Source organism: Protopterus annectens, chromosome 13.part0 (assembly GCF_019279795.1).
Source record: "Protopterus annectens isolate FY-2018-M chromosome 13.part0, PAN1.0, whole genome shotgun sequence".
NCBI classification, from domain to species: Eukaryota; Metazoa; Chordata; order Ceratodontiformes; family Protopteridae; genus Protopterus; species Protopterus annectens.
In genome coordinates, this window is record NC_056747.1 from 218721585 (window position 1) to 218793673 (window position 72089).

The following is a 72089-nucleotide window of genomic DNA, read 5'->3' on the forward strand; positions in this document are numbered from 1 at the left end:
AACTTAGTATTTTTTTTTCAAGGGTACGGCTTCAGAAAACTAAGCTGGTACAGTTAATCACTACAATGTATTGTTGGCCATTGGTTGTCTTCATTAATATACTTAAAGATCCACATCTCTCCTTTTGAATAGGACTTCAATAACAGCTATTGATGTCAGTGCAGAACCCAGAATATGGAGATATATATTTTTTTAAATTCTGGGCAAGCTACAAAGGAGGTTTCCATATCTTTCATTACATCAAGCCACTGAACTCCAGGTAACATTCTAGCATGGTTTCTGACCCTCTAAGTATTTCCGCAAAATAAGGCTATGTTCCAGTTTCATCACAGGTGTTCTAAATGGTTTTGGCACTATCACTGTGTTTTGTCTGTTTACCCTGTAAGCAAGGCAATCCTTAAGTGAAAATTTTAGTATGCAATAAGACCAATCTAGTGATTTGTTTCTCCATGGGTTCTAGCTATGCTTTCTCAGAGTCTGCTTAAAGCATCATCTTCCCCCAGGGATTTTGTAAAGTGTGCATTGCTTATTTGCAAATTTGCTATGACTAGAACGTTGTTGTCTTTTGGCTTTTCCCGGTTAGGGGTCGCCACAGTGGAACTCTGGACCGCTAATGATTGGCAGTAGATTTTCATGAACGCAGAGGTGCCAGCTCAATGTTCAACCTTCAGCGAAGGCACGCCCATTTACGTATGTCTTTCAAACGCCCACCCAACAGCGGGGAGGACATGCAGACTCTACACAGAAGGTACTCCCTGCACTCCAGCCGAGAATCGAACGGGTGAACCTCTTGTGAGGAAACAACGCTACCGCTGTACTTTCATTTCACATTAGTGTATTTAGAAAATTGCCTCATCTCGTGAATACATGTATAGGTGTTCTATTACTTTGTTTTAACAGTTCCTTTACCATTGGCTTAGTAAATTTTCTTAAATGTCTGCTGCTGATAGTCCAATTTCTGACTAGCCCATACTTCTAACCTTGCAGAGTGTAACATAGTAGGCTATTGGGTTCCCATTCTTCTGTTGGTGGGTTTATCACTATAGGTCTTTCAATTTATCTCCATACAGAGATCTTCATTCACTTTAATGACTGCAGTCTTCTACCATACAGTATGGTTTCTTCACTTTCAGTTTCTGTATTAATTATGAAAATTTGATAATCTGTTTTTTGATAATATGCAGGTTCTTCTATCCCCTTTAGCCAAAGCCAGATTCTAGGTGCCTTTGAAGTTTGTCCTTCGTCTGTTTATCAAGACTGTTTTGAATAGTGTCAAGCTGCTGTCCTCCCCACCCAGTTTTCATTATGGATGTATTCAGGATATTCTGTACTTTTAAGTGTCGGTCTGCTGCCCACCCCATTCATTTTTACCAGCGTATGTTACAGCTACAGGTTACCTAACTCTGCTCCCTCCTCCCATAACTTTGATAGTGCCACAAAATGAGGAAAGTCTTGACGTGTTAAATTAGGTACTGAAACTAAAGAATGTAGTACTTTGCTCAAAAGAGTTTGAATTTCTGTGTTTTAGAATGGTCCTTCCTGACTTGGGCATATATTAGTTCTGCTTTCCTCTTGTCATTTGCTTTATGTATACAGATGTAAGGTTCTTTAAGCAAGACCCTAATTCTAATTCTAGTACATGTGCTGATTCAGCTACTCTAGCAATTACTGTTACATTCCATCAGTACATTTTTATCGCATGTTGGTTAGAAATCACTTTTTATAGGCACTGCAGTTGCATTTTTATTACCACTGTTTAAAATTTTGTTGGATATTCCTATTACTAATTAGACATTTTTTAGTAATATACCCCCTTTTTTTGGATTTAAAACATACTTTTTATTTGATTTGTGTGTTCATAAATGTCTACACACTTGGGTGGATGATTTAGAAATGGGCTAGCCATGATCATTAGGGTTGCAGCAAAAAGCATCCTTTAACGTGATTATGGAAACCAGAGATTCAGAGGCACATTCACTGCAATGAGGAAAGACCTTATCAGCTAATTAGCATGTCTCTGAATCACTCTGATTATTTCAAACCCATGCATCGTGTTGACATAAAAACCCTCCCCATTCACTCCACCCGCACACACATCCCATATCTTTCAACTGTCCCTGCAGTCACAGAACATCCACGATGTAGCCTCTTATCTGGGCCCCTGACATGGATGAATGCATTCAGTCAAAAATGTCAGATATTAGTTTCCTATTCAGTTTTCATTTGCAGCTTCTTGCTGTAGAATCTGTTGTATTAAGTGATTTAAGTAATATTTAAAAAGTGTCCCTGGTGTCCAGTGTTCTCACCTCATATTGCAATCAGTACTCCTTAATCTTGGATGAGTTTCAAGGTAAGGAATCCCACACCACACCCACCCCTACCTCCCCTATAACTACCTAACCCAACGCCCCTGACCACCAAGCAGGCACTCCTCTCATACCAGCTATACCTCTGCATACCCTCACACATACAAACACACAGCCCACCAACACGACTTGTCCACTAAACTCCCCAGCACTTACCTCTAACATGATCTCACCCACTAACAGTAATTGGTGAATGCAAACATTTGGCCATCTCAACATGGCTGTGTTGGTGGTTTTATACAGTCAAGCAATTCTGTGAATTCCTCTACAGTGTAAATCACTTCACCACAGGCATTTCTGGGGGGAGCACATAACTCGTCATATGCCTCTCCTTCAGAATGCCTTGTTTACATTTATAGTAGGCCAGAGAGACAGCCCAACATGGAGTTGTACCTCAGCGAGTTAAAGCACTGCAGTAAGTTTCTCTCTGAATTGAAAATGATAATCACACATGGTGAGTGAAGGGGCTTACTGCTGACGGTAACATTCCTGAATCCCAAGGTTGGTTATTGAGGTTGCTTTAGTTTTACAGTGCTTCATTAGATAGCAACTTTTCAATCGGTGCAACCGATTTATCACTACTCTTTAGGGTAACTCTTAAAAGGCAAATTTTAAGTAAAATATTTGGGACTGTCCTCCTGAACGTATCAAATGCTACAGTATCTATCATTTTACTGTTCACTTTTGTTTCTAACCATAAGTATAAAATGTTTTAAATTAAACATTTGAGGTCTTACAATGTTACTTTGTGTCCATTTATGAGATTTCATGGCCTTTGTTACTGAAGGGCACACCAGCTCTAGCTAGCGATTTCTTTAGTTTTAGTCCATATAGTCAGTACCTTCCTTGTCCTTATAACCAGTAGCATTGCTACTGTAGGACAAGAGGAGCAAAGTGTTGGGAGCATAATCATCCAGTCCTGATCTCTCTTGGCAATACCAGCTTTTAAAAGCTAGTATTGCATTTGCGGTCAAACCTGAGTGCTGTAGTGCTTCGTGTGTTCTAACCTGCAGCAACTGCTTGCTGCATTGTAGCAAGCAGTTTGCTCCAGTTTAATAGTTTATTTACTTTTAAGTGCTGTAGAGCTCCGTGCAGACAGGGTATAAACAGTAACAACCTATTTGCTGCATTTTCAAAGAATAATTTTTTAATGAAATATGTTGAGGGGGGATGTGGCAGAGCACAGAAATGGGACCTGAATGGATGTGGTAGGGGTGCATGCCATGCATCTGGCCACCTGTTGTTTTTTTGTTTTTTGTTTTTTTTTTGCTTTTCAGTAGAAGAATGAGGAAGGGGGTAGAATAGATCCAACTGTAATAAGTCGATTGCTTATTACAGTGAAGTGCTGTACTGTGGGACACTGGTTCATTGCATTGGTCCAGGGAGCTGGTTGAACTTGCTATGCTTCTGCTTATAGGTCTTGATAAATTCCCCTGTGAGCTGTGAAAAAAATAAAATTGAACTCAGTGAGGTGAAGCCCAACTCACTGTGGTGGCATGTCTATCAAAAGCAACAAAGTATGATTAGGTATTATTTTTACCGAGTTTCTTTAGTGGTGGAGTGGTCTTTGAGTTGTTCAAGTCTGTCGCTGACATTTTCATTTGCTCATGGAGTAGCCTCGCTCCTCTCTTTAAGAACCATAATATTCTGTTTGTTAGTCTGCTGTAGAGTTTCTATATTTCTCCATGTTGACAGTGTAACAGTTAATTTGCAAACAAAACTGCCCTACCACCTTCTGTCACTGTCTATTCTTCCCCTTTCTACTTTACTTATTCACTGTCCCACTACTACTCAAAAACCTTCACCTTTTCTGTATCCCTTTTTCTAGTTCCTAACAAATACTCCCTGGGTTCAGTAATGCCTACACTAAGTGTACACTTTTCTGAGTGAATAGAACACAGATATAACTCTCACTTACCCTCCTAATTTTAGTTTTCCTGCTGATATTTTTGCAGCTTTAAATATTGACAGGGATTCATAAAGGTTACCACAAAGTGTAGACTACATGTACACTTAGTGTAGTCTTTCTGAGTGACTAGAAAACACTAAAATGTGATACGAATGTTCTTGAATTCATGTAGTGTACACTTGGTGTAGGCTTTATTGAATCTGGTCCACTATCTTTTACCTCGTATATTTTTCTTAAATACTGTAACTAATCTATTTCTCCTCTTTATTATCCTTTCACCCAAGTATATGTAGCTATAGGCCAGTTTGCAGTTTAATCTGTCTTTTCTCAATGTACAGTCCAGTCACTCTTGTTTTAATCAATTATATTGATAAAATTAAATTTTACCCAAACTCTTGTTTTATATTTTTGCAAACTTGTTTATGTGAAGTTCACTGTATACGTACATATTGATCAAACTGCCAGCTAAAACTACCAGCATAGAAAGTGACACTCACTGGAGGCAGTCTCTAGTTTAAGTGCAGGTTATTTCCAGTGATAAATCTAAGTTCACATTCAATAAAAAATAAAAACTAACTTTTTCATTGCATTTCAATTTTGAGATTCATGCCAGTTTAAAAGGCTCCTAATGAGAAGCCAATATTTCTAACCGTTCCAGGTACTGAAGATATGATCCAGTTGCCACACGCATCCAGAATTAGGTTTAGGTTCCCGGTACTCCACAGGTACTTAATGCCAAAAAACTTATTATAAAATGAAAACGTAAGAAACAGCAAAGCTTTTTGGTGTAATAACCCTTCACTGCATCCTCCACAGGTACTTCCATAGTGAAGATCTTAGGATTCCACTTCAGGGTAGGCTTCTCCCAAAAGTCTTAAATCTTGATCTTGAAAAGTCCCTATTTGAGAGACAAATGTCTCTACCTTTTTGGCCATAGCTGTGATTTAACAGCAGTTGTTTCTGATTACATGCTGCTGCTATATGCTTTATTACCACAATGTGTTAGTATGAGCCACCATGGTTTATGCACAGTTTCTCTAACACCTAAACTAGCCATTACTACATGCCTCTAGCTTCTTGGTAGTTTATCAAATGCACAGCTTAACAGCTCTTAGGACTGTCACCAGCTGTCTAATTCACTCGTTGATGAATACAGGAGTGATCAAGTCATTTAAGAGCAATTAATGTTTAGTAAATTCCCTTTTTTTGCTGATGTGCATTTATGGAGGTAGTGTATTTGTTAGGAGTGTGGGGGTGAAGCCGCAATAGCATAAGGTTCCATGCTTTCCTTTTGTGATCAGAGTAATTTCACTTACATTTTTGTTGGATTATGTGTCAAGTCCTTCTATATGTGTGCATGTGTGTGTTTTAGATGTGATGTATTTATGTATACACACGTGTGTGTGTATAAATACATGTGTATATAAAAGGATTCTTTTTGGACACTGCTAATGAGAAAGTTTAACTTATTTTTATGGTGTTTTTTTCAGTACTACTGGCAGTTTGAGTAGTGAAGCCTTTCCATGTATGGATCTCTCTCAGGTTTCTTAATGTGTATGTGTAGATATATTTTTTATATATATAAATTGATATAGATTCATATATTAGTTCAAGCGCACTACGTTCGAACATATGAATTGTTGGTTAAACAGCTCAAAAATCATCTTTTTGAAAGTTACCAGTATTTTGATGTGAGACTGGGAATTTACCCTTTCCAAACTGTAGTGATCTCAAGAGTTAGTGTATATATAATTAGCAGAGGGTATGGCTGGTGGAGGGAGGCTTGCTCCCCTAAACATATGTTTTGCTTTTTCTGGTTTTTTTTAATATTTTGTGATTTAAACTCTTTTAATTCATTGTAATTCAATCATTTTTGGTATGTCTTGAAACCAAAAATAAAATAAATGCCACCACAATGTGTTAACGCGACACTGGATTTATTAACTAAAACAATAAAAACTGGGAAGACAATGAATGAACCAACACCAAGTGCTTTCACCCTTCCTGACCAAAGGGCTTCATCAGAGTAAAGCCACATTGAATAGAGAGCACATTTAAATCCATTAAAATCATGTGATCATTACACAGTCTCTAACATATTAAAGTCGCCACTTTTAAAATCCCCCATGTACATCTACACTAAACAATAAAACAATGGTGAAACAAAGTAATGAAACAATAACAGTCTCATTAAATTTCCCATCTAATAAAACATAGTTCCTTAATTGAAATGCCATTTTTATGAAAGTTAATAGTTACTAATAACCAATACTAAGCAGCTACTCCCCATGTAACATACTATAACTTAGATGCCCTTAGTTTTAAAACACTACTCAAACAATTTTCGTTAATTCCTGTAGATGATGTGGCATCTAATCTCAATTGCTATTCAGTCTTCAGTTTCTCTAATTTTGTTTTGGTATCGCCTCCCCTATCAGTGGGGATAATTCTGTCAATGACAGAAAATGAATATCTTAAAATTAATAGAGGATTGTAAAACCTCAGAGTTTCTGATTTGCTATATTTAATCAAAAAACACTTTCTCTTCACATGCAGATAAAAACTTTAGTCAGTTGTACCACTTTTTCCAGCTGTTGGTAAAACAACTCTTAGATGTATTGTGCGCAGCCCACACAGACACACACAGAGACACACACACACAGAGACACACACACACACACAGAGACACACACACACACAGAGACACACACACACACACAGAGACACACACACACACAGAGACACACACACACACAGAGACACACACACACACAGAGACACACACACACACAGAGACACACACACACACAGAGACACACACACACACAGAGACACACACACAGAGACAGAGACCTTAGTGTTAGTGGCAGCTTATTCCATGGGGAATCATGTTGATGCATCAATTCCACTGAAAAAAACATGTTTGAAAGTTTTTTTGCAGGAATGTAAGCCCCCTGTATCCTCCATGCAGGGGGACAATCCCCCACCCCTGAACTTTAAGTATACCTACTCTGAGGTCACACAGCAGTGGAGAAAAGGGGATTCTTTACTATTGCTGAAATCACTTACTGCAAAACATTTTTGCTTTATTAGTGTTAAGCAGAACTGTTGATTAACCCAATGGCTGCATTGCATACTGCTGGCTGGCAGCTGCAGAGTAGTGTACATATCCTGTTTGTGTTTTGTATGTAATACGTTTCTAATTGAATTTATACATGTATGTGTAGATGGATAAATATGATATATATATATATATATATATATATATATATATATATATATATATATATATATATATATATATATATAGATGTAGTTAAAATCTAAACAGCGTAATATCAACAGTAAAAATATCTGAACACAAAATGTTAACAAAATCAAAATTATACTAGTGAGGATATATGCCCTTTCCCCACTGTTGGAGTTGGTATATGTAATTAGTAGGGGGTATGGCAGTTGCAGAGGGTCTACAATTTGAATATAGTATACATGGTACTTTGCTCATCTGCAAAACTACTGGTTTTGGATGTGGTTAAATTCTGTCAATATTTTATTTTTAGGCATTGAGTTTGGATATTTTTACTGTTGATATGCTGTTTACATTATTTAAGTACAGCCACCTTATATCTATATAAATATGTGTTTATAATGAATAATTACTGATGACTTTGTTTAATACACAAAACACTTAAATTCACTGGCAATTACCATTGATCACAACTAAAACCATCATAAAAAAGTAATTGCAAATGTAAACCATTACATTTGCGAATATGAAAAGTAAAAAAAAAAAAAAAAAACTTTATGCAGGGGGCTTTGCCCACCACACCCCTGGAAATTAAGTAAACTAACCCCAAGGTCACACAAACCTGAAAAAAGGGGCAAAAACTCTTGAATTATGTAATGGCTGATGAACTCCAGCCATTAAATTCGACCAACTGTTCGGTGACTGAAAAATACCAGCATTTCACCACAAGATAAAATGCAAGCAGCAATAACTCTTATAGTACTTGTGTGTGTGTCTATAAATTATAGGTTTACCTTCATAAACCCGAATCACAGTGGTGCAATTGCTCGTATGACTGAATTGTAACTGTGAAAGGCAGAACAGCGACAATTCCATATGTTCGAAAATCAGCAAATCGAAAAGCAGATTCGCTGATTTTCGAACATAAATATCGAAAGGAAAAAAATGGTGCAACTACAAACACACCCCTACTTTAATATTCTAACTCCGAGATCGTACTACAGTGGGGAAGGGACCATTTTCCAGTCCCCACTATAGTGCAACCCGCTCCACAATGTTGAATGTGCAATGAGCGAATGTCACTGTGCATTTGCTCATTGCACATTCAAACCTTTTTCCGTTCTGCATTTGCAAACTTTGCAAATGGCCTTTCAGGCGATTGCTGTTCACCTGTGTGCAATGCACACACATGAAGGAAAACCATATATAGCTTCATTTTAGTGGCAGCTTATTCCACAGTACTAACTTTTGCAGAGTTATGTATCCATCCTATTTACATTTTTTAGAACTAGCTTTCATATTTAGTGTGTGCTTAACCTGATATTTGTTCCTAGCACAAGTTTTCAGAAAAAATGAATCCGTTATGAATGTATACCTTATGTAGAGATCATCTGAGTTCATATGGAGAATAACTTGTAGAGTCTTCCTAAGTAGAGGTGATATTTTCTACTGTCAGCATTTTTCTAGTTAGTAATCTTTTAACATTTTTAGTTCTGTGTATCAGATTTTAAGCCTCCAGTTATGCAATAAAACAATGGAAAATTCAAGAGAACAGTAACTTCACTACACTGACTAGATATGCCCTTTAATATCAGGTGTGCCACTAAGTTAGCCTTTCTGATTTATTTGCTACACATTGGGCAAAGTTTAACTTATTGTTTACCTTTAAGTTAATTATCTTACTTTAGTACTTGTTCTCTAAGGTTGTAATCAAACTGTATAGCAGGGATTAAGATAGTCTATGATCATAAAAGGAAATTATGAACTTGTCAAAACACTGGATCCTTTTCATTCTAGTCTGTCCAATATGACTACTGGGTACCAAATCACCTATCATATCTGATTAATTTTTGCCGAAGCTCCAAGTGTGAAACTCCTTCAAGCTCTTTCTCTCCCATAATTCCTTTATGCTTTACTCTCTGAGTTTGTTGATTTGGCATTGCAAGACTATGATTGCAAAGGAAGGGAGAAACTGTTGAGAGTCTTTGGATTTTCTGTCATGTCCTCACTGTAGTGATCATTTTGGAAGGGGAATGGAGGGAGTTGTCTGGCTATACTAGGATGAAAAGGATCTAATCTTATGGTAAATATTTAACTTTTTATTGCTCTGTCCATCTAATCCAACTGATGGGTCAGAATCCCAAACTACCAGAACACTTGGGTAGCATTGTGACAGGCTTCCTTTCAAAACTGTTGCTTAAAAATGATGACCTCGACATACACAATGAATCTAACTTGTAATGTTTGATAGAAGTGTGTAAGGCAGACCAAGCTTTTGCAGTGCAAATTTCATTGAGAGGAATTTCTGAAGAAGGCTGTGGATGTAGGAGTGATCTGGTGGTGTGCCTTATGTTTGGTAGTGGTTTATTCTGTGTAGAATAGACAAATTAGTCAACCATCTGAAAAGAGATATTTTAGTACCCTTTTGCCCCAAATAGCTGAGTAACTTTTCTAAATGGCATGGTACTGTGAGGATAGAATCTGAGATGGTCATTATTAGGATCACTGCCACAGTAGCCTTAGCTATATTAGTAATATCCTGTTAAGGGCATAAGAGCCAGGCATCTTACAAAGCATCATACCCTCCACATATACAAACCAGTACTCAGCTCATGGGCATCAAGCCCTTCAGAGCTTTCCTGCAGCAGAAGAGCACTTCTCTTGTGGGCTTTTGAGGATTGACGGTCAGTTAATGCTTTCCATTGCTGGGCAGATAGTTTCCTTTTAAGGAAAAAAAAAAACTATCTACTTTTTATGACATTAATTTTTTTCTATGAAAACATTTAAATTTAAGATGGGAAAACATTTTAATATCCTATCATGTGACTTAGTAACTTTTAAATAGGAGACTAACTTTTCTGGAAAAAAGATAAAATTGCCATTTCTCTGGTAAACATTGTGTTTTACTTTTGGGAGCAGGAGTAAGCATTTCAAGTGCTCTTACTGTGTGTTTTTTTTGGGGGGGTGGGGGTGGGAGTTGCTACTTTACTACTTATCTGTTGTAACCAGTACTGCTGCCAAGCTTCCTTGGAAATTGGGTGTCTTTTTCTGCTTAACCGTGAAACAACCCACACCACCAATTCTTTAGTACTTCATTCTTAACAAAGAAAATTGCTAAATAGCTTTTGCCTTCACAGCAGGCTACTAAATTGCCTCAACCACAGGTAGGTAAATGCTGTGATAATTTCTGACTTCTCAGACCATTTACCTTTTTCCTTGACTCCCTCTGGTGTAGTCCCTACAGCCACAGTGGACCAGGGATTAGATGTAATCTATGGCTGTTGGAGTGCCCTTGGTGGGCAAGGGTGAGCCACTCTCCCTGACCTTTGGAAAAAGGGCAGGGAATACCATCTGCCTAGCCAGAGAATTGGGAAATAAGGTAAGAATTGAAAGACCGCCAAAAAAGAGGAAGTAGATGCCTTTTGGAGAAGTATCAATGAAGATCCTGTAGAGCATAACAAAGATGCTAAATGGATAGAAGAAGTATAAGAAAGAATAAGAAGTTTAAAGGTAAATGATATGAAATGGGATGAAATAACCAGAGAGACTGAAACAAAGTTGAGAAAAGCCTCTAACTGGAAAACCCCAGGCCCAGATGCAGTACCTAACTTTTGGCTTAAAGTATTAACTTATTTGCATGAGGATTTAGCCATGAGTAAGAACTATTTATATGCACACCCCGAACACACACCACACTGGTTAACAACAGGAAAAAAATGCTCCTTACTTGAGTGAACCTGCAAGCTACCCTAAAAATTATAGACAAATAATTTGTCTTCCAACGACGTATAAACTATACACTGGAATTTATGCCGTCAGAGTTTATAGTCATTTAGAAGAAAACTTAATTATAGCAGTAGTACGCAAGGGCAATGAGTCATATGGCACAAAGGATTTTTTGTTATAGTGGAGAACTGTAAGAAGGGAAAGAATCTAAGTATGGCATGGATTGACTACAAAAAAGCATTTGATAGTATCCCACATTCACAGATAAGAGTGCTTAAAAATGTATAAGATACACCCTACACCGATTACATTACAGTAACCATGAAATAGTGGCTGACCACTTTGCAATTAAGCCATGATAATGGACAGATTATTATCCCAGGGATAAAAATTCAAAGGGGGATATTCCAGGGTGACTCGTCACTGTTGCTTTTCTGACTTGCCATTAATCCATTAAGCTGTTTACTTAACAGATTAGGCTATGGCTACAATCTGGCTCCTAGAAAACAAAGTCTAATTTGTCAAAACTTTTTCAGATGATATTGGAATGTTATTTGGTCCTTGATAAATGTACAAAAGCAACCTTTAAAAAGGAAAACTGCAGCACCAGGAAAACATCCTTTTGGGACAATAATGTGATATAAAACCTTGAGCAGGAGGGAGTGTATAAATACTTGGGAATTGATGAAGGATCCGCAATAAAACATGAACAAATGCAAATAAAACTCAGTAGGGAGTACTTTAGAAGACGTAAATTAGTCCTAAAAACAGCATTGACATCTAGGAACAAGATCCAAGCTATAAATCAATTTGCTCTTCCTGTCCTAACTTATAGTTTGAGTGATTGGCCCCAAAAAGTGTTGGCCAGACTGGATATTAAAACAAGAAGGATGCTTCATGCTTGCCAAATGATTTATAAAAATCGGTGTATACCAAGATTGTATATTCCCCATTCTGAAGGAAGGATGGGCCTCCTTTAAATTGATTACATGTATAGATCTGCTATCGTGGGACTCCACACATCTAGTGACCTCACAAGATCAAAATGTAGTGAAAGTTTTGAAACATAAGGAGAATAAATCTAAGATGACATCTTTGCTTAATTTAGCAGAAGCATATCAGTGTCAAGCAGGAATGGAAATCAAACCAGAAGTAGATAAAAAACAGGCAGCAACTGAATGTGCTAAAAGACAAAGAATATAAGGTGAAGGACCAGATGGGAAGGTAAGAAATGTGGAAAAAAACATAAATATAGTTGCAGGTATAAACTTCTGGAAGAGCCTCATGTTGCTCAAGAATGAATGCAGGAATGGTTAAGGAGAGGTGAATTCACATCAAGAAATGAAAGGTTAATATTGGCAGCCCAAGATAGTGGGCTTACCTACATGTTGGTTTACAAAGTCCATTGAACATGTGGGAGAAACAGACATATGTAGGTTTTGTAAAACCGAATTGGAAACAGTCACACACCTTGTTGCTGGTTGCGACGCACTAATGGCAGAGGGACTGTATACGGATAGGCATAATAATGTAGCAAGACTGTTACACTGGAGATTGTGCAAATATTATGGTATTGAAGTGGCTGAAAAATACTGGAAACATGAGCCACAAAAAATCATAGAAAATGATGGTTTATATCACATGGGATCACCCAATACCAACAGTTCAAAAGATAGATGCTAGAAAAACAGATATAGTGGTCCAAGAAAAGAAGACAAGACAAAAGTAGCATTGATCATTGAAATTGCTACACCCAGTGACTACAGTGTCCTGCGTACAGAGAGACACAAAGTCATAAAATACCTTTATCTGCAGGCAGAAACACAAGCCATGTGCAAGAAAGATACCCAGACAGTTCCAGTAGTAGGAACAACTAGTCTTATAAAAAAAAAATAATTTACAAGCATATTTAGATAAGTTACCAATTCATGTAATGCCCTACAAATTGCAGAAGGAATCATTACTGGGCACATTGCGGGTGCTGCGAAGAGCACTTTTGGCTAAGAACAAAGAGTGAAACAGTACTAATTTCATGAACTTTAATCGTACTTTGACTTGGGAATGGGGTCCATTCCTGCCATGGTATTAGAAACCCAAAAGACTTGGAGAAATTAAAAACCACTACCTATCACTAGGGATTTTTTCTCTGGCAAGTGGCTGTGCTTTTTCAGAAGTTCCTGTCAAAAAAGCAAAAACTTAGACATATGTCATGCCCTGAGTCAGTCATTTTGGATAGGAGTGATTTATTGGGCTTAACTCAGTTTAGTTCAGGCTCTTGACCATTCCTGTGTAGCTGTTTCTGGTAAGAGAGATTCTTCACTATATGAAGAAGTTCAAGTTTATAAACCACAAAATGATTGTAAAGGGACATTCTGTTTTGTCCCCTCAGGTTTCTGATTCAAATTCTGAGAAGCATATGGCTTCTGCCACTTCCTTTGAAGAATTCTGTTTCTCAAACTTTTTTCACAATTAATCAGTTGTTTCAGTGGGAACTTAATGTCATTCTATACTGTCCTTGAAGTATTATGATTTATTTCAATTAGATTTTCCAGAAATGTTGGTTTGGTGGCCTAATGGTTAAGGTGTTTGCCTTACAAACACAAGGTGCAAGGTTTGAGTCTCACAAGGGATAATTGGCTAGGCTTAAATTGGCTCGCAAGGACAGTTAGCCTAGTACTAATCTATGAATCTATGAAACCTATTGCTATTCTTCCTGTTCTTTCAGCATTGGAGGATGTTTTGTCAAAACCTGAAACTTGCTTGCCATACAACTTACTGCCTCAGATCATACTCAACAGTGATTTCTTTAGTGGACCTGGTTGCTGCTAAACATTTGCTTAATACCAATCCCATTCATTCCAACATGGACCAAAAAGCTTTTGATAGACTTAGGAGAAAGTGTTTTCTTTTGCAAAACTTTTATTTTTAGGGAGAGAAGCTGATTTGAGGAATCTCTCAGATTTGTTTCTCTTCCTTCTCCAAGCTTGCCACAGGATTTAATGATACCCTTACAACCTTCTTTAAAAAGTAAAACTAAGGAAGCTTCTTGCAAGCAAACATTTAAAAAAGCAATGTCAGGGAGGTTTCAAAAAGAAAGGAGGAACCCCACAAACCAAAGGACAGTCTAATAAATCTGAATGACTATCTACAAAGACAGTCCACCCCTTTCCCACCCTGGCAAACCCTTAATCCTTCCAGAAAGTCTGAACCTCCCATTTCTCTCTTTGGCAACAGATAGTTTCAAACATGGGTTTTGAAAGTAATCCCCATCAAGGTTACAGATGACAGTGGAAGTCTCTCTTTTCTAGGGATTCCCCTCTCATCTACCAGACTGAACTCCTCTTTCCTCTATAGTGTCACACAGCATCTGCTAACTTAGAAGGGTGATAGTAGTTCATCCCTTTTCCACAGTTAGAAAAGTTTTTTTCAAGAATGCATCTTGTGCCGAAGGAAGATGTTTCTTGGAGACTAGCTCTAAATCTTTCCTTTCTGAACCTGTTCTGAGTTTACTGGTGATCTTAGATTTAAAAGCCAGGCATAATGGCATTACTATAGATTCAGATTTCAGTTTTCTTATGGTTTTCTGTGTCAGGATCACATTAATTCTCTGCATTACCCTTTGGTATATCCATTGTTTCAAGGGTATTGCCAAAGTGTCTAGCTGCTGTTAGAGCTTACTGCAGACTGCAAGGTATTCACTTTTTTTCCTTAATTTATTGTCTTGCTTATCTTTGCAGTCTTTTTTTTTTTTTTTTTTTTTAAATTTCAGGAGCGTCTCACCTGGGTAAAGGATCTCCTAGACAGACTGGGGTTCCAGGAAAATGTATAAAAGTCTTCAACTCCTTCTCGCATGGTTTTCCTGTGATTTCTCCTAGATAAATCCGTTCAGAGAGCTTTTTTTCTACACAGAAAAAAAAGTAGACCTGTATCTAGATCTATTCCAGTGTTGTAATAATCAGTCTTCTGTCTCAACCAGTGAATTTATCTGGATTCTGGGCTTCTATAATTCATGTGATCCCTGTTGGCAATACTCCACATGAGAAAAATCCTCTAGTACTTGAAATCTTATGGTCCCAATATCGACATTCCCTGACATTCTGGATTTTAGTTTTGGTGTTTGTGAAAAGGGAGATATTTTAGTGGTAGCATACTTTTCAAAAATCCAAAAAAATTCTCCCTACCAGCTCCACTACAGTCCATAACAGACATCTCAGACTTTGCTTGGGGAGCTATGCCTATGGGATAAAAGTGCAGAGACTGGAACAGAAAAGACAGACTAAAGCACACACACATCAAAGATGTTGGCAGTTGTAAATTTTATCTTCTCTCTCAATCACCCATGGTCCCGGGACCTTAACTCATTACATCCGAGTGACGCCCTCACATGCATCTACAGTTAATGCCTACAGACGCCTCTAGGCATCAAATATTGCTTGTTCATATTTGTATCAGTAATTCCAACACCATGCTATGTGCAAGGTTTTAAAAGATTTCTTAAAGCTTACACAATAGCAAATTCGACTACATTAATATTTGACCTCTGTCTAGTGCAGGTACAGACACACTAACTGTTTTTATATTAATTTATATAGATTGTATTTTCACAATTTTTTTAAATATCTCAACAACCAAGTAACAGACAGAACTCCTTATTCTCATATGGAGGCTCTCTGCTAGATGAATAAAATCCTGCTGACAGTATGGGTGTGTATCTTGAGTGGTTGCTGAGATGTAAGTTTACGAAATACAAATGCAATAGTTACTCTTACTGTGAGTTATAAAACTCACTTTAAGGCCTAGAACCAGATGAATACTACCATTATAAAAATATAGGTGCCAGAACCATAGGGGGAGGGGGCACCCCCCACTTTTACAGTTGCGGAGGGAGGAGGCCCCAACAGAGGACTCATGCATGCTTTGCACGCTAATGTGAAGAATTTGAAAACAAAAGTGCATGGAACTATGCTTTTAAACACAGCTGCCAGCATCAACCACGGCAAGACGTTTGTGGTCCGTTCAGCTCCATTTAGCTATTATGGTGCTCTATTCAGCTGCATTTAGCTATTATGATGCTCGTTCTGCATTTAGCTATTATGGTGTGTTTGAAGTTACTTATGGCTGGTGGTTAGAATTACCCAGGCTCAAACCTTGTACCTTTGGTACAAGGACCTGCATTCTCTATCCATATCACCACTTGTGATTTAGGGAGTTGAGTTAGCTCTCAACTGTCTATTTTCACAGAATATTTGGCTCAAAATTTGTGGTTGCCTAGCAAATCAGTGAGAATGGAATTCACTAAATAATGATAGCTCTTTAAGTTGGTCTTCCTATCTTTGTAGGAAATGCATTGTAACACAAAACACTATTTTAGCAACTTTCTAAGATTATACAAGCAATATTTAAAATGTGTCCCTGGTTTTGCCCCCCCGCCCAAATAAGTTTTGGCTTTTTCCAGATTTCTTCTGCTGCGAAATTGAGAAATTTAGTTGTCAAGTGGGTGGTGCAGTGGTAGTGTTGCCTCCCAGCAAGAAGTTCTCTGGTTCAATTCTCAGCTGGGGTGCCTTCTGTGTGGAGTCTGTATATCCTCCTTGTGTTTGTGTGGGTTTTCTGTGGCTGCTCTGGTTTCCTCCCCATGTTACAAAGACATGTGTCTGGTGCATTTCTCCCTAAGCCTCTGCTGAAAATTGGCTTCATTCCAAGTCGGACTTTCCTGTTAAATAAAATTTTACAAGGAGCTGAGAGCTTCAGGGGTGAGAAGTTTAGTGCTGCTTATTCCAAGTCTGTTTGTATTGTTGGTAGCACAACAGGTAGTAGTCTTACTTTTGATGCAGAAAGCTGTGGGTTTTACTCCCACAATATGCAGCTGGATCGCTGATACTATACTGTGTTGACTTTTTAAAGGGAGTGGATGGTGCGGTCCTGTGAATGCCCTCCTTTGGAGCAGTTACCTAGTAACTATGAACATGTTATCTCTATTGCAATATTACTAGCTTATCATTTTTAATGTAACATATTATTCTTCAGGGGTAACGGCCACTTTATTTGTAGATCAAACAGTGAAATATAAAGTTGTTTCCTAGCAGTAACCTCTTCATTAGTTAGAGATCCCTTTAATGTGGAATTATTCAGATGACTTGCCTCTGCAGAGATTTTGCATATTTACTGATATTGGTGGATTGTAATGACAGAAGTTTGAGTAACCTTTTATGGTTGAAAATTTCTGAAATGCATAGTTTTGTCATTATTGATTCATACATTTTGTTCCATTGCTTATTAGAATCTGTACAAAACTACAAATTTAAAATGCATTCTAACAACTGGTGCTGTATTATGCAAGGAATATAATTTAATGCAATCAGGAAGGTGAATCAAAGAATGCATACATGTATGCATGGCCCTAAAAATGTGTTTGAAAACAGCCCAGAGGAAAGTGTGAAAGGCTCAAAATTATGGGCAAATTTTAAGCTTTACTCTTGTTACCAAAGTAATGGATAAAGCTTTTGACACAATCCCCTACTCAGGTGTAGTACAAAAGATGAATAATGTAGGAGCAAACAATTGCATCAATAGCTGGATTGCCAACTTGCTCACAGGATGCAGGAGATCAAAATAGTGGAAGAAACCAGTCACCAATGGAGTCGCCGAGGGTACGGTGATGAGACTTTTTCTGTTGGCATATACATCTGAAAAGTAAAAGGAAATACCAAAGGGCTTTGGCTGACTAAGTTTGAGTTAACTGCAAGCGAAGAGCAGTTATTGAATCCCCAAATGACTTAACCATCATGCAGGAAGGTTTGTCCCAAATAATAACTGGTGTCAAAATCATGACAATGCCCTTTGAGAACTGACCCAATTGTTTGGCATTTGGGAACTTGTGTATACAGTGACCTAACTTTTGACCAACATGTGCCCAGAGTCATAGGAAAGTCTTTCTATATTGCACAGCTTATAAATAATTGTTGTGACTAGATCGAGAGATGATGTTGTCCCCCTTTACAAAGCTCTCATTGGGTCACTCATTTTGTATAATGCCCACTTTGGCATGCATCTGTCCAGCCCCGTGCAACAACTGGAATACCTTCAGAGATACCTTACTAAAAGGATACAAGTCCTAAACATTAGGTCTTGCATGGACCACCTCAGAGTTATTACTATACTCAGTATCCTACAGAGTGCTTAGAGGTGATGTGTCTGACAAGACATCCTCTGACCTAATACAGATGGACCTACTGAACATCAGCAAGTCAAATGGCATCAGAAATACTCAATCCGGGTATCTAAACTGAATGCTGTGGAGAGATGGATATATATCACAGAGGCTACCACTGTTCCAGAACAGACTATCCATAAAAATAAAACAAAGTTCATCTGCCCATATTCAAATGCAACTTGGATCTAAGGATGTGGTAATAGAAAATGTACTCCAGGATTGCCCCTCATGCAACTAATGGATAGAGGCAGTTCCTAAATGCTGCATTCCTTACATGGGTCCCCTCAAATTATCTATGGTATGACCACAGTTGTTCTCACTAGGGCTAATATACAATTATCAGCCATGGCATAGGCAAGACCAATCCGAAAATGTTAATTTGAACACCAAAAGGGAATTGGATAAGCTAAAAATTTCCTCAAAGTGAACCTATGTTGTGGTAGTAAATAGTTATTAAAAAATTGTCCTTTTTAGATCACTAAGTGCCCCTCTCACTCTCCGCGCCCCCCCCCCCCAAAGTCTTCAACAGCTTCTGGCACCTATGTAAAAATAGTTTGTGCTGAAGATTTTGCCATTTATGATTCTTTCACAATACCTATGGTTCCAGAGAGATTGACTTTTATTTTAAATGTGAGGACATAATCTGATTCTGTCAAAAGGCTTAGCCTCTGCCCATTGGAAGTTGCAGTGCAAACTTCTTCAGCTCCATTGGAGTGAATGCGTTTTGTTTGTAGACACCACCATAGTGATGTGGTACATAGAGAAAATTGGAGTAATAAGATTTTATCTATTGTGCAGACTAGCCATGGTAGCCAGGGATATAGCTTTCCAGCACAGTCTCATTCTACAGGCTTGCACACCATCAGAGCAAAAACTGTGTGGCAGATGAACTGAGCAGGACTAGGCTAGAATCTTTCAAATGGAAAATGAATCTGAGGGTCTTCCAGAAATTGATCCAGCTGTTTGGAGCACCTTAAATCTTTTTTTTTTGTTTCACTCACAATAATCATTTGGTGCCTAGAAAGGAAATGACACCTATTTAGTGCTAGTGTTTCTCATGTTATATATTTGTGAGTTACTACCTTGTCCTATCTTTAACATCAAGGTTCATAGGTTGGTACTAGGCTATCAGCCCTAGGGCCTATACAAGCCTAGCCATAACAATTCCCTGGCCACTTCTTCCCACAATATTTACTTCCCGAGACCCCTGTCTAGCAGGGTGACTGACATGATCCGCAGGCTGAATTTCCTATCGCCTATCCAATCATCAAGGTTTCTATTGAAGAGGGCCAAAGTGGTGCTCTGACATGCATGGGCAGTCTATTCCAGAGTCTGGGGAGTCTCTGGGTCAGGAACCTATCCCTCCAGCATGTTTGTGTTCATTGTGACGACAAGGTTTAGATCCCTGGAGCGTGTGGGTCTGAGGGATTGGGATTTCTAGCATGTCCAACTGCTCTGGGGTTGACATGGCCTTGTATGTTAAGCAGAGATCGCCTCTGAGTAGACTATATGTGACAGAGTATAGCTGGAGTTTTTTAGAAGGTCAGCATAGGGCATCTGCTTTAGGCCTGTGATTCTTTTAGTGAGGTATTTCTACTTGCAGATGTCTTGAGAGTTGCATACCAAACGGGGCATTGTATTCTGTAATGGGTCTAATGAGGGATGAGTACAGTGGGGCAATTATCTCCTTTTTTCTGGATGAAAAGCCCTTGGTGATGGTGTGCCACATAGAAGACCACTGTTCAACTGTGTCCCTAAGTCTCATCACACTTTCAGTGTTTAGTGTACTGCCACCTGTGTGTCAATTCATGGGTGCATGTTTTTTCCCCAAAGGGGACAACTATACATTTCTTGGCATTGAGCTCGAGTCCATGGCTCTGGCACCAAGCATCTGTTTCTGTAAGGCCTTTTTGTAGAATATTCACAACATTTGGGGATTCAATAATGGCTCCCAGTTTGCAGTCATCTGTGAACTTTGTTAGCTAGAGTCCCTTAGTGTTGGCCTGTACTTCAGAGAAGTAGATGCCAAACAAGAGTGGTCCCAGGGCTGAACCCTGAGGTACTCCACTTGTCACTTGTCTGGAGCTGGATTTGGAGTCTGCTACTTTTATACTGTGGGTTCTGTCAGTAAGCCATTTGGCAATCCATCAAATGACATAGGGATTAATGCCCAGCTTAGTAAGTTTATCTAATTCCAGAGTGGGGGATGGTGTTGAAGGCCTTGGCGAGGTCCAGATAGGCTGTGTGGACTGCCTTACCCTCGTCTACAGCTCTGGAGACTGATTTGAAGAAGTCAATCAGGTTCAGGAGACTAGATCGGCCCTTCATGAACCCAAACTGATGGGGCAATAGATCCCCGGATCCAAGGTGGATCCCCCCTTGAGAGGCATAACTGGAGATATGTGCCACTCAGTGGGCATGAAACCTGAGGTGAGGCTATGATTAAACATGACACTTAGGTGAGGTGCCAGTTCATTTTGTAGTTCATGTAGTACACAGCCCGGGATGTCGTCTAGTCCCATGGATGCTGTATTCTTAGCTTTGGAGAGTGTGGTTTTTACCTGTGTGGCCGTTATTACTGGAATTTGGCAATCTTTCAGTACTGAGATGGTCTCTAGGGGGTGAGAGGGGGGTGAAATTGGCACTGAATCGATCTGCCAGGATATTAGCAATATCCTTGGGATCAGTATATTTATGTTGGTGATTTCAATGCAATCTCATGTAAGAATGTTTTTGAAAGATATATTGCATACCAAGCATCCTACAAAACCAGTGTCTCCTCCATGTGATCTTAATTTTATATCAGAAAAACTAAATTTTGCTTCATATGAACCAGCTCTTCAGGCTGACTTGAGTTTAAGATGGAAAGCAGTGTTAATCATTGCTCTGATCATTGCATAAAAAGTATCTGAGAAGCAAGCTATTATGATACGTCACCACCATCTCATTTTCCACAAACACAAGATTTCCTTAAAAACTAATCCGTCATTCATGCGTAAACTGGTATTTCAGTTTGCTTTGAACAAAGCTATCCACCTCTATATTCTTCCCAGAACCTAAAAATGAAGGATACTCCATACCTTGGAAGTCCGTAGACAACTTTGGTACTGTCTTGAATAAAATCTTTCAGGATTTCCAATCAATTCATTTCTTATGAAGGTAAGCAAAAAGAACCTGTGTAAAAACGGACTACTACCTTTTGTTTATGTTCACTGCATCAAAACAATTCTAGGTAGGGTCAATGCTTATTCTACCAGGCCATGGCTTCATCTGTGGCTTTTTGAAAAGGGTTGATTTATACAAATATTCTAGAAACAACAACTTTTGTGTTCTCTGCACACTTTTACAAAGCACTACAAACTAGATCCTTTCTCCAGGTCTAGGATATGCTTTGCTAGGACCATTCTCTAGAGGCTCCTGGACCCTCCTCCATCCATCCTTTCTTTAGTTAGTTATGTTAACCTACCTATATAGCTAGGGCTGCTGCAATAATGATCCTAATGATGAACATAGTACAGTTATTTAAACTTACCATAACAGTAGATGTTCAAATGATCACTGCTGCAGTAGCCACTCCTTCCCTCCAGTCCCCTTGTTTTTGTATGTTTTTCTTGTCTGGGTGAAAACCTTTAATTTTATTTTCCTAGCATTGATCTTGTTGGGGCTTTTAGCCTCTCTCTGGCATGAGAGCCCTGAAGGGCTTGGTGCCCAGACCTGTGTTTTTAGTCAACTCTGCTCAAGCTGGCTAACAGTTTGCATGACAGGAAGGTGCCTTGAAGGTTTGGAAGCTGGCCATCAGTTATATTTCTAGCATGTTATTCAAACATCTTCTGTTGTGATAGTTTACTTGTACAAATGTACTTTGCTTATCGACATCTCCAGTATGAATGTACTCTGGGAAAGATTCCATGAAAACATCCACAACAACCAGAACAGGATGAATAGCTAAGAGTCTGTGCTGTGGTAAATTTAAAAATTCCGAGTCTCTTTTTGGACTGAGGATAATCCTGGCATTCCCAATGAAAATGCTCTCTCAAGGTATGTAGGATTTCACCAAAAGAAAAATCCTCTGGAGGAGAGGCAGAAGAAATGGATTCCTCTGCATCTGAATCCTCATAAACCGATAAGGGCATGTCTTCATAATCAGAAACCTCAGAGTCATCTGACTCTTGGTCAGATAAGGCTGCATGGGGGCAAGTCTTTTTTCCTTTTATCAGAGGTAGACTGGCTTCCTCTGATTGGCATGTTAAGGTCTTCTGCCATTTTAAGCATCTGAGATTGAGGCATGGAAGCAGGCGCTTGATGTTGGGTCATTGGTTTTTTAAAAAAAAAAAGAAGCCAGCACCCGACTCCTGAGGCATATTAAAAAAGTTTTTCATTAATTATTACATGACAAGACAGCAAAGACTAACTCAGTACACCAAAATGGTTGTACCGGTTTCGGCAACAGCCTTCCCCAGCAACCAAACATGATGCAAAAATGGATAAACCTAACCTGCTGTCTTCCTTTTCTTATTTAACTTTTACAGACCTGGAGCACCCTCTAGTGTATAAAAAGGAGATGCAAAACTAACAATCCACATATAACAAAAACAATTGTATACATACAACCCAAAAATAAATATAAATACATAATTTCAATGGGTATGCTTCAAAATTGATTATTCAAGCCAGGGGAAAAGAGCCCCCAATTTTAATGATCCACATTTTTTTCTTTGTTGGTAAGCATTTCATGCAAAGCTTGGGATTGTTTGTACTGAAACCTAACATGATCAATAACCATAAAACTAAAATTACCTGTAGGATGTTTGGAAATATGCTTATACAAAGAGCTAGAACCTTTTTATTTTTAATATCACTCAAGTGTTCCCCTATCCTTAACTTAAAAGGACGGGAGATTTGTCCAACATAAAATGCTCGTCAATTACACTGAGCCAAATAGATAACCCAAGAAGGGCTACAATTGGCAAAAAATAAAACATTATAAACTTGTGGACAGTTATGTGAAGAGAAAGTCTGGGATTTTAACACCCTAGGGCAATAAATACAATGACCACATGGAAAACAACCCAATATAGGTTGACCAAACAAACTGATTTGAGTAGCTGGCCTCAAACCCTTGTCATAAACTCTCTTATAATGACTAAATAAGGATCCCAAAGACCACCCTTTATGAAATGAATAATAACACCAATCACCTATATAACTATTCAGGACCTCATCTGATCTTAACAAATGCCAATGGTTACAATGATGTTCATAAACCCAACCGTATTTCTACCATATATAGTAACTAATGAGTCTTTGGGGTTGTTGAGAATCCCGCACACAATATGATAACAGCTCAGATCTATCTTGCTGGTTCACTAATCGGTTGGCCCTCATGATGTCACCTCCTTGATAACCCCTACTTTTGAACCTGGACACTAAATCTCTGCTATATTGGTTGTATGTGGAAGAACTAGAACAAATCCTTTTAACACGAAGAAATTGTGACTTAGGGGTATTCTTGATGACATGTTGGGGGTGGAAACTTGTCACATGTAATAGGGTATTGAATTGAGGAAATTTCCTAAATATTTCACTCTCGAGTGTCCAAATCTGTTCTTTTAACTAGGACATCCAAGAATGTTATTTCAGATCTAGAATAAGTCAATTTAAATTCAATCCCCCATACATTGCCATTCAGATATTCCAAAAATTCCATAAGGAATTCTACATCTGCCCTCCACACCAACCAACAGTCATCAAGATATCTTCTCCATATGTCCATTTCATTGATGTAAATATTATGGCTAGTATCATAAATGACCTGTTCTTCCACATACGCCATAACTAAATCCACATAAATGGGGGCAAAAGATGCCCCCATAGCAGTGCCCTGAAGTTGCCAAAAACATCTGTCTTTGAAATAAGACATTGAGTCGGGACCTTTTCCGTCATACAAACCAAGAGCGTACTGAAACTAGGCTTATACATATTAGCCTTGTCCAGCCAATATTGCAGGGCCATAAGTCCCACCCAGTGGGGGATGTTTGTATACAAGGAGGTGACATCCAAAGTACAAAGTAACCAATCTGATTCTAACTGTGTATCCGAAATGATAGAAATAAACTGGGCTGTGTCCTGAATTCTAGAACGTATAAAAACCAAAGGTGGTTTTAAATACAAAGTGAGAAATTCAGACAGGGGCTCTGTCAAAGAGCCCCTGCCTGATACAGTCTGTCTACCGGGCGGTCTTTTGGGATCCATATGAATTTTCGGCAGAAAATAAATATACTGCCTCATTGGATGATCAGCCTTCAAATGATAGCATACTTCATTAGTAATAATGCCCTCCTCTTCAGCCATATCAAGAAAATGATCAGTGTCTTGTTTGAATTGCATGGTAGGATCAACACCCATCTCTTGATAGTGGGTGCTGTTTTGGAGCTGACGCTCACCCTCAGCTTCATAGTCCTCCAAATCCTGAACCACCACAGTTCCCCCTTATCCGTAGAGACAACAACAATATCTTTGTTGTTAATAAGCTTGTCTAGACATATCTCTGCTGTTTGTCCAAATTGTCCTTAATCGTGTCCTGTTTATGCAGATGTAAATGCAAGTCCTTAAGGACAGCATTTTGGAAAGCTTGAACATTGGGCAGCATCGGTGGCCTGAATTTGGAGGACCTAAAGTGAAAATCCCTCAATTCAGAGGTAACCACCTCAAAATCATGAAAGAAGTATTTTAAATTCAAATTCCGACAAAAATTCACCACATCCTGTGCAAAATCATGCTCCTGGGCAAAGAAACCGGGCACAAAGCTTAATCCTTTATTTAGCACATCCACCTGTTGTTCATCCAATATTGCAGAAGAAATATTATGCACATTAACTTTAAAATCAAAATTTTGGTCATCCTTTAAAGGATTTCCCCAAGACCCTCGACATTTGTGGTGCTTCCTCCCCCCTCGTCTCTGGGGCTTGCGCCTAAAGGGATGCTCCTAACAAAACTTGACTCCAAGTTATTCTTTTTAGAAATAGGGGAACCCCAGTGTGGCCGTCCTCCCAGTCCGTATTAGAAGAAGAATCCTCACCTGATGGTGTGGACTCCCTACTTCTCTTTTTCAAGATAGATTTAGGCAGTACAGCTTTCATTCTCTTTGGGGTATCTTACCCTCACCAAGAATGATGCCACAATATGAAGACAAGATGATCAATTTCAACAATTGGCTTAAGTATTGGTGTCATTCAAAGGGGATCCAATGCCTGTCAGCCTGGGATGACATGCTCGACAAGCCACGATGCTTCGCTAGGGATGGCTTGCACCTGTCAGTTGGGCTTTCGGATATTGGCAAAGGCTCTTGCTACCCCCATAGTGCCTTTTTTAGGCAAGGCTAAAAAGACAAACCCACCTCCACAGGTATCACAAGGGATAAGAAACTAAGAGTAATGCTACTCAACGCCAGAAGTCTAAACCTCAAGATGCATGCACTCAAAACTCTCCTTAGCATGGAGAACATCGATATCTGTGCAGTAACAGAAACCTGGTTCAAGGCTCCTGAGAGCACCCCAGCACTACCAGGTTATACCCCATACCATGCTTTTCGGCCCCAAAACTTGGACCGAACCACGAAAGGAGGGGGAATATCAATATTCATCAAAGATACCCACACCTCCAGGTTGGTGGCACAGCACGAAGCATCAGAGACTATCCATGTGCAACTAACAGTGGGTAAAACTGCCTTCCAGTTTATAGCCTGCTACAGACCACCCTCCCAAACCCAGGAACCCCACTTGGCCTTCCTGAGAACACTGGAAAATATGAAGGTCTCTCCAAACACCATTATATTGGGCGACTTCAACTACCCAAACATAGACTGGGAGCATTACTCTAGCTCCAACACCCTAGCCCAAAGGTTCCTAGAATTTATAAACTCAAATGCTATGGAACAACTTGTTACCACTCCCACAAGAGGGGAAAACATACTGGACCTGATCATCACCAACATGGGGACTCTATATGCTCCAGACCAGAAGTGTATCCCTCACTGGTAAAATCAGACCATAAACTAACCTCACTGGATATTCACATCCCGACCCCACCCCCTGCCCAGAAAACCACAGTGAAAAACTTCTCTAAAGCAAATTTCACACTCCTCAAAACCGAGGTGGAATCCTTCAAAGCCCCAGGGCCTGTGGAAAATATGGCCCAGACCGCAGAATCCTTTATAAACACATTCTATGAACACCTTCAGGAATGCATGGATCATGCAATCCCAAATAAAACCAAGACCCAATCCTCCAAAGGCAGACGTCCTGTCTGGTGGACCCCAGCCATAAACAAACTATACAATAGAAGGAGGAAGCTACTACATGATAGAGCACAATCCCAAAAAGGGAAGGCATCTCTGATCAGTATTGGCAAAAAACTATGGGCACTCATAAAATCGACTAAGGCCAGCTTTGAGAGAAAAATTGCACAGGACACTAAGGATAATCATAAGGCTTTCTTTAGTTATGTTAGGAACTTGGGTGGGAATTCCCAGATATGCTCAGAATTGGTCCAAAATGACAAAAAATACACCAAACCCGCAGACATTGCCAACATCCTAGCTGACAGGTTCAGCGGAAACTCCCCCCCCCCACCAAAAGGGCAAATATCTATCCCAGCAGAGTGCTGCCCCCCTGACATCTCAGAGGCTCAGGTAAGAGCCGCCCTCTCCAAAGCAAAAAACACAGCATCAATGGGAGCAGACCGTGTCCCGGGCTGCGTCCTACATGAACTCCAAGAAGAGCTAAACCCAAACATAAAACTACTGTTCAATCTCAGCTTACTACAGGATATGTACCCAAAGAGTGGCGTACAGCAGCAGTGGTCCCTCTCCACAAAGGTGGTGCCTCAACGGATCCTGGAAACTATCGCCCCATAAGCCTGACTAGCTTGATCTGCAAAGCTATGGAAAGGATCATCATGGACCTCATAAATAAAGATATTGGGGACCTACAGACACTGGATCCTACCCAGTTCGGCTTTAAGGGCAGATCCTGCCTCTTAAATCTGGTCAATTTCTTTGAAACAGTCACCAATGCCATTGACGAGGGGAAGGTGGTCCACACAGCCTTCCTGGACCTCGCAAAAGCCTTTGATACAATACCCCACTCGGGCATTATAGATAAGCTCACCAGCTTAAATATAAACCCCTATGTCACTAGATGGGTTGCAAACTGGCTCAAGGACAGAACCCACATGGTTAGAATTGCTGGAGCCATGTCAGACTCCAAACCAGTTAAAAGTGGCATCCCACAAGGCTCAGTCCTGGGACCTCTCTTGTTCGGTATATATTTCTCGGCAGTACAGGCCAACACGGAAGGACTGTGGCTGACCAAGTTCGCAGATGACTGCAAACTGGGTGCCATAATCGACTCTCCAGCCGACACAAGCATCCTCCAAAAGGGCCTCATAGAAACAGACAACTGGTGCCAGAGCCATGGCCTCAAGCTAAACGCCAAAAAGTGTATAGTCATCCCCTTTGGCAAAAACAAAGTGCCCACAAATTACTACATAGGTGGTAATCCATTAAGTACAGAAGAAGTAATTGGGGACCTGGGGACCCAAGTTGATAGCAATCTCTCATTTGACAACCACATGGCCAAAGTGGTTAGAAAAACATTTTATATAGCCCACCTAATCATGAAGGGATTCACATCTAGATCAGGGGAGGTCATCGTGCCTCTACTCATCCCTCATCAGGCCCATAATTGAGTACAATGCCCCTTTTGGGATGTACCTTACCAGACACCTGCAGCAACTGGAAAGACCCTAAAAGTACCTCACCAAGAGGATCAATGGGCTCAAACAGATGCCATATGCTGCCCGGTTAGAGAAACTCCAGTTCTACTCAGTGGCATACCGCCTGCTCAGAGGCGATCTGTGCCTGACGTATAAAGCCATGTCCAACCCGGAATTAATGGACATGCTGCACCTCAGAAAATCCAAATCCCATTGAGCTACGTGCTCGAGAGACTTGAACCTCAGCACTGAAATAAATAGGGCATGCTGGAGGGACAGATTCATAACCCAGAGGCTCCCTTCACTCTGGAATAAAATCCCAGTCCAGGTTAGGCAGAGTCCCTCATTGACTCTCTTCAAGAGGAATCTTGAGTGGATGGGAGATCGTAGGTTTACCCTGGGTATCACTTCTGTGTCACTGTTAGACAGAGGCACAGTATACTAACCTCGAAAAAGGGCATAGCAAAATTAATTTAAAATGGGTGGCGAAAGCCAAACACATTCTGGCTAGGCTTATAAATGCCCTAGGGCAGATAGCCTAGTATGAACCTATAAGTCCAACCATGATCTGGTGGATCCTGGCCCTTACAGGCAACTGACCATGACAGTCTTCTTGCTCAGCCTGGTGAGTGGGTCATCTGTGTGTCTTGGAGTCTCTTATGACCAAGATATTGTGTTGTGATTTGTCCTATGAGCTTTGAGTATGAGATACCATGTGATGTTGCTGTATGTATCTTAGTATATGTTGTCTTAGCAGGGTGCTCTAGAAGTTGAGGATACTTGTTCTGTATTTGACATCTGGCAGGTCTTTGAGGTTTTGGAAGATTATATTTGAGTCTCTGCATATGTGGGTCTGTGTCTTGTCTCATGTGTGGTTGATGTAGAGTGTGTCCCTGACCACCTGTTTGGTGGTGGTTGTATTGGTAAGCGAGAGCTTTGCCTCCAGTGGCATTGTGAAGCTACATTTCTCACATTGCATCAATTTGCTTTAGCATTATGTAGTTGTCAGTAAGCATGAGACAATTGCTGCATTGCCTCAGGTTGCTCATATCCATCAACCTGGCTGCAGAGATGGTAGGCGGCTGTAAATTCATGGTTAGATACTTCATTATTTTTTTTACTAGGCAATGGAACAGTTGGCTACAAGGTTGACATATCTGCAGGGATGTGCTTCTCAAGATAAAAGCCAGTTGCTCTTTGTGGAACTTGGTACTGCATAGATTTCTGATAGTTTTATTATAGGAACATTTTTATTTGGGACCCTTCTGGAGTATGACAAGGATGCCAAGCAGATGGGAGCTCAATGAAAAGGAGTTCAAAGTGATGGAAATATGCCAAAATTATAGCAGTATAGAGAGCTGCTAAAATAAACAAAATAGCCCTCTGGCCAATCACCAAATCCTACTAGAGGCTGACGAGTGATTCTCATCTCTGTGACGGATCAGGCTACTTCCCACTCCCACTGGAAGGCAGACCTAATCCCTCTTGATGTAGAATCCATTTATCATGGCCAAAAGTGCAGGAATGCAATAATTTAGTATCTAACAAATACAAAGTAGCAAATTATATAACACTACCTGAAGGGCTTCTTAAATGCAGATCTCTGCGATCAGTAAACCGTACTTTAAAATTATTTAAAGTGTAAAATCAGCAAATAAAACTAACAAAGCAGTAGCACTATAATACAGTTAACTGAAATGCAATATAGTAAAATCTCTTATCTGCCAAGGATGGAGCAGGACTAAATCAGAACCCTCTGAAGGCACCAAGCAGATGGGAGCTCTGGAAAAATGAGCCAAAGACTGTTTCTAGTAAGGGAGATCAACTCAAGATGAATACTGCTTTGCTGGGTGGGCACTCAGTGTTTTGGATATATAGAAAACAATGGATGGGAAAAGGACCAAAATAGCTTACACAGCTAATGGTGAAAGAAGGGAATGAGGGGCACTGAGTGTCGGATTAAAATGGTTGGAACCCAGAAAAATATGAGCTGCTGTAAGAAGCCAGAGAAATCAGCAAGTGAAGCTTGTCCACAGTATATCAAGTCTGTAAGCTGTGAAAGCAAAAAAGTAATGTACGTTTTTCTTCCCTTTTTGATGAAAAACTAGTTTCTCACAGTTCAGGGGTTTGCATGCTTCTAAGAGTCTTGTGTAAAAGATCCTGGGTAGGCATAACTCTGTGCTGCTTATAGCAGACAAGCTCAAAAGGGATCTAAATGAATAAAAATAGTGGATATCTGTTACTTCAGAACCTGTAGCAAGTCAGTTCTTATTCCTGTGACTCAGCTACAGATCAATATCCCCAGGTAGGTTAGAATTTTATAAACTTTAGATTTTTTACACTGGCGGCAGGGAAAAACTGTAATTAGTGTGCAATCAGCAGGGAGTGTGGTACTTGAATATTAATCAGGGAGGCTGGGGAAGATGCAAGAACAGGGGAAAACCATAGCAGTGTAACAGCACTGGAATGCAACTTAAAGCATGCAGACTATAAGACTGTCAGCAAAACTAGAACATCCAAAACAATAGAAACACAAATCCTGCAGCAAAAATTACAATACTGCCATTACTGCAATCCTACTATATAATTTAAGGCACTAGACTAGGCAGAAATTTGCCATTCATTGTTTATGGAAAAATGCAGTAATAAATGACTAAACAATGTTTAGATCCAGCAGTAGTTGACAATTCTCCCACAGCTGAGAGTGAAACAAGACGAAGGCCGCAGACCAAATATAAAATACAAACCACTAGCTTTTTCATGCAATTATTCTTATGGAGATGAAGTGCAGTACAATGTATAAACAATGCCGGATCTTGCAGTAATTTACAATTCTCCCAAAACAACAAATGATGCTGCAAGATAAAGGTCCTGGAATGAACTAAAAAAAATGTAAAGAACTTTTTTGGCACAATCACAAAAATGCAGCGAACTGAAAAAAAAACACATCACCAAACAAGTCACTATATGTGCAACTGAAAATATTTAAGTAGGATTGAAATGAAAACTTCATTTTTTTTTATCAAAAGCTTGTTTCTCACAATTCCAAGCTTTCCATGATTCTCAATCTTGAATAAACAATCTGATCTGAGCCTTTGTAGTGCATAGAGCTTTATCTGCTTCATTTTCAACCAGTTACACACAAAATGGAAAAAAGAGAATAAAAGCAGTGTTTTACTGGTATTCAAAGCTGGTAAAGCACTAAGCACCATTATACAGACAGCAGCATACTTAGTTTCTTTGCTTAAGAATTCTGGACAAATCTAAAAATAATTGGGGGCAAAGGATCAAACTGCATGGCAGTTTTTAAGTATTGCTCTTCACTTAATGTAATAAGTATGAAATTGTAATGTCTCTCGCTACCGACTGACTATAATCCTGAACATTTTTGATTTTTCTAGTAAATCATTGAGAGACAAACAAAATATGAAGTAAATTCAAAGGCTGTTGGCGAGGCATTGACAGCAGGCAGAAATCTGTTCTGTCTTCTGCTGCTGTTCTTTGTCCAATTGCATTGCCTGGATTTAGTCTTTGGCGCAAGATCCAGTTGTAACAATACCTTAGGGGGGTTCTAAATTGCTTAGCACCCCCTTTAGTGTTCCTAAAACTGGGTCTTGTGTTAAGGAAGCGGTTAATAATTTTTATCTTTGTTCCAGTATCTGAGCGTAATCTCAGAGCTCCATGCACTAACACTTCTCTCCAAATTTAACCATGCTAAATATTTTAGCATAATGAGTGAGGTCATTATGGCTACGCATCATTTATATTTTGTCTGGACCTACTTCTGAAGATCCTTTGCATAACTTGACAGTGTTACATTAATCTTTAGTTTGCAGTTATTTGCATATTTTGTTGAGCATAATCCTAGGAATGGTTTCATGTTATAGGGATGGTAACCTAACTAAGCTGGAGAAACTATGGTAAGATAAGGCGCAAGAGTCGAGATTCCACTAAAAATCCTCAGCCTGGCCAGTGTGCAAGAACCATGTTGACAAAGACCAACAACAGGCCACTTGTAACTAGGGATGAGGGATACAGTACCACTCTCAGAAGTTGCACATTAGACAAACCTACCCAGATATGAAGGAAAGTGATGAGACTTGTGGAGAGGCTGATAGTAGTTCTGGCAGACATCCTGCATCTTGACATGAATCACCATGATTTACATTCGACAGATCATGCCATAAAAAGTCTAGTCAATTCCTATGATTGGGTGATGGTACAGCCAAATAATGGAATGCTGGCTGATATAATTTACCTTGATTTCAGTAAAGTATTCAGTGCCGCCACCCACAGGATACTGATCAGCAAGCTGGAAGAGTTAGAAGTCAAACTGTGGCCACATATAACATCTCCAGTTCCTCCTAATGAATGTTCTCCCAACCCACTGCCACAGACACAATCATATCTTCCATTTGATTATTTGAGTTGATGGATTTTTATACATGTTTATAAGCAGCTTTTCTCATTACAGCCTAGTGATTTCTCCAGGTGTCTGTAGCTGCATCCTACTGATGCCTCTTGATTTTTTTCTAAAAGCTCAGTGCACTCATTGGAAGTTAGAGTACAAACCTCCAGAGCTCCATTGAAGTGAATGAGTCATTCATGCAATCATATTTTACTTAAGTTAGAGGAACAATTGCTGTCCTCTGTCACAGGTGACAGAATATTCAAGCAATTCAATATTCAATCATAGCCTCACCTCAGTCTATGTGCCTACTGAGTGGCACACAGTGACAGTTATCCCACTCCACAAAGGGAGTGCCACCACAGACGCCAGAAACTACCACCCGATTAGCCTAGTCTGCAAGGTCATGGAACGTATCATCTTGGAGCTTATAAACTGACATAAGTAACCTCTAAACCTTGGACCCCACTCAGTTTAGGTTTGTAAAAGGTAGATTGTCTACTAAACCTGACTGACTTCTTAGAAGCAGTCACTAGAGCCATAGACAAGGGCAAGGTAGTGCACACAGCCTATCTTGACCTCGCCAAGGCTTTTGTTACCATCCCCCACTCTGGAATTATAGATAAACTCAATAAACTGGGCATAAATCCCTATGTCACAAGATGGGTGGCCAACTGGCTCACTGACAGAACCCACACAGTAAAAGTAGCAGACTCCAAGTCCGACTTCAGATGAGTGGAGTACCACAGGGTTTGGTCCTAGGTCCTCTCCTGTTTGGCATCTACTTATCTGAAGTGCAGGCCAACACAGAAGGTCTTTGGCTAACAAAGTTTGCAGATGACTGCAAACTGGGGAACCATAATAGAATCACCTAATGATGTAGACATTCTACAAAAGGGCCTCACAGAGACAGATGCTTGGTGTCAAAGTCATGGCCTCAAGCTCAATGCCAAGAAGTACATTGTCATCCCCTTTGAGAAAAACTCTGTACCCATGAACTACCACGTAGGCAGTAGCTCACTAAACAAAGTGTGATAAGAGACCTCGGGACACAGGTGGACAGTAGTCTCTCCTATGATAACCACATCGCCACAGTAGTCAGGAAATCCTATGTGACACACCTCATCACAAAAGGGTTCTCCTCTAGAAAAAAGGAGGTCATTGTTCCTCTCTACTCATCCCTCATCAGACCCATTCTACAGTACAATGCCCCGTTTGGCATGCATCTCACAAGACACCTACAACAATTGGAAAGGCCACAGAAATACCTCACTAAGAGGATTACCAGCCTCCAACAGATGCCATACGCAGACAGTCTCAAACTCCAGCTCTACTCAGTCACACATCGCCTACTCAGAGGTGATTTCTGCCTAACATACAAAACTATGTCAAACCCAGAGCTGTTGCACATGCTACACTTAAAGAAATCCCAATCTCTCCGAACTGCATGCTCCAGGGGCCTAAACCTTGTCACCACAATAAACAGAACATGCTGGAGGGATAGATTCCTGTCCTAGAGTCTTCCCATACTCTGGAATAAGCTGCCCATTCATGTCAAGCAAAGCTTCTCATTGGCCTTCACTTCTGCATCATTGCTTGACAAGGGACACAGAAAAATAATTTCCTTGGGTGGCGAAAGCCAGGGAACCTTTTTGGCTAGGCTTATATAGGCCCCAGGGCTGATAACCTAGTACCTACCTATGAACCTGTATTCCTTTTGCAAACCACAATTTCCATATAAACTATGCTTCTCAAATTTTAATAAGGGGTTCTTCGAGATGGGACCCATGACTCTTGTTTTAGGATTATTACATTTATTTCCCCAACTGCCTCCCCACCATTAACCCTCTATAAATAATAAACCCATTTATGCCCCATAGGGCAAGAGACAGTCAAAGAAACCATCAGTTAAGCAGCTATCATTAGTGCCAGCATCACCATGATGGCGTACTGTGCTCTCACCCTGAACGTGGGTTCTCCCACTTGCATAATGAGCACTCCCATCTTTATCTTGGAAGGCCAAAGCCATGTCTCTAGATGCAGGTATTTTTACCTGCAATCTTGCATACAGTAAAATGGGCAACAAATCAGTCTTTTCTCCAGTGGTAGGTAAGTGATCATTTTTCTACTCCCTTCCCTGCACTGCTTTTCTAGTGGTGAGCCTCTAACTGAACTTGGGTCATGTGCATTGCAGTCGGGGCATTATCCCGCTGTACTAGGATCATGTTTATTAGGTTACAGCAATTGCCAAGCTTAAGTATTAACTGTATGGTAGGTAGCCTTGTTGCAGTGATCTTGCAGAAAACACTTCACAATAGTTTAGCTAAAAAGTATTAATATGGATGATTTCTTCACTTTCAGCCAAGGATGAGAGTGATCATTCGTTTGCTGAAGCCAGTGAACTGTAATAACACAGGACAAAGAAAAGGAGACTTAATCACTCAGTTTGAAACAGGTTTTTTTTTAAGTCTCATCTAACTAAATGGAATTTGTGGTGTTACCCAGTGGAGTTTGCCACACTACTCATCTCACAAAAACAGAACGTGATCTGTTCTTGCATGTTCTGCAAAGCTAAGCATCTAGTTGCAAAGTTCAATTTTAAAGTGAACTAACATTTGTGTTAAGACCAGAGAAAGATAGCAAGACTGTGGAATAATTAAACTCTGGCTTGAATTCCTTGGTTTGCTTACTATAAGAAGCAAATCACCACATATGCAAAGTTATTAGTAAATTTCTTACTATCTGGAATGTGGATCCTTCACTAACCTGATAATGAATAGAATATTTACAATGAGGAACAGAAACAGGAAGAAGGGATAGCCTTGTCTTCCCCATTCTGAAATAAAGGTTTCCAAGATATTGCTGTTTATAAGCACCTGGACTGTGGTATTTACCTCCCCTGGACTAGACAAGCTGTGTTTTTGTTAGTGGAATGTGATTAATACAATAATTAATAATGGTAATTTTGCTACATGCATATCTCAAACTGAAAGCCCAATAGGGATTCAAGAGCAAACATAAACTGTTGGAACTCATTCAGCCTGTGCTGATAAGTATTCTAACTCATCAGTGGTTTCATATCAAAGCTGTATAAAATATTTCATTAGAGAACATGTCAAATTAAAGTCAAACATAGAATGAGACATGCTCATAGTCGTGTATTGGTATATAGAGGTGGGAGACATGAAGCAAGTGCACAGAACTGAGTGATCAGTCTCCGGGAGAGACAGAAACCCAATGAAATAGAATACTCCAGAGTTTGTCTGGTTTATGGAAAATATCCTCTTGGTGTTGGTTAGAAATAGGATCATGTGGTAGGAAAAAAACATGGGGGTATTGGTTTTGTTCCCAAAGGGAATACCGTCACTTTTTTAAAGCTTTCTGAATCTCCTTATCCACAATGATCATTCTCATACAGAATCTGTGCTATGTTCAGGTGAAATGGAAACCTGCATGGAAGACCAGATGTGCCTGCATACAGTGCAGACCCATCTAGATAAAATTAAAATAACTCACTCTAGATCACTGTGTAAATTTACCATAGAAACCCCTTCAGCTGATCCCGTAACATCTGATAATCCTTTTTTGCACAAACTCCCATGATGACTTTCTTACAGGTGACTGTTAATGTTCATCATATTAATCACTGCTGCAGTAGCCTTGGTTATAAGGTCTATATCCTGCCAGGTATATAACAGCCAGCTTCCAAAACTTCAGGGCACCTTACATGCATCCAAACTGTCAGGCAGCTCAAGCTGAGCTGACTAAAAGGCATGTATGAGACAGAAGTTCTTCCCAGCTTTACTGCCACCGAAGAGTACTTTGCTCTGAGACTTGAGGATCGGCACTTCGCTTATGCTTTCCTTTGCTAGAAAGATGATTTCTCTTTTTGCTAATTTATTACTTTTCTCTTCAGGAAAGTTATTTTAAAACTAGAAGTGCTATAGTTTAATGCACTGTCTTGAGCCTGTAGCACATTTTTAAAAAGAGAGCTCGTGTTTTTCTGTCACATTAAACGGGGTGTAAAGTAACTGAAAATGTTTTTTCTGTGAAGAAATTGTGTTTTTTCACTTTTGAAATGCTTTTTATGTGCTTCTGTCAAAGTAACTTTTGTGGACTTCCCCTGGAAAGAGGCACCATTTTTGTCTTGACCATATAACACATTACTATTCAAATGGTTAGTTGTTCTTCCAGCCCCAAAAAGAAAAAACAGCAAACAGCCTTTGCCATCACAGCAGGTTAGCAGTTTGCCTCAGCCACAGGTGAGGGTAAGAGCCACTCCTGTTTGGTCCTGGGAGAGGGAAGAGGGAAGGTTTCCCTGTTGTCAGAATGTTGTTCCCATCCCTAGAGAAGATGCTGCTGCCATTAGTAACATGGTTGGCCCCATTTTTCCTCTCAAAAAGAAACCGAAAAACCAAGCATGTATACACTTAATTTTGTCTTGATAGTAGTTTACAGGGTCTGGATCAGGGTTTAATTCAGGCTATTGATCCTTCTTCTAAAGTAGTTTCTGGCAATAAAGAGGGATTCCTCTTTTCCTGAAGAGGTTAAAGATTCTGAATCTGAACAGGAAGAGGCACGAATGGATAACATATTTTTCCCCTCAGATTTCTGATTGACTAAGGAGAGCTCAGTTTCTGATTCTCAGTGTAGGGATTTCTTTCTCTGAGAAATATACCATTGTTTTCAGTGGGAGAACACTGAGGTTTCTCAGTTGCTCAGAAAATACTGTTACAGAAAGATTTTCCAGAAGCTATACCAATTCATCCTGTTTTATCTGCTTTAGAGGATGTGTGTGCCACTGCTGACAATTTTCCTAATAGCCAGCTGCCCATAAAAAGGCAGATAGGATGTATAAAGTTCCCGAGTCTTAAAACTTTGTACACCATTTCCAAACCTGACCCAACAGCTATAGCTTTAGTTGATCCCACAGCTGCAAAGCACTTAAATTAGTTCCAGTCCTCCTCTTTCTGATTAAGGATAGGAAAATTGATAGTTATGGGAAAAAGTGAATACTTCTGCAACTTTGATTTTTCAGAATTTTGAATCATCAGGCTCATAAGTTTAAAACATTTGTCATACATTTACAATTTGTATTACCTGCAGTTTCTTCATGTGAGGAAAAATCTGCTTTAAATAACTTTGTTTCTTCTATTGCACAGGTCACTGCTCATTATTTGCAGTGCATGTACGACTCTAATTCTTCCAGGGCTATGTTAACTGGTACTGTTTTGAGGAGGTCTGCATGATTGCATTCTCAGAACCTCCCAGCTAATAAAATGAGATTTTAAATTCCACCTTGGATACAGATTGTGTTTGGCTCCACTGCTGCAGAAGTAATCAAAAAGTGTGAAAGGGGCAAGCTGATCCAATTAAGATTTTTCAGCCCTCCTTTTCCAGATTTTCCAAGAAGATTTCTATCTCCTCATCCACTTTTGGCAAAAAAAACCAAAACAAAAACATAATAGTCTCAACAAAATATAAGCAAACAGATATTTAAGAAATGGCAAGGAGTTCCAAAAAGACACCTCCCAAAACCAGACAGTCCAACAAATCTGACTTTTCAAGAGAGCCTGTGATCCCTTTCCACCCTGGCCATTTTTTTCTTCCAGAAAGTCTGAATCTCCATTTTTTCTGTTTGGCAACAGAATTTCAGAAGAATGTGTTCTGAAAATCATTGTTCAAGTTTACATGTGGCAGTGGGAGAAAATTCCTCCTTTCAGGGGGTTGGGGGAGGGAGTCATTCCTCATCCTCCAGATCATATTTTGTTTTCACTGGTTCATCACATGCTGTCCCAGGAAGTGATGCAACCAGTCAACCTTTCCCAGGTGGAGAAGGGTTTTTATTTAAGGATGTTCCTAGTACCAGAGAGAATTGTTGGAGACCAGTTCTGGGATCACATTTTTTTTTCCTAATTCTGTTTGTGATGGTGCCCAAATTTAAAATTGTCTCTTCACAGCTTACCTCCTCTTCCTGTTTTAAGTTTCCTGGCAACAGCTTACCTCCTCTTCCTGTTTTAAATTTCCTGGCAACACAAGACCTAAGATACTTATCACGTCCCTATTTACCCAGACTTCAGACTTAATCTGTGATTCTCATGATACCAATCTTTAAATCCAGGTCTCCCCTTCTCCCTCCCTGCTCCAAAGCAGTTGGTCATCACAGATGTTTCAGACTTTGCTTGGGGAGCAGTTGCAGGAGGGATAAACGTGTGGTTCTGGGACACCAAGGACAGACACAAGCACACAAATACAAAGGAGATGCTTGCTCTGATCAAGGCACTCAACTCGCTGAGCCATCTTTGGTCCCAGGAGCCTCTTCAAGTACTTGCAGGTAATACCCCAATGTTATGGTACATCAACAAGGAAGGGGTGACTAGGTCATTCAGTCCTTTGCAGACTAGCCATGTTAGTTTGGGATATAGCTTCACAGCACAGTCTCACTCTACAGGCATCCTACATTCCATCAGAGCAAAATTGTGTGCCAGACAAGCTGAGCAGGACCAGGGGCAGATCCTCACAAATGGAAACTAGAGCAAGGATTTTTCCAAGGTTTAATCCATCTGTGGGGAGTTCCTCAAGTAGACCTCTTTGCCTGCTCTTTGAACAGTCAACTAACAAGATTCTATTCCAGGACTCCATGTAAGAAGCCATGGAAGTCAGATGCCTTTTCATTTCCTTTGACAGGAGTGTTCCTGTATGCTTTTCCACCCTTTCCACTAATATCCAGGGTAATTATGAAGATGAAGGAATTCCCCAAAATCTTTGTGATGACTCCCTTCAAGCCCAGGCAACCATGATTCTCCCTTTTAGAAATGTCCAGGGCAGTTACTACTAGCTTCCTCACAGATGGGATCAACTCAGACAAGAAAAGGGGTGTTTGATACACCCCGATATCAGTCAACTTCAGTTGAGTGCTTGGATGATAGGATCTTAATTCCTTTTAGGTACCCATCTATTGAGGACCTGTAGCAGGTACTAATAGAAGCAAGAAAGCTTGCTACTAGAAAATCATACATTTGGCAAATGTTTTCTAGTCAGTGCCAATCACACAACCAGCACACATTCAGGGCTAGTTGTTCTCTGGTTCTACAATACTTGTGAGTTGCTATCCTGTGGCCTTTATTTCTCTGTCAAGGTTCATTTATTGGCCACTTCAGCATGTGTGCCCATGGATCCTTCTCTTTTAATGCAGTCTGTCAAAATGTTCTTGAAATTGGTTTTGCATAAGAGGACTCCAAAAAAAATGGTGGTTCCTCCTTGATCTTCATTTTGTTAGATAAGCTAACACTAGCTTTCTTTGAACCAGCTAATCTGCTGACTTGAGGTTCTTGACCTAGAAAACAGTTGTACTGATGTGACCTCAGCAAGAAAGGCTTCTGAGATGCAAGCTGTTATGGTGAGTCAACCCTGTCTACCATATAATGATGGGCAGGCAATCCACAAGGTATCTCCATTTCTGGTTGGCAGTCATTTCCAATGCAGGGACTTGCCATTTGGTCTTGCCTAATCCCCAAGGTTGTTCAAGTGTATGGCAGTGGTTGCAGCTCATCATAGACTGCAAGGGTTGCAGGTGTTCCCATATCTGGACAACCGACTCATCTCTGTCCTCAACAGAAATCTTCGCATCCATGCCAGTGACACCTTGCCCCACCTTTGCACTCATCTGGGTATTAGTGAACTTGGACAAGTCCACGTTTCACTCTGTTCAGACAGTAAACTTTATAGGCGCTCACCTAGATAAGAGATGCCAGAGTACAAGGCTTCCACAGGACAGGTAGAAAACCCTCCAAAAATAAGCATTTTTCATGCCAGAAGCTCAGTGAGACTAATTCTTCACCTCCTAGGATTGATGGCTGCTTCCATTACCCTGTTCTCTCTCTAGCCAGATATCACTTGAGTTCATTGGGCACTTTCAGCACAGTGGCTCATCAGACATCAACTCATGAATTCCAAATGTGTCTAACATTTAAAGAACATACATACTCTACTGGCAAGTCCCAGGACGTCTCCCAATGTCTTCCCTTTGTTCTTCCTACTCCTGAAGTCATGGTGACAATGGACACCTCCCAGCTTTGGGGGAGTGGGCACTGACTGTCCAAGGTATGTGGTCCCCTTCCGAGGCCAGTCTTCATATCAACATTCTGGAGTTCAGGGCAGTCCACCTAGTGTTGCAGGTGTTGCAGGACTCGGTCTTTTGGGGTGATATCTATTTAGAAGGACAACATGTTAGTAGTGTGGTACATCAACAAACAGGGGAATATGGTCATACTTGTTATGTTGAGAGGGGATGAGAGTTTGAAAATTGGCGATATCTTCCAAATGCTTTCTGGTAATAATTTCCATTCTGGGGAAATCCAGTGTTTTAGCAGACAAGTTAAGCAGGTTTATCCTTCTGCCTCACAAGTGGTCTTGCAGTGTTAACTGGCAGAGCAGATTTTTGTCACTAGGGTTGACTATGTGATCTGTTTGCTTATCTGCTCAACACAAAATGTAGCAGTTACTTTGCATAGATCCCCCATAAGGGGGAGTCACTGATAGATGATATAACCTACATTTGGCCCCCAGGCTCCTGTAAGCCTTTCCTCCTATCCCATTATCCTGAAATTCTTACAGAAAGCCTCAGAGAGGAGGTCAATGTTATCCTTGTTGCCCCTTTCTGGCTTTAAGATGTGGTTTCCCTTCCTCTGGCCTCATTTGACGCAACCTCTTTGCATGCTTGATCCCAATTCATATCATCTGTCAGTCATCTGGGAATCCTCACCTGGACATTCAAGCCCTCAAGCTAACTGCCTGACTTCTCCATCTTCCAATGTTCACTAGTCAGTCCAGGCTTTCCTCTCAAGTAATTCATACTCTTACTTAATCATAAAAACCTTCTACCAGAAAGATTTACAAAAGCAAGTGGAAAAGGTTTGCTATTTGGATCACACAGAGGAGTCCAGATCCCTTTTCAGCTCCTTTTCTAGCCATTTTAGATTTTCTGGCTTCTCTTTTTTTTTGCAACCGGGCCAGTTACTCTATTGAAATCTGATTAGCTACCATTTTGAATTTTTGCATTGGAGAAAATCAGTCCTCTATCACATCCCTTGCACTATCCAAGGCCTTAGTTAGGGATACTTTTCTTTTCAGACTTCCCCTAAGGGATCCTACTTCTCCTTGGGTCATTATCTTGTTACAAGCTTTAACTAGCCCTTTTGAACTGGCAGCCAAAGTGAATATCAAATTTCTGGCTTGGAAAACATTATTTTTGGTAGCAGTTACTTCGGGTAGGAGAATATCTGAATTGCAGGCCCTTTCATGCAAACCTTCTTACCCGATCTTTCATAAGGATAAAGTGTTCCTGTGAACTAACATCCTTTATTTCAAATTCTACAGAGACTTCATTAAATCGATCTACCAGTCTTGCAGTCTTGCCTAATTTATCAAACAAAAGGGAGTATTTGTTGCATTTTTAGATGTGCATCATCAGCTTAATTTCTATTTTCACTGTACCAAGAAAATTAGAAAGTCTGATCAGCTGTTTTTCTTTCTCAACAGCCATATTGGGGCAGGGAGTTTCCAAAGTGACTCTAGATGGTTAATCCAACTGCATCCCCTACCTGAAGTAACTACTACCAGAAATATTTTCCAAGCCAGACATTTCCGGTCCACTTTGGCTGCCAGTTCAATATGCAGATGACTCCTCTCTTATCTGTTCAGCCCACTCTCCACAAGAACTCTAACACAAAATGCAGTTATCATTCCAAGACATTGAAAAGTACCTCACCAGCCACCAACTCATCCTATATCCAAAATAAGACCAAGCTCATAATTTTCTCTAATAAATCTTCCAAACCCAGTACCCAGTCCCTCTCCATACTAACAACTGTACAAACATCAAACCAACCAATCAGACCAAGCTGCTAGGGGAAACCATAGATTACTTACTAATAACACATCTATCTGGCCATCAAAAAAATCCACTCTAAACTAGGCACTCTATACAGTGTTAAACCTTACCTTGCACAACAAGCTAGACTGACCACTGCATGATCCCACTTGCTATCCGCCCTCCTATACTGCTCTGAGGTCTTTACTAACCTATCAAAACCCGACCTAAATAAACTAGAATCCTGCTAAAACAGAATAGCCAAGTTTGTCACCAACCAACCCCACAGAAACACACCACTGAACTGCTCTCCAGTAGCTCAACTGGCTAGAACTTCCCAGCCTATTACTAAAACAACTTTCACTTGCCCATAAAATCATATTCAACCCTACTGACTGCCCAGCTCTATCAAACCTAGTCCAGCCAAACACAAACTGTAGACTCCTCAGGTCATTCAACAAACTAATGCTAAAAGTAACCCAGTCTCGCAACTATCACGGAAACTCCCTCTACTCCCATAAAATAGCCAAAGTTTGGCACACCCTTCCTCAACAGATAACTAAAAAACCCAACCGGTCCACATTTAAAACTACCCTGAAAGACTATTTCAGTGATAATTGGCTATGCCCCTGTATTGCTCCCAACTAATATTCTTCCTATTTTTTTCTCCACTCATCTCGCACATTAGCCCAAATAGTGCTTATCCCAAATAGGGCGATCCCACTATCTGTCTTATCTTTATTAATCTTTGTTCCTTCAGATGACCTAACTTGTAAAACTGTGACTAGTTTTGGTCTTTCAGAAGTGACTCACTTTGTAAAGCTACATGACTTGTGTACCTCATATATATTGTAAAAAAAATATATATATATATTCCTGTATGCCTGAAACATGCATGTTTATATTGTATTCTGATATATTTTGCTATAATATTTTGTTAAGCTCATTTACATATTGTTAGCAATGTACTACTTAAATTAAGTTTATTGCTTGTACCTTAATAATCTTTTTGTTGTGGAGCTTTTCTCCCGGGTCTCAGCTGAAAATGTTTGTTTTTCAGCCCAGCCGGACACTACATGGTTGACAAATGTTAATATAGATAGAAGAGTTGACCTTACCCAAACCCATTAATGCTCATTCAAATGGATCTGTGGCTACTTCTACCTATTCTTCAAGGAGTTCCAGTGATATTTGTGTTGCAGCCACTTGGTCCAATATGCATACTTTTATTTGTCATTATAAATTGCATTTGCACTCCATATAGTTCATCTGTCCTCCAGGATATTCTTCCATGAGATTTCCCAAGGGTTTCATTAGCTGAGGACTATGTCCCATCCATTGACGAATGGATGAGTGAGACAACATAAGATACAAAAGTTATGTACTTAGCATAATAATAGATCTGTCTGCTTCTATCTTTAACTTCCCATTCTCTTTCCCCCTTCCCTTCTTTTTGAGTTATTACTTATTGATTTCTGGTATGACCATACAGTCTTTTCCCAGGTATCTCCATCTGCTCTTCAAGCTGTTGAGCAGAATATGAGCCAAGTATTAAGTTTATGAATTTCAGTCTATGAAGAGTGTGTCCTTTGTCCACTTTGGGTGCTTGGGCAAACTCTGAAGTAATTGTAGGGGCATGAGGGGACTGTGGGTATGGGGAGGAGCCTGAGCTTTAGATCTAAAGTCTAGAGTGAACAAAGTCAGAATATAGGCCAGATTTGCTAAAGACCTCATCCATTCAGGAAGGACAGAAGTAGATAACACAACTCTGTCGTTATGATAACTACATAATTATTTCCCAACTCACATAGCCCTGAAAAAGTAACTTCAAAATCACCTCCTTTAACAAAACCAACATTGAAGTAGTATCTCACACTAAAGTGCTTGACATCACCATAGTTGAGTCTAAAATCTGACCTATAGATTTCAAATAGGTTTACTATCATTTTGAAAATCACTATTTTTTGATCAAATCGAATCATTAAGTTGAAAGTGGTAATGTTGGAAGTTTATAATGTGAAATGATAACAGCAATGATCGCTACGTGAACTTCTGAAATTCCAGTTTTGAAAGTCCATTTTTATGTTTTTGCAGGAGGGCAGGCTCCCCCCACATCCCTTGCAAATCAAATATGCCAACTCCAAGATCACACTATAGTGAGGAAAAGGGTAGATTTCCCAATCCACACTGAACCACAATCTACATTAATAACAGCCTAATCAGTGAATGAATACTCACTTACGCTAAATGCAACTTCGATGACTTTCAGTTCAGCATTACAAAAATACTGACAGCACACATTCAATCAACCGACTTTTGAATAAGTGCCATTCCATGTTATGATCATAAACCTTTCAAATACAATAAACACATTAAAACATAGGAATGCTCTACATAATTAAACACTTCCAAGCAATGCTAAGGTAACACTAGCTAACATTTATCTACGATCATCACTTCTGTATGTAATATATAACCCTTCAAACTAAACTTGAGAACAATGTTATTTCAATACTGCATGCTTTGTTGCAAACAAACACAATCAAAGCCAGCAGTGAACCACACTTAAAAACTAAATTGGTTAGAACTGCCTTACCATCTTGCATAAATTCAGTTAATCATTGCACAAAAAATAAACAATTCGTCAGCCTGCCCAGCTCTTAGTACAGCCCTTCAACTTTACACTCCACAATGTCCCTTTAAACTGAAATGATAAAAACATTATCATTTACCAACCAAAAAAAAAAAGTCTGCAGGACCCTCTCTAATGTGGTAGTAAACCTGGAATTCGGTCCTAGAACAATGAGGTCATCATCCATCCTTCACATTTCAAAGCATCTTTAAAAGCATTCCTAACTAATTCCTGGTTCTGTTCCTGCTCCACACAAGGCTAGTCATGTCCTATAATCCATTTTCTCTTTTGCCCCATCTCCTAACAGTTTTATCTGTCTCACCCCACTTTCTTGCACTTACTCCAGCTGTAATCCTTTTTCATTTTTCTGTCCTACTGTCCTCCTCCACTACTTTACTACCATCTCCTGTTGCAGTCCATAAGACCTTACTTGCTATGCTACCAAAGTACATATCCTTCAAGTACTAATTTGTAGTTTGCAAGTATCTTTCTGTATCAACTTTATCTAAATTCCTTTTCTTCTCATGCATACACATGTTCCATTTTTTTACTAACCAGTGTTTTTCTCTCCTCTGTCACTTTTTGGAAACTTATTAATAATCCTTTTCTCAACAAACCATTGTCTCTTGAATTTATGTTTTACCTACTTATCTCACCTTTGCTTCCCCTTTCTCTCTACCGCTTCCAATTTAAATTAAATTAAACTTGGTTCTCTCACTAGACAATCATTATTTCTTTAGTTACTCTATTCTATTGTATTATACTTGTAAGAATAACAACCTTTATACCTCTTATCTTATATTGTACTTGTAAAAATGGCAATCCATAGCAAATGTTCATATTTGCTGTTCTACTGTTTTGCTTTCTTGTAAAATGTCAGAGCTTTTCTTCCTGGGCCTTCACTGAAAACAGGTTACTGCCTAGTCAGATTTTCCTTGTAAACAAATGTTAAACAATTAAATAATACAATGCTGGTAAATGGATCCCTTACCTAGATAGGTGTACACCAATCACTTATGTCTCTTCAGTCTTTAGCAGAAGAGTTTGTTCTACTCCAGATTCATCATACTATTGTACATTTAGAATGGGGCTAATTTGAATTGAATGTACTGGAATTGCATTAAAACAGAACATCATATTTTGAAACATTAGTATAGTGACCAGATGCAATAACAAGTTGATGGTGTTAATGTTCACAAAGGCTCATAGGTAGGAGGAGGAGTAGTGGTGGACTTGGCTTAGCAGACATAATAGTTTGGTTTAACTGTGCAATGTCCTTTTGGTCTTACCAAAGCACAGACTGCACATTCATACAGTATACCTTTTACCTATCTATCTATCTAGATTTAGTTTGAAACTTCCTCAGATTATCTGGAAAAGTTAATTCTTGGAAAACTACTCCTGTACCAACACCTTTGCCCAACGGTTCTTGGAATTCATAAATTCCAACGCCCTGGATCAACTAATCCATAATCCCACCAGGGGCTCCAATATCCTAGACCTGGTCATTACCAACATGGGAAATCGATGCTCCACACCTATGGTCAACCCCTCCTTTAGTCAGGTCTGACCATAAGCTAATCACCCTTAACATCCACATCCCACCCCCACCCCCAGTAAGGAAACCTCTATAATAAACTTCTCCAAAGCCATCTTCATGCTAATCAAGTCAGAAGTGACAAACTTCAAGACACCCATTCAGACAGGAACTGAAAGTTCAACTGCTGAATCCTACACTAAGGCACTGTACGAGCACATCCACTCATGCATGAATCGTGCCATCCCAAAGAGAACCAAGATGCTCTCATCCAAAAAAAGGAAGCCAGTCTGGTGGCCTCCTGCCATAAACAAACTTTACAACAAAAGGAAGAAACTGTTGCAGAAAAGAGGAAAATCCCAGGATGCAAAAAACTCTCTTCCCAGCCTCAGTAAGAAACTAAGATCCCTCATAAAATCCTCTAAAGCTAGTTATGAAAATAAATTGCCAAAGATTCCAAAGACAACCACAAGGCATTCTATAACTGTGTCAAGAATCTAAATGGCAATGCTCAGATCTGCTCTGAGCTAAAACAGAATGGCATTAAATATACTGATCCCAAGGATATTGCCATTATCCTGGCAGATAGATTCAGTGCCAACGTCACCCCCCTCTCACCCCCTAAATGGCCCATCTCAATACCGGAAGATTGCCAAATTCCGGTAATAACAGCCACACAGGTTAAAAAAAAAAAACACACTCCAAAGCAAAGAATACAGCATCCATGGGACCAGATGACATCCTGGGCTGTGTACTACATGAACTACAATATGAACTGGCACCTACCTAAGTGTCATGTTTAATCATAGCCTCACCTCAGGTTTCATGCCCACTGAGTGGCGCAGAGCTAGAGTTATCCCACTCCACAAGGGGCGGATCCACCTTGGATCCCGGAAACTACAGTCCCATCAGTCTGACGAGCCTTATCTGCAAGGCCATGGAGCGTATTATCATGGAATTTATAAACAAAGACATTGCCAACCTTCAAACACTGGACCCCACCCAGTTTGGGTTCATGAAGGGCCGATCTTGTCTCCTGAACCTGATTGACTTCTTTGAATCAGTCTCCAGAGCCATGGACAAGGGTAAGGTGGTTCATACAGCCTATCTAGACCTTGCCAAGGCCATTGACACCATCCCCCACTCTGGAATCATAGATAAACGTACTAAGCTGGGCATTAATCCCTACGTCACCCAATGGGTTGCTAACTGGCTTACTGATAGAACCCACACTGTAAAAGTAGCAGACTCCAAATCCAGCTCCAGACAAGTGGAGTACCTCAGGGTTCAGTCCTGGGACCGGTCTTGTTTGACATCTACTTCTCTGAAGTACAGGCCAACACTAAGGGACTATGGCTAATGAAGTTCGCAGATGACTGCAAACTGGGAGCCATTATTGAATCCCCAAAATGATGTGGATACTCTACAAAAGGGCCTTACAGAAACAGATGCTTGGTGCCAGAGACATGGGCTCAAGCTCAATGCCAGGAAATGTATAGTTATCCACTTTGGGGAAAAAAACGTGTACCCGTGAATTACCATATAGGTGGCAGTACACTAAACACCGAAAGTGTGATAAGAGACTTAAGGACACAGGTGGACAGTGGTCTCACCTTCAATAACCACAACAGTCAGGAAATCCTATGTGGCACACCTCATCACTAAGGGCTTTTTATCCAGAAAAAAGGAGGTCATTTTCCCACTGTACTCATCCCTCATTAGACCCATTATAGAATACAATGCCTCGTTTGGTATGTACCTCTCAAGACATCTGCAACAACTGGAAAGGCCGCAGAAATACCTCACTAAAAGAATCACAGGCCTAAAGCAGATGCCCTACGCTGACTGCCTTAAAAAACTCTAGCTATACTCTGTCACATATCGTCTACTCTGAGGCAATCTCTGCTTAACATACAAGGCCATGTCAAACCCAGAGCTGTTGGACATGCTACACTTAAAGAAATCCCAATCCATCAGGCCACACGCTCCAGGGATCTAAACCTTGTCATCACAATAAACAAAACATGCTGGAGGGATAGGTTCCTGACCCAGAGACTCCCCGGACACTGGAATAGATTGCCCATACATGTCCAGCAGAGTGCCTCTGGCCCTCTTCAAAAGGATTCGACGATTGGATGGGAGAAAGGAAATTCACCCCAGGGATCACGTCAGTCGCCCTACTAGACAGGGGTCCAGGGAAGTAAATAGTGTGGGAAGAAATAGCCAGGAAATTGTTATGGCTAGGCTTGTATAGGCCCTAGGGCTGATAGCCTAGTACCAACCTATGAACCTTGGAAGTTTTTAAGATCTAGCTAATTACCGTGCAATAAATTTACTACTTTTAGTAGTCCTATTGTTTTCAGTTTTATAACTTAATGGCATTATTTCTCAAAATTTTAGGAATGCTAAAAGTTTCCATGTTTAACTTCTATAGCCTACATGGCTTTATTAGCTAAATATAACTTGTCTCCAAGTCTCTTGCAGTTATTTTCTGTAAATTACAAGTGTTCCAGTCCCTGTAAATAGGGACATTCCTTAAGTTATGGGATTCTTTTAGTAAATTTTCTTTGTACGCTTTGTAGCATCATCAAATCACTCTTCTGTATGTACAAAATAAACATTGCAATATGGTGATGTACAGCTGCTTTCACACAAGTTTCAAATCCTTGGTGGTACAACAGTATATGGCACAATCTGCAGCTTTGCCACATCTCAGCATATCAGCTACCCAGCTGACTTCTACCTCAGCAGTCATAGATTTGATAGTATTTAGGTCTTCGCCTCCTCACTGGTTGAGTGGAAATGTTATATACCAATGCTCATTTTAAGACAATTTGAGAGTTATTTATTTTGTGATAATGTTTTTGAATGATTGACACCTAGGAGGACCACACCACTGAGTTGTGGCTGACAGAAAATGTCTGTTAGAGTAGTGAGGTGTACTACCACCATGATAACATGCTATAACGGTGATCTAATCAGCTGGCAATGGAGGGAGCAGATCAGAATATACAGAGACATTCTATAAGAAATGCAAACTGGATTTATATATTAAGATCTACAGTAGACAAAGTACGTGCAATAATAATGAGCCTGGCTATCTGGCCAATATACCTACATTTTTTTTAAAAACAGATTTATTTATTCATTGCCTTTGTTTACTGGGAAAGTCTGACTGGGCAGCAAGTTCCATTTTCAGCAGAAGCCCTGGGAGAAGATCTCCATATAAAAATACAATGAATAAAAGACCAGCATTTTAACATACATTTAGCTTGTAATTTTAAATGGCAAAACATTTTGTTTAGTTGGTCATATTAGCATAAATGAAGTTGGTTATTACCATCAGAAATGTAAAGGTAGTCTAGGGCATACAGATGCAAAGAACATATTCCTTCTAGAGTAGAAGACATATAGTAAGACTCAAAGCAACAATACAAGCAGAAAACATTTAGTAGAAAGTACAAGACTAAAGAGAGGTTGAAATGTCAGTAAATAAGTATATGAGGACAAAATAAGAGAAGGTAGGGAAAAGGAGAGGACCGAGATTTTAGCCAGGATGGGCGCATGAGAATAACCATGAGAAAGCTGTGTGCTGTTTTAGGTTGTGCTTAAAGCTTACAGTAATGCTGTCTCACTTTCACATAAACGGGATGGAGTTCCAGTGCTTGGTAACGCAGACTGAAGGGCATCACCCGCACTGTTGTGAGACTCTGTGGTCAGAAGACATTTGTTGTGTGAGCGGAGATTCCTAGGTGGAGTAGTTTCTAGTAAGTAGTTTGGAGTAGGTATTGTAATTAGGGAATTCAAGCCAGCTTAGATGCTTTAGTGCATAGTAGTGGTTAGTTTGGTTCAATGAGCTGAATGCAGACGTAACTATTTTCTTCTAAACCTCTAATTTATTTTATAAAGTAGACTGGAGATTAGTCAGAATGGATGATGTATAGAGAAGTGAGGGGAGAAGGTGAGAAGTTGCTAAAGATTTCTTAGGAGTCCATGAGAAAGGGTTTGGTTAAGTAGAGAAAGTCTAGCTTTTGGTAAATTTTCTTTATGGCTTGAGTGATATTGATTATATTTTAAACTATTATGGCACTAAAAAGGTTTGTGTTAGATACTGTTTCTATTATGGTATTTGCTGAGGTGATGAAAGTTTCTGTGCTGACAAAGATTTGGGTGTAAAAAGCACCAATCTGTTTATTTTTTAGCCTTTAAGATTAGTTGGTAGAAATCTAGCTAGGACTAAACACAGGAGAAGGAATCTTGTGTTATGAAGTAGTGAGAAGGCTTGATGAGCATATGAGGGTTGCATTGTCTGTGTATTGAACTATGGAGGCATCCTCTGTAGCTTTGTGAAGGTTATTTGGAAAGATTTACATACTGGAAAAAAGTAAAGTTTTTGGTGAGCACATACTGATTTTTAGGTTCGTGTACACACAGGTTGTGTATACCTGTGTTTGAGTATACTTTTTTTGGTTAATTTATATATATACCGAGTGTATACCTGTATTTTTGAACACAGTGCTTAATTAGGTTAGTAATATTGACGGGGTGTAGATCTATGTATTTTTGTGAATGCACTTTGTTTTTTTAATATATATTGTCACCCACCCTCTTACTCTATTATACTTCCTACACACACATAACTCATGTGACTTCTATTCCATATTCCTTCTAGGCAACCTTACTACCATCATATAAATACTCCTGTTTCTTTTTACCTAATTGCCAACTTCTGTTTATTTTTTAGCACCATTCCAAACTACATTTCTCCCTCTCATACTGCTTTGCTGTATATACATTCATAGTCACATCCCTGCCTAATGGCACCTATCTCTTCTACATTGTATCTTCTACGTTTCCCAAATAAACACTCTTCACATTTTGCCTACATTCTCAAACTGTAGCCTTTCACAGCCCCTGTATTCCTTACATTGCAGAGACACTAGGACAACCTTCTTCCTACCTACCCTGTATATCGGCTTTAGGCCTCTACCATCACTAGATATACTTCTACCATACATCATCATTTTCTTTCTTGATCCCTTCTTCCCCACTTCCTGCCAGCTATAACATGCAGATCCCTTTACTTAATCATGCTACTATATAGAGTATCCTCTGTTCTCCTGCTGCTGCACCATCTTTCAACCTACCATGACCCTATAATAGCTCTCATCATATCTCTCTGTCCCAAACACTGATTCATACTTTGCTACCCTCTCCACACGTCACACTGAACCTATTTAATGACTTATGTCTCCTTTATTCCAAATATAGACTAACTCCATTTCAACTCGAACCAAAACAAAATGAGATGGAAAAATACTCGAGTATCAATAATTCCCCAATACACTAAAATCACTCTAGGAGACATTCACCCTAATCCTGGCCCCACTTATCACAATGAACATAGACAATTCTCTTCCACTCACTACTCTAACCCAACAACGATCAACCTCCAACCCTGGTAATCTAAATAAATGTTAGAAGCATAAGAAATAAAACTGCTGAACTACATGCCTGAATTGCCCAACATAAGCTTGATATTCTCACTATAATTGGAACTTCGCTAAAACCCATCTTAAAGAACTCCGAAATTACACCTCCCAGTTATAATGTCTATAATGAGGAAAAGTGGTGGTATTGCTTTAATATTTCCTAACCACTACTGCATTTCCCCTTTACAACAAACCAGTACCAAAATTCAGTTCAGCAGAGCGTCATAACTTTACTGAAATTAAACAATCAACAAATATGTATTACTGTTTACATCCCTCCTGGTGACCCTATATTGGATATCCATAACAATTTCACAACAAATACTACTAGCTCATGTAAATGTCAGTTGGCTGGACATAAACTATAGCTCCCTTACATTTAGTGTGAATTTATTTGGTTTCTCACAGCTAATTTAATCGCCCCACACATTATAGCAAAACATCAAATTCCCTATGAAACTGGATCCTAGTATCAGACCCTAGCAAATACACCACCTCAGGTACAATGTCTGTCTGCCTCCGTGATCATCTCCCAGTCTATACAACCAGACATCTTGCACAAGATGATGGTGTATAAAATCCTCAAAATAAGGAAACATTCTTACAGTGGGGGCAGGCCCTGGGGGAGGATGCCCCCTGTTGTAGAAGGAACTAGCAGTCTACAAAAATAAAAACTGATGGGCCAAAGAGCCATAAAGATGACAGAGTGGACTACTGAGGAGAAGAAAGAAACTGTGTATTGCTACTATTATGCAAAAATCCCAGAATTTCTTGATACAAGATGTACAGGAAATTGAGAGAGGAAATTAGAGGAAAGAAAAATACTTTCACAAGAAAAACTGCTAGAAGCTTTCAATAAAAAATTGTGTTAGTTAATGCAACAAATTTGTGAGTATATAGACCAAGAAGCTTTGAACTGTATGGAAAAAGAAGCATCTGCGGAAGTGCGAAAATATCAACAAAATCTAGAGATTTTTGAGAAGTATAAAAGAATATGGACACTGGAAAGAGATTTGATATGATGCAATATTTATGCAAAGGTAAAAGCCAAATCAATATAAAGAAGGCAACTCCAAAGATAGAAGAGAAATACAGGCAAAGACATCCAGATATGGAAAATGTCACAATTCAAAAAAAAATCTGAGGGAATGTAGAAAAGATTAGTAAATTAGAAGTTAAAAAAAACATAGTAGATGCAGTTATGGAGTGCCTGCAAAGTGAAGGATTTGGTGTAGGTCTAACACAGGTTAAATCGCAGCATGATGGAACAAGTCCCCAAAATAAGGAGAAACAAGAAGGTCAGGAGAGATTTGAAGAAATATGGACATGTGAAAGAGATTTAATATGGTGTAATATCTGTGCAAAGGAGAAAGCAAAACTAAATACAAAAAAGAGCAGCACCAAAGATATTTATAGAGAAATACAGGCAAAGGAATCAAGACATGGAAAACTTTACAATACAAAAAATAAGACAGAGGAAAAGGAGTTTAGCAATGGGAAAGTTAAAGAAATAGAAAGTGAGGTTATGGAATATCTGCAAAGTGAAGGATTCAGCGTAGAAAATCTAATTCACTGAGCATCACAACAGGCTAGAGCAATGGACGTCCGAATTGAGGAGAAATCACTGGAACAGGAAGTAATTGGTCAGGTGCCATATGAAGATATTTTGGAGCCTTCCACAGAAAAACAGTAAATGTTCACTTGAAGCTGGGCAGCAAGGGAAGGAACAGGAAACTGTGGAAACTTGACACAGTCAATATTGAAGAGTGATAGGCCAGTGAGTTCCCATATGATAGAGCAATGGATGGCACATGATGAAACATGATGAAACTGAAGAGAATGTGCTACAGGAAGATGTTACAGAATTTTCTATAGAATGCCCACAAGAAATGGAAAACAAACGTCTTCAGATTAGAAGAAAATGAGAAGAGTTGCTTGATTTTAATAGAGCTAGATAAATTTTTAATAGAGCTAGATAAATCTATTAAAATCAATGAAAGAAATAGACTGCAGAAAGTCAATAAAACCCAAAAAGTCAGAAGTTTGATAAAACCAATTAACACAGTAATTAGGACTGTCCATAGAGATCCATGCAATATAACAGAAATAAACAGGATATTACTATGCAGAAAAATTAATAACTGATAAAATTCTCCCACAAGAACATAGGGCAGTGAGGGAAAAAGGGGAGAAATTGGATACCATCATAGAAGTATCAAATAGAGAACTATAATGCAATTAAGACAAGATATGCTGCTATTGGAGTGTAGAAGGAACAGATCAACAAAAATTCTTGCAAAGATAGACATGATAAATGCAGTGCGCAGTATTAGAACAGATCAGGATCTATCGTGCACTATCGCAAATAAACAAAAAATCTCAGCACAGACAGAAAAAAACTTAGATTCACAGGTAATATAAAGGGAAAGTAGAAAATAAGCAATTTATTGATGACCCAAAAATGTTTTATAGAGAATTGGGAAACAAGGTAAAATTAATTGAAAGACCACCAAAAAAGAACTAGATGCATTTTGGAGAAGTATTTATGAAGATGCTAAATGGATAGAAGAAAAAAGTGTAAAAGTATAGGATATGAAATCGGATGAAGTAACAGCCAGAGAGATTGAAACAAAGTTGAGAAAAGCCTCTGATGGGAAAACTCCAGGCCCAGATGTAGCACCTAACTTCTGGTTAAAAGTATTAACATCTTTGCATGGAGATTTAGCCATGAGTATGAACTATTTATATGCGCATCCCAAACAGATACCAACCTGGCTAACAAAAACAATGTTCCTATTCGAGTGAACCTGCAAGCTATCCTAAATTATAGACTAATAACTTGCCTTCTGACGACACAAACTATGCACTGGAATTGATGCAGACAGTTTATAGTCATTTGGATGAAAACTCAATTGTGGCAATAGAACAAAAGGGCAGTAAAGTCATAGTGGAAAACTGTAAAAAGGGGACTAATTTAAATATGGCGTGGATAGACTATAAAACAGCATTTGAAGTATCCCACATTCATAGATAAGAGTGCTTACAAATGTATAAGATGCATCCTACACTGACTACATTACAGTGATCATGAAACAGTGGCAGACCACTTTGCAATTAAGCCATGATAAAGGACAAATTATTATTCCAGGGATAAAAATTCAAAGGGGGATATTCCTGGGTGAGACTGTCACAGCCGCTATTCTTTCTTACCCTTAACACATTAAGCTGTCTACTTGGCTTAGTTCATGGCTATAATTTTTGGCTCTTAGAAAACAATGTAAAGACTTTTCTCATCTTCTCTTTGTTGATTTAAAACTGTATAGCTCATTAGATGAGGAACTGAAAGCACAACTGCAAGTTGTCAAAACTTTCCGTTGATAAGAATGTAATTTGGTCTTGGTCAATGTGCAAAAGCAACCTTTAAAGCAGGAAAAAACTGCAGCACCAAGAAAACATCAGTTTGGGACAAGAATGTGATATAAAAGATCCTGAGCAAGAGGGAGTGTATAACGGTTTGGGAATTGATGAAGGATCAACAATAAAACACAGACAAATGTGAATAAAACTTAGTAAGGAATACTTTAGAAGACTTAATCCTGAAAACAGCGTTGACATCTAGGAAAAAAAATCAAGCTATAAACCCATTTACTCTTCCTGTCTTAACTTAGTTTTGGAGTGATTGGACCCAAAACGTGTTGTATAGATACAGGAAAAAAAGAAGGATGCTTCATGTTCACCAAATGATTTATAAAAATGAGTACATACCAAGATTATATATTACCCATTCTGAAGGAGGGATGGGCCTCCTTGAAACTGATTACATGTCTAGATCTGCAAGTTCTGAAACATGAGGAGAATAAATCTAAGATTCCCCTGCTTAGACTAGCAGAAGCATATCTGCTTCAAGCAGGAATGGAAATTAACCCAGAAGTAAATGATAATCAGGCAGCAACTGAGTGTGTCAAAAAACAAAGAATATAAGGTGAAAGACCAGATGAGAAGGCAAGAAATGGACAAAATACATAAATATAGTTGCAAGTATAGAAAACTTCTGGAAGAACCTCATGTTGATCAGGAACAAATGCAGGAATGGTTTGAAAGGTTTAATATTGGTGGCCCAAGATAGTGGGCTATGTACATGATGGTTTACAAAGTCCATTGAACATGTGGGAGAAACAGACAAATGTAGGTTTTGTAAAACAGAACTGGAAACGGTTGCACACCTCGTTGCTGGCTGTGACACATTAATGGCAGAAGGGCTGTGTATTGAAAGGCATAATAATGTGACAAGACTATTGGACTGGGCATTGTGCAAACATTGTTATTGAAGTAGCTGAAACACTAGAAACATGAGCTACAAAGCATCATCAAAAATGAAGTCTACATCACTTGGGATCACCCATTACCAACAGTTCAAAAGATAGATGCTAGAAAACCGGATATAGTGGTCCATGAAAAGAAGACAAAACTAGCACTGATCATTTAAATCACCACACCCAGTGACTACAGTGTCTTGTGTATAGAGAGACAGTCATAAAATGTCAGGATTTGCATGCAGAAATGAGAGCAATGTGGAAGAAAGATACCCAGACAGTTCCAGTAGTTGTAGGAGCAACAGGTCTTGTGTGCTGACAAGAGCATTTCTGGCTGACATCAAGACTGAAACAATACTAATTTCATGAACAAATGTTCATTTATAACCGGTTATGTATTAAGTGGAACTTCTTAAAAATCCTCCGTTTGCATGTTGCTGTAAATGAGTTCAATGCAACTTTCCTGAATATCCTAAGTAGCCCAATTGTATTAAAATGCAAATGAATAAAGAAAAAACATAGTATAACTTTCATAATACTAAACACAACCCTAAAAACTTCTGGACAACCATTTAAAGAAGTCTTGAATACCAGCTATAAATTCAGCCGCAATGCAATTTAACCCTTATTTTATAGGTAGTATAGAATCTCTAACCAAGTTTTCCCCAGCATCTAATCTTAACCCTGCCCAGCAGCCATTTATCACCACATCCACATTCAAACATGTCTGCAGATCCTATATAAAACTGCTCTTAAACTCAAACTATGCTCTACTTCAGCTGATGACCTTGTAAGTGAATAGCATTGCTTACCCTCTCAATCCTTATAAACAGGTCAATCCAGGAATCCCACATTCCATGTCTGGAAAGTTGCATGTTCTCTGTATGCACAAAGGAGAAACTTCACCCTATTGCAATCATATTCCCATCTTCAAAAATACTTGAAAAATGTGTTTAAAAAAATTCCTAAACTATCTTCTGCATGAAGAAATCTTAATCCCCACACAATATGGCTTCCGTCCTTACTATAGTACTACCACTGCACTACTAACCTATATAGATACTGTCACTAAAGCTAGATATGACAAGCTAGTTGCCTCCTGATTTCAAGACTTGTCTTAAGGCTTTGACACAGTTTGTCACAGCCAACTTCTACTTTAAATGTCCTCATTAGATGTCTCTCAGCCTACTTTTCTATGGTTCAAAAGCTATATATCCAACTGGTAGCAGTCAGTAAAATGGTACTCCACCCTCTCTCCATACCTCCCAGTTGCCACCAGTGTACCACAAGGCTCTGCCTTTGGTTCAGTCCGGTTTAACATTCTCACCAACACCCCTCCCCATATCCACACAACAGGCCTCCCTAATACAGTGCGCAGATGACCGCACACATTTGCACGTGTGATAATGTGGCAGAACTCCACAAAATTACTTGGGATGCTTTAACAGCAACTGAAACATGGCTTTGTAGCTTAGAACTCATGCCGAACCCTAAAAAAGTACTACTTTTTTCCCCCAAATCTCTCTCCCATGAAAAAACAAAATGTAAAGCCCTCCTTCTTGATACAACCATTGACGATTAAAAAAAAAATCCTTAAAACCTAGGAATGCTTTATAGACCCAAAAAACGTTCTCACTGATTCAACTAAAGCTACACTTGCCTCTTGTTGCCACCCCACACTTCTTTAAGATGCTCCCCTCCTTACCAACCTTCAGGCATTTCAAAAATGAAAACTTGAACAATGCTATAACAAAGTTGCTAAATTTGCAGCAAATACCCCCTTTCAGAACCAGCCACTGTATAGCATTAAAAATTCTAAACTGGATAAAACTACCCCATGAACTAACAGATGCAGCTTCTTACCACCTATAAAATTATCCCAAATCCATCTGCTTGTCCTGCTCTAGATAGGATTCTACACAACTATGTTCCTAGTCAGTCATCATGATCCAAAGACCAAAAACTCCTGTCTTTCCACAAACCTATCCGATCTGCTGGGCATTCTTTACTTGTGCCATGTTGCTAAGGCCTGGAAGTCTTCATTTCTATCCATCAGGTCAATATACTCCCTCTCATCCTTCAAGACCATTCTGAAAGACTTCCTAGCCAAAAGTTGGCTCTTTCCTTGCCCAGCACTGAAACTGTCTGAATGTGGACAAATACCATTTCATACCTTACATCTCATTACTATCCCTTCTTCACTCAGTCTCTTCTATCAATTTCTGCCCCCTTGCTTTTTAGCTAAATATACCAGAAACCTGCTTTTTTTCTCACTTTGTATTGCAATTCCTGTTTGATATAACTTGTATCTTTTCTTAACCAATCTTTTCATGTCAGATTTAGTATAATTATACTGCATTTGTTTTGTATTTTTAAAGACTGAAATTATTCTTAAAATGTTTTGTAATACTTTGCTTTTCTTATTGGGCCTCTGCTGAAAATGGGCTTCCACCCATTCGGATTTTCCCAGTAATCAAATGTCAGTAAAAAGATTGCCTAAGGAAACGGTGAATGTTCTGAAGAGTGGACATAAAAAAATGCATCTTTTTAGATAAAATATAAAAATAACTTAAAATAGTCTTTTTTGCAGGGGACAAGCCCCATGTATTCTCCACATAATCTCTAATTATATATACCAACTCTGAGATTGCAGAACAGCAAGGAAAATGTAAATTCCCCAACCCTGCAGTACTACAGTCTGATAGTGCTGTTGGCAAGCAGAAAAATCAAGTCCATTTGCTCTTCTGAGAGTTGACTCTTGGTGATTACACCCATGTAATATTCATGCATACACACAAATACACAGATGTTGTATACCCATATTTAACACACTTTCTTGGTTAATGTATGTACACAAGGGGTCTATATCATAACATCGAAGTTGCAAAACTCCAAATGTTATATTGAACCCAAAACCTCGAAGACCGACAACAGCGAAGCCGCGGAACATCGAATTCTTTCCCAGGGAAAGAATTTGGTGGGCTATTTCCTCAAATGTGGTGCAATCTCGGAGTTGGTATATTTAAGTAGGGGGGTGTGGGGGGAAGCCCCCCACATTAGAAATAGTTTGTAGTGTTTGTGTGTTTTGTGTTTTGTGCTGGAATAGATAATTTTTTTCCCCAGGGAAAAAAAATCTCTGTTCTCAGCTTTCGTTGTTTTAAGGTTTCGAGGTTAACAGTTCAATGTTGTTGTATTCGATGCAACATTTATATCTTGTGCTATAAACCCTACACAAGGGGTCTATATCTGAGTTTTGATGAGTACATTGTTTTGTGGGATATATATATATATATATATATATATATATATATATATATATATATATATATATATATATATATATATATATATATATATATATATATATATATATATATATATATATATATATATATATATATATATATATGTAGGAGTTGTATAGCTCTGTGTTTGTGTATATGCCTTACTTTATTGTGTAGACAGATGCACAGGGGGTATAAATTTGTATCCTCTTGTGACTACATATTTTTCTTAGGATAATAAATACACACACAAGTGGTATATGTGTTGAGTGTAGATTGTTTTACATCAGTGTATGTACACAGGAATTGTATACCTGTGCAATATGGTGAGTACACTTTATTAGGTTTTATCTATCTTGCTGCAGTATATTTCTGAAACAGAACTGCACCTGTTTCCATATTCCTGTGTTGGCCGAGACTGAACTGGGTGTATCCTGAAATGTAGTCATTTAACTTCAATGATCATTATAGCCTAACACTGACACTGTTTATATTGTGGTTAACACTGTGTTATAGCTTGAATGGGACTGTTATAACAGGTTACCTATTATACTGTTATGATGGGTTACTTATGTCCCCAGTCTGCTCTACCTTGCAGTTTGTCTGGCATCATTAGGCATGATTCATTTTTGTATAACTGCAGTTTTTGGAGGGAGTCTATTAATAATTTTTATTGAATTAGCATGCTAATAACAAGCTGCTGACTTATCCTCATGGGTTAGAATGGACTACTTTGTCTTGTCTCACACTCTGGACTGTATGTAGGACATTATTAGTCTAAATGTATGCATTGTATGCTATGCATCACTAGATAAATGGGTATTGCAGTATCAATCTTGTTGAAGTTGTCAGCACATCAATGGTTATACTGTGCTGTTAACCCTGTATTCAACCGCTTGTTTTGTACATAGTGATGTAATTAACCTTTAAGTCTCTTCATCATTCCTGCAGGCACTGTGCTGAGATAAACGGTTGTGAGTCTATCAGCAGCTAGATCTTGTATCTGAACACCTCATCCGTAGGTCATAACATACCAAATTGCTTGATTATCAGTACCAGAAATAGCCTATCTGAACCCCTACTTAATTACTTTAATACATTCATACATTCATAAATTCATGGATATTCCAAGGGCACAGAGTATTATGACCATTCTCAGCTTGCCAATGCCATCCCTCAAGCAACACCTCCTTTTTCCAAGAGGCCATATTGGTCGATCCTAGAGTAAATATGTGAATACTCATCCAGCCATCAGTTTTTTATTTAAAGAAAGTGAGTCACACTGTTTAATATGTAGAAGTTAATTCCAGAGTTTTCTGAGGCAATAGGTTATAAACCTGTCCTTCCACTGTGCTTTATCTGTTGGTGAAGATTCAGGTCCCTGATTTTTGTACTGGCAAAGAAGTTGGATGTGCTTAGAGGATCTCCAGGACAATCAGGTCTCTAATGATGTGGTTAGCAAGACTGCGATCTCCCCTCAAAAATCTCTGTTTACACTGAATAAAGGAATAGAACTTCCAGCCTCTCTTGGTAGCTCAGAAAATTTAGGCCTGTGATCTTTCTGGTTAGGAACATTTAGAGCATTTAGGGTCTTTCTCATTGTTTGTGTTCAGCAAGATGCATTCCAAAAGGGGTACTTTACTCTATAATTAGCCTGATTAAGGAATGATTACCTCTTTAGACCTTTGATATTCCTTTGGCAATTAGCTGGTCTAAATAAGATGTTTCCTGATGATCATTGTGACATGATGATTAAAAGAGAGGGAGCTATCAAGTACCCAGGTTCCTACAGACATTTTTGTTTTATAGAGGTGTATGATGGGGGGTGGGGTTGTCTGCCAAAAATGATACTAGACTTTTTAGCATTTAGTCTGAGCCCATCATTAGTGCAGCAAGAGTTGACTAGGGAGAGTTGATTCAAGAGTTTTTGGGTGTTATAGGCTGACTTAACAGCAACCCCCAGTTTGCAAATGTCTATAAAATTTGTTAGCTGGAGGTCTTGGTTTTTTGCTTGTAGATCTGATAAATACAAAAAAAGAGAGGTCCCAGCACTGAGTCACAAGGGACATCTCTAGTCACTTTCAAACTTTTGACAAAGCACCTGCAACTCTCACTGTACGGATTCTTTCAGCTGGCTTGCTATTCATCTTGGCACGAGTTGATTTTTAAACATTTAGCTTTTGTATAATGCCAGCATGTGATATGGTATCAAAGGCCTTAGCTAGGTTAAGATATACCGTGTGCACTGCATAGCCACCATCTATAGCTTGCGTCTTTTGAAGAAATTTACCATATTAATCAGGATCTACCTTTCACAGAACCAAACTTTTGGGGATCATGTGTAACAAGATTCCTGGTAGCACAGTTTGAGGGCACTTATTCTACATTCTGTGGCTTTGCAGTTGACTTGTAAGGCTGATAGGTCTATAATTAGCTGGGGTCAGTTGTAAGGTCACCCTTATGGAGGGACATCACCACTGTAGTGTCACTAATCAGGGACAACACCAGTAGCTAAAATAAAGTTCAACAATTTGAGTGTCAGCAAGGGCAAGTGTAATACTTGAGCAACGGCATATTGTTTGCTTCTTTGGAGAAAAGCATTTTTGAACTTCATTGGCACTTTCAGTAAATGATATTTAGGGATTCAGATATACTGGGGATTGAGTAGAAGTTTCACTAGTGAAGGTGACACTAAATTTGTTTGCAAGGATATTGGCAATATCATTTGGGACAGAATATGGGGGCCAATTATAAATGAGTTCTGAGTAATGTAGGGTATTTAGTTTTCTAATATGGCTAAAGAAAGATTTATAATTATCTCTAGCTTAAGACTTTCCACTGGTTACTTTCCTGAATCCTGGAAAACAGCCACTGTAATGACATCACACAAGGGTATCCCAACAATGGACCAATTAGCCTCACTTTCCTCATATGTGCAGATATATGAAGCATATCAGAACTCATTAATCTGAATGCTGAAAATCATTTTTTGTTGCTGAATAAATTTTTGATTTTTCTGAAACAGACATTTATACAGTATGTATATCAAAGAAATATTTACATAGTCAAAGCTTAAAGTGGAGAAAGAATTTCAAAAACAAACATTACAAAACAGTCTTTACATAGGATGTCTATACTTGAAAAACTTGGGCACTCATCAATTCAGCTTTGTTAAAGAAAGGCTCTGCCTCTCTAACCTCATTAATTTATTTGAGAATATAATTGAAGCACTGAAAATCAGTTATGCGATACATACAACATTTCAGAACCTGGCCAATGACTATTTTTAACCAGGCCAAGGACTTTAACATTATTCTTCATGCAGGCATTATTTGTGGTGGGCAGCTAACTTAGTCTGATGAAACTTGTGCAATTAGAGTTGAAAGTACCATGTTTAAAAGCAAATAATTTACTAGTGATGTACCACAGGACTCATTGTTTGACTCTCTGCTGTTTGACATCTCTTTTTCAGATGTTCAGGCCAATACTCTGGGCCTCTTATTGTTTAAAGACTACTGTAAATTGTCTGTAAATTGTGTGTGCAGTTTTCCACTGACTCACAGTTGATCCAAAATTGACTTGGACCATATTTTAACAATTGGTACAGAGAAATGATCTTAAATGTGAAAAAATGTAGCGTAGTTCATTTTGGTAAACTAAACATTTTCACGTACCATATAGATGACACCCTTGTAAAGGATCTAGACACTCTATAATTTCTTTTCTTTTGACCATAATTTCTCTGCATTTCAGAAAGTGTTCCATCTGGTTCAACTAATTTTCAAATGCATCTCCACTAGATCCAAAGAGGTCTTCTCTCTCCTTTATTCAGATCTCATCAGACCTATTATTGAATGTAATGTGCCTTATTGTATTTGTCTAAGCAAATCACTCCAGCTGAGACACCTCAGATTTGTAATCAAAGAGATTAGTGGCCTTAAAAATCTTAGTTATCAGGACAGGCTTCAACCATCTCTGTTTGTACTCAGTTTCTTACAGACTGCATTGTGGAGATCTTTATCTAGCCTTTCCAGTCACGAAAGATCCAACCTTTCTTGACCACCTGTTTCCTCACAGAACTTGAACCTAAAAATACCCAGTTAAAGGAACTAAACATTCATCAACAGATAAATAAGGCATGTTGGCATGATAGTCCTATCCCAGTGTATCCATTACCTCTGTAACAAACTTCTACTACATGTCACCTTTAAGGTGAATCTAGATAACCTAGACAATTGGACGGATATCTTCAAATTCTTCCCCTGATCTATCATTTCATACTCCTTGAGGCTGGAGTGGGCTTTTGAATTTGTGTTATTGGCTAAGCTTGAAATAATCCAGAGAATAATTGCCTAGTACTTGCCTAAGAACCTGTGATGGCCATGTCATGTGTATTGCCCTTCATTTATCAGGAGTCATACTGTATTCAGACTCCTGCATACATTTGTTATGTGAATGTACAATGACATGCCATGTCCAGGTGTTGTGGTGGTGATTTTATTTAACCTTTGACTGGGTTAGTCCTACTAGGATAGTAACCTCTTTTCAGGGGAGACCAAAGATGGTATTTATACCAGTAGAGGAAATTTGGCCAGGGCATCAGGATCCATCCACCTGAGCTACCACCAGCTCAAGTAGATGGGACTGTGGTTTAATGTCTCATTTGAATGACATCAGACACAGGAGTGCAGCCCCCCCTTATGCTAGACTGCACTGCAGTGTCAGTAATCAACCTGGTCTGGGAATAGAACCAGCAGCCTTCTACACCAAAGATGAGTATGCTATCTGTTGCTCCACTGACACTGTTATCCAGATACATGCTAACATTCATGCCCATGTTGTACATCTGAGGTAACAAAGGGTTTTGTGTAAATTCACACTTGGGCATGAGTTTTTGCTTTGCCAGAATAGGTATTGATTGATCCAGTAATGGAATGTTGCATTTGCAGTTGGAAGGTTCAGTATACAGATGTTCCCATACAGTGTGATTCATATCTTGATGAGTGCATTAATGTTTGTATATTGTGTAACAATTAAGTGGCAATTGGCAATACCAGATGGTTTCATACAGGTTCATCAGGAAACAAGGGGCTTATATCAGTATAGGCTGAAACATGCATGATTGTCATGTTGTACGGACATGTACCAAGCACAGTGTTCAATGCATTACTATTCTACTTTTCACGCTGTATAGGTATTTGGTGAATATTCATTAGTCACCAGTGTGTGCACACTCAGTATATTCATATTTGTCTTGCAGTTTATGATGACATAGAAATCAACATACACAGCAGTGATATGGCAGGCATCTCCAAGCTCTTCATAAAATGTTTTATTGTCTGCACCTGTAATTAACCTGTTCAGAGCTAGTGAGGCATCAATAGAAAATGATCAAAGAAGAGTGCTGTCCAAGTACATCTCAGACAGACACCAACATTGCTAACAGGAAAAAAACATACTTAAGCCGAGTCTGACACCACTTTTCAAACTACATATCTGCCTCAGAAGAGCATGTCCAGCTTTTAGCCTATAGTGTCCAAAATCAAAAGTTTCACCAGTAGTTTGCTTCGCTGCCTCAAAAGAAATGCTGCCTTACACACGGTGGTACATAAGTCCTGCACCGAACATTTCTGGTGCAATGGTCCCGAAACCTAAATTCCATTTCCCATCACTTATATTTTCAGTGGTGGCTAAACTCAGATCATTTAAACTGTGGGACTCTATTCCAGTTATAAACTTCCCAGGTGGTGGTCACCATGGATGCATCTGCCTTTAGGATGGTGGTGGTATACTAATGGAGAGATGGTCCAGGATGTTTTTTTCAATAGTCCATTTTCTCTTCAGTGTCCTGGAGATGTGAGCAATTTATCTCAGCCACTTTGGTTTACAGGATTCTCTTCTTCAGGGAATTGTTGCCATGCACTCTAATAATGTGGCAGTGATGTGGTATATCAAAAAAAATGATGGGGAAACTGTTATAAACTTGGCTGGAAGCTGTGAAAGTCTAACAATAGGCCATCTAGACCCACTGTTTCCCATCAATCACAGTTCAGGGAAGGCTGGTTCCCTTTTCGACAGAATACATCAGTGTGTGATGTTGTCCCACAAATAGCTGCACAGATATTCAGCTACTCAAACACTTTGTTGTTTGTTCGGCAAACTGCAATATGACCTTTTTGCATCTCCAACCAATACAAAGTGCAATAGTTTCCACTCTTATTTTTCCTCCACAGTCAGCCCAAGGATACTGTGGCTTGCAGATGCTCTCCTGGATGCTTTTCCCCTCATTTCTTGTGATGGCAAATCCATTCAAGACGCCAGATTTCACAAGTCAAACATCCTTCTTATACTCTTTGACCACTGCAAATGAGGTTTCCCTTGTTTCACCCATATCTTATGATCAAACCTTTGTATCTGTTCCTCAGAAAAGCTCTACAAACACCCATCCAGCAATCCTCACCCAAATGTTAATTTTATTTGTACAATTCCACCAAATTAAAGTAAGCTGTCCCTTTCCTGAAGGGTGGCACATATCCTTTCATATCCTCAAATCCTACTTACCTATAAGACAAATCAGTCTTGTTTCGCGATCTGGGCTTCATTCAGTTCCTATCTCATTGATGCTGGGCTACCTTTCTTTGAGGCCTCAGTTATTCCACCAAAGTCTCTTTCAGCTTTCACTTGTTCCTTCCTGGTCCATGTTAAAGTTAGCATGAACATCCTAAAAGGTACCTTCCTCCTTAACCCCCCATTAGAATCCAATTCCACCTTTGGATTCATAATTTTTAGAAAGTTTTCTCTCTCCTAATTTTAACCCAGTTTTTTTATGGATTTGAAATACTCATCTTGGAAATTCTTCATGTAGTGGTTACCTCCACTAGGAGGATTCAGGCTCCATTCTCTTTCATAGGCTGCCTTGTTTGGTTTCCCCTAGAGACAGTTTCCCTTAGTGCTTGCCCATCTTTTACTCTTAAAGTAGCCATAGTGACTGAATGTATTAATCTCTCCATTTTCTTTGTATGGATGCTCGCCAATAGCAGGTTTTATACTAACAGAAGACCAAGGAATATGCTAAATCTAGACTAGGTCAGAGAGTATCCAGCGTCATACTGTTTAGGAGATTATCTAGCGGCATACAGTTTTGTCACAATAAACCTAGAAAGCAAAGTTTCAAGGGTCCATTCCCCGAGAGAAGTCTAAAATTAGACTGCCCCTTTCTGTAATGCCTCTTTGGATGATATCTGTGCAGTAAGTATTTGGCAAACCATTATTTCTTGCAAGACACTATAAACTGGATAGTGTCTCCGGGTCTAGGTCTTCATTTGGGACCACCATCATATGGGGGGATGTTTCCATAATGCTATTTATACAGTCCTGCTCTTGTGGATAAAGCTGTTATAATATAAAAAGTATTGTAATTACTTAAATGGTAAACCTGCCGGAAGTCCATCCCTCTGATACCTTCTCACGGACATGTCATCTTTGGTATAGCTGGTCTTTTCTATTGTGCTTGTTACATTCCTTATATGATTCTGTTTAACATGTGGAGAGACAGGGCACCATTGTGCAAACTGGAAAGGGGAGGGTTTTAAGCAGCTTGGGAAAATGTTATCTGCCAGATGGTCCTAACACCTGCAGAATTTCTGTTACAATGGGAGATCAACTTCTTATTCGGCTATCAAAATAGCAAAGAATACATTTCCCTTGATCAACATTTGGGATCCTCCGTAATATGTCTATCACAAACTCTCGAATTTTGACTTTTCACATCACTCAGTAACTGATATATACCCAACTGATCCCCCCCCAATGCCCTACACATTTTCTACTGCTAACTATTTGAGCCTTTATATATTTTGCTCTTTGTTAGCTTACGGTAGATTACACTTTCTAGGTGGACCATTTTCAGGCTCAGCCTGAGAAAAGTTAACATCTTTCATGCAGCAACTTTATCTTTACCTAGTATGTTACTTCTAAAAACCATCTCCCCAGCTTCCCTATGTCCTAGGCTCTCTTATTAGCCTAGTTTTCTGTAACCCATCTATATCATCCCTCTCCAGCTACACAACCACCTGCAACTCATTTCCCCCAGGTTCCTTGCACTACATTCCATCCCATCTCCCTCACTTCAGACTTTGTTTCCTACAGCTTTGTTCATACTCGCTCTTTAGAAACACACACAGAAAAACTACCATCCTTGTCAAAAACCTTCAGCCTGCACCCCTCCCTAACCCTGTTTTCACCTTCCATCTTGGTTCAAAGGTATCACTTCTCATTGCATACTTCAGTCTGAGTGTCTGCAACCTCTTAGAGCTGAGGCAATGACATTCTGAACATTTCAGTGAATCATCCACTAACATTCTCCTCCACTCTGGTATAATTATGTCCCCTCTCTTTCTTCTTCTTTCTCTGAGCCTCTAATTGCATTGTTGTATTCTGCACCTTCTAAACTCATGTTGCTTGGTGCCAGAAGTTCCTCCATGAATGTCACTGCACAACCAACGTTCTATGCTTACCTCCATTATCCCAGTCCTCCATATTCCTTCCTCCACAGTTTCTTCTGATGAACCATTTGCACCTATAAATGTCAGTGTATTTGGCAATTTCCTGTGCTTTGATACCTCCCTCTTCACAACCTGTCTTGCATTATCTAATGTCAGACCAGGAATATTTGCCACTTGCTTTAAAATCTTTTCTTCCATCATTCCAACTAATCTTTTTTATTATGAGAGTATGCCTGTAGCGTGTGCTTACTATTCACCTTTTGTGGCCTTGTATTTCAGTGGTGTGTCACTGCCATTGCATGTTCATGATATCGTGGGCTTGTATTTCAGTTGTGTGCCATTGCATGTTCATGAAATCGTGGGCTTGTATTTCAGTGGTGTGCCATAGCCATTGCATGTTCATGATATCGCGTGCTAGTAGTATCTTTACTCCATGTTTTCTTGCTTTAATGCCAGAACTATATCCCTGTCAGTCTGTACTCCTGTCCGTGTGCTGATCTGTGTTCATATACCAGTAGTATGTTGCAAATAGTCTGTGTTCATATGTCACTGTGCTATTACTATTGGGTCTCTCTTCTGTTCACCATACCTCTCAACCTCTTAGAGCAAGAAATCTGGACAAAGCTGTAAATAGTGGGGGGGTGGGAACAAGTCCCCAAAATATGGACAATTTTTAAATATTGCCCCTACTAACTTAGAAAGTTGATAGAATAACAGGTTTTGCATTTGCAATAATTTTCTGAAGGATGTGAAGTCTGAAACTCAAATGTCTCTTTCTGCCTTCAGTCTTTAATGAATTATCAAAGATTTGTCAGAAAACCAAAATGTTATGAAAAATAGACCAAAAATATGATGCAAAAATCTGTAAAGTTGAGAGGTATGCCTTCACTAATAGCACAGTACAGGGCACTTACGACATCCTCAATAAGGTGTCACGCATTGCAGTGGCATTGCCAGCTGCAATGCATGTCACCTACATTCTGATGCTAGCCTGAGCTTCACTGGGACATTTTATTTATTTATTTATTTATTTTATTTTTATTTTACATTTGTTGACCGGGAGAATCCGACTGGATATATGTCCATTTTCAGCGGAGGCCCGGGGAGAAAAGCTCCACATATAGAGTAAATTACATACAGGATAAAATAGATACATATTAATACATTATTGTAATAACCAACAGAGTTGCAGGGTAGCATTCATAGACAAGACATTATTAGGGAAAGATAGGCACAGGCAAAGAGTAATTTTACTTATACTAGATAGTCTAACTTGACAAGGAGTGAGAATAGTGTTAGGTAGTGTAGAGAAGATTGAAAGACTTATTATGGGGGTAATAGAGAAGATCCAGAGAGTACAACAGGAAGGAGATTGGTTGATAGATGAGAAAAAGTAGGCAAAGTAGGAAGATATTAATCTGGATATGAGCATTGGCAAAGCCAGTGAGACTGGAGATGGTGGGTAAGACTTTTTTTGAATTGGGGTAGGGAGGTAATGGTGGTAATAATAGGTGGGAGGGAGTTCCATATCTTACCAATGGAATTGGCAAATAATGCATCTCCTCCAGAGTTAAAGGATTTGACTGTTTGAATGAGTGTTCTACACGAGGACCAAGGCTATTTAGATTGGTGTATGGTATGATTAAATTACCCAGTGCTGGGGACTTTTCAGGGTGTTTGAGTATTTTGAATGCCTCAATGAGTTGGTTTAGTTGAAGAAGGTTTGGGAGTTCTAACCAGCCAAGATATTTTAGGTTAATACAATGATGAGTTCTATATGGTTTGCCAGTTGCAAATCTGGCTATATGGTTGTAGGAGCATGATAGTTTATTTAGGTCTGATTTGTTAAGGTTGGTAAACAATGGAGAGGCATATAGAAGGGTAGAGAGTAAATGCGAGCGAGCAAGGGTTACTTTTGCATTTGGTGTTAGAAAGGATTTGATTCTATATAGTGACCCCAGTTTCTTGTTAACGGTCTTAATGGTTTGGTTAATATGGATGTCGAATTTGAGTTTATTATCAATGGTCACTCCTAATAGTTTCGTGTGGGAGTCTGGGGAGATAATTGTCCCATTATTGGATTGTATGGTAAAGGCAGTGTTTGGGAGTTTTTGGGTAGGATGAAAGAGTAATAATTTGGTTTTCTTTGGATTCAGAATTAGTTGCCGTCCAGCTAGCCACTTTTCTATTGCTGAGAAACAGCTTTGGGTGTTAGATAGTAGTTTGTCAAGGGATTTGTCAGAGCATATTAATGTCGAGTCATCGGCATATTGAATACAGGTGGCCTCAGGGATGACTTTATGAAGGTCATTAATAAAGACTGAAAAGAGAAGTGGACCCAGTATGGACCCCTGAGGAACTCCAATGGTATTTGGAAGGAGGTTGGAGAGCTTATTTTGCCAAAGTACTGCTTGCTTCCTACCAGAGAGATAGGCCTGAAACCAGTCTAGAGTTAGGTTATCCAAGTGGAGGTTTCTTAGGGTATCATGGAGTAGTCGGTGGTTTACCATGTCGAAGGCCTTTGATAAGTCTAGAAAGAGTGCTGAAGATATATTTTTGTTATTCCGTTTTGGTTTTATTATATCAGTAAAGAGAGGCTGTAGTAGTACTGTGATTGGGTCTAAAGCCATGTTGAGAGTTGGTGAGGAGATTGTTCTGGGTAAGATAGTGAAGGAGTTGTTTGTGTAGGCATTTTTCCATGATTTTGGCTAGTGGTGACATTATGGCTATAGGCCGGTAGTTTGATAAGTCAGTGGATGTGCCGCCTTTGTGAAGTGGGATTACGTATGATATTTTCCATATTGAGGGAATTGTAGATTCGGAAATGGTACGATTAATAAGTATAGAGATGGGGTAAGCTATGTCTTCTGCAGTTATTTGTAAGTATTCAGCTGGCAGGAGGTCTGCGGAGAGGGTGCTAGGTTTAAGTTTTTGAAGTAAGGATCTAATGGAGGAAGTAGAGACTGGTTGTAGGTGGAAAGTGTGAAGGGTTTTTGGAGTGAGTTCTGTAGTAGTGGAGGCTGTGGTGGATAGTTGGTTAGCTAAGGCTTGGATAGTATCCGTAAAGAAAGTGTTGAAGGTATTGGCTACTTCTTCAGGGTTTTTATCTGCTATTATTTCTGGGGTAGGAGTGGAGGATTTCCCAGGATGGAGAAGGTTATTTAGACCTGCCCAAAATTTTTGAGGGTTGTTTTGGTGCTTATTTTGAAGTTGGCAGTAGTAGTTTCTTTTGTCTATTAGTATGGCTTTTTTTGTCATATTTCTTTGTTGCTGAAATTTAATGCGGTCTGGGCGCGATTTGGTTGTACGCCATTTTTCCCAGGATTTGTTTCTGAGTTTTATTTTAGATTTTGTTTCTTTTGTAAGCCAAGGTGTAATATTTGTTTTAGTTTTGATTAGTCTTTTTGGGGCATGAGTATTAAGTATGTTTAGGAAAGTGGTATTAAATTTAGAAACTGCCTCTTCTAGGGGGAGGTACTTAAGAGTTGCCCAGTTACAGGATCTAAGTTCCATTTTAAACTTTGAGAGGTCAAAATTTTTCTTATTTCTAATTGACTTATACGTGGGATGTATAGGACTACCTGTTTTATTTTTCCTTATATATGTTATAAGGTGATCGCTGAGTTCATTTGGGAGGGTCCCAGATGTATACATTTGGGGTTGACTGTTTATAAGGATCCAGTCAAGGATACTCTCTTTTTGGTTAGAGTTCCCAACTCTGGTAGCAGAAGTGATGGTCTGAGAGAACCCATGAAGATTTATATGGGTAGGGTTAGTCTCTGAGGAGCATAGGTACCAGTCAATGTTAATATCTCC